At 36.8% G+C, this 72089-nt stretch overlaps 2 protein-coding genes across 3 annotated transcripts; one reads left to right on the top strand and one right to left on the bottom strand.

Annotated features, from left to right (window-relative positions):
* The first annotated feature begins 24022 nt into the window (after window positions 1-24022).
* Window positions 24023-44282, top strand: LOC118973957 (UDP-glucuronosyltransferase 2B31-like). 2 transcript variants are annotated; one of them, XR_012131724.1, is made up of 5 exons: window positions 24023-24879; window positions 28736-28884; window positions 34052-34183; window positions 36119-36206; window positions 40113-40158. XR_012131724.1 is itself a non-coding variant. In XM_073237510.1 (5 exons), exons 1-5 carry the CDS (start codon window positions 24156-24158, stop codon window positions 44165-44167), a joined length of 1461 nt encoding a protein of 486 aa, XP_073093611.1. In that variant the 5' UTR covers window positions 24023-24155; the 3' UTR covers window positions 44168-44282. The 2 variants fall into 2 exon arrangements, 1 of the variants encoding a protein (XP_073093611.1); XM_073237510.1 differs by lacking the exon at window positions 34052-34183 and adding an exon at window positions 43888-44282 and having other exon boundaries at window positions 40113-40332.
* Window positions 44283-57065: 12783 nt separating this feature from the next.
* LOC108404885 (transmembrane serine protease 11E) lies at window positions 57066-69400 on the bottom strand. Its single transcript, XM_017672701.1, is given in 9 exon segments — window positions 57066-57094; window positions 57097-57226; window positions 64793-64863; window positions 64866-64928; window positions 65512-65544; window positions 65547-65769; window positions 66676-66857; window positions 68371-68409; window positions 69382-69400. Coding segments are annotated over 9 exon segments (789 nt in total).
* Window positions 69401-72089: the final 2689 nt, after the last annotated feature.

Here is a 72089-nt window from a genome sequence, read left to right as displayed (position 1 = left end):
CCCTATGTTTATCGCAGCACTATATACAATAGCCAAGAATTGGAAGCAACCTAAATGTCCATCGGTAGATGAATGGATAAAGAAGATGTGGTACATATACACAATGGAATACTACTCAGCCATAAGAAGAGGAAAAATCCTACCATTTGCAGCAACATGGATGGAGCTGGAGAGTATTATGCTCAGTGAAATAAGCCAAGCAGAGAAAGGGAAACACCGAATGATTTCACTCATCTGAGGAGTATAAGAACAAAGGAAAAACTGAAGGAACAAAACAGCAGCGGAATTACAGAACCCAAAAATGGACTAACAGGTACCAAAGGTGTAGGAACTGGGGAGAATGGGTGGGCAGGGTGGGATAAGGGGGGGGAAGGAGAAGGGGGATATTAAGATTAGCATACAGGGGGGGGAGGGAGAAAGGGGAGGGAGGGCTCTACAACACAGAGAGGACAAGTAGTGATTCTACATTTTGCTATGTTGATGGACAGTGACCATAAGGTGGTTTTTAGGGGGGACCTGATATAGGGGAGAGCATAGTAAACATAGTATTCTTCATGTAAGTGTAGATTAAAGATTTTAAAAAAAAGAAAGAAAGAAAAGGGGGATTACTCCTTGATAGGATAAAACAATTGGTAAATCAAAGATTAACACATGCTTTAAATATCCTTAATGTTGATCACTTAAAGGGTGTCAGATGATCAGCTATGGAGGTACTCTTTTCTGATAATATTCCTTTCTCTTAATAAAAATAAAAATAAAAAAGCAGTTCCTGTGTGCTGACCTCCAATAAGTTTTACACAGTTGTATAGAGGGCATGTCAAAGTGTGGGCAAAGGGTCTGTTTGTTTCTATGCAGAAGATCAAGGCCTAGCTTGGATACCCAGAAAATGAACTAAGATACGATATGAGGAGGAGCTTCCAGCATCAGCACTCTCTGGAGGACTCGTGCCGGGGGATGATCATCAAAAGGCCTCCACAGGGATCTGGGCGATGCTGTGGTTGTGGCTGCGTCCACCCCACGGTTTCCTGGACTTGCCATTGGAATGAGGAGGGAGATGTCTAGGCTGGCATGTGCATACAGTGAGACAACGAATTTGACTGGATCTGTACTGTTGGAACTCAATCAGGAGTTGGGAGGGGTGCAAGTTGTAGTGCTCCAAAATCTTATGACTATAGACTATCTACGGTTAAAAGAATATATGGGATGTGAACAGATCCCAGAAACAGGTTGCTTTAATTTGTCTGATTTCTCTCAGACTGTTCAAGTACAGTTGGACAATATCCATCATATCATAGACTAATTTTCATAAATGCCTAGGGTGCCTAAATGGTTTTCTTGACTTCACTGGAGATGGCTGGTAATTATAGATTTGCTTTGTTTATGTCACCGTATTCCTATTATGTTAATATGTGTGCACAAGTTAGTTAGTAGTTTAAAACCTATACATACTTAAGGTACTCTACAGGAAGATATGTCAAAGAAATAATCAATCCTCCCATGTTTTCTTCCATATGCTATCTCTATAGCTTTTCTTCTTCCTTCTTAATTACAACCCTTAAATAGAATTCGTGCCTCATATCGAATTTACCGAGTATCATAATTCCTCCAGGTGGTAAAGATACCTCAAGACAAGTGCTGGGCATAGAAGCCACAGGGCACAAATCTGAAAAGAAGTAAAAAGCTAACCTTTTCAAACAATATGGCTTCTCTCTCACTTACCAATTTTACATTTCCCTGTATGGCCCCGGAAGATGACTGGTTAGCCAGAGACGGGTAAGATTCCTCAAGGGAGGAACAACTTAAGACAGGCACAGTCGCAGGGGGGCCATCAGGTGAGAAATTGGGGAGCAACAGTGGTGAAGCTTAGAACCTCACCCCACCCTGTGTTGAGAGAAAGCTTCTGCATCCATGGATGTTTTATTGCCCCTTGTCTAGCTTGGATTAGCACATAGTCTACAGGCACACACCTGATCATCTACAATTGCTCTGTTACAACACTAAACTGTTTTCTACCTTGATCTTGCATCTACCTACCACTTCAGCAGTTTATTAAAAATAAAAATAATAATAATAATAAAGGGAGAAATGTGGGATCCACATATAAATCAAGTATAAAAATCAAACGAATATTCATATTTGACCTGATTGTTTATAGTTCATAATGCATGATCAGAACCGAAAGTTTCTATGATGATGCCCTTGTACTGTTCACCATGTAAGAACTTATTCACTATGTAAGAATTCATTCACTATCTAAGAACTTGTTCGTTATGCTTCAGAAGATTGGAGACTGACGAGAACTAGGCTTGAGATGGATTAATGATTGTGTATTGAGCATTGACCCCCCTATACAGAATTTTATTGTTGTAAACAACCATTTGATCAATAAATATGAGAGATGCCCTCTCAAAAAAAAATACTGACCTGAAATATAATGTATCAGTTATCTTGAATTTGTAACACATGGAAAGAGGAATGAACCTTGAATGAGTTTTTGAACCTTGCAAGGATGCAGAGGTAGGAATATCTTAGCTCTCTTATAACCCCACTAACATAGTTCTCTTTTCATTTGCTTAAACTTTAATACACTGGCATATTTTGAATACCTTGTCCTACAAAAATGTAAAACTTTATTACTGTACCTTCTAGGAAAAGAATCGATATAAATTTACAAATGTAGTTATTTTCTTTTCCCCGTTTTCTCTTTCAGGAAGGCCCACTATGTTGTGTGAATTGATAGGGTTAGTGTGAATTGATATCTGGAGGAACTGAACCTATTGGGATTCTGAATTTCCTTGCCCACTTTAACCTAATTTTGAATTTGGTGGAGGACTTCACTGCACTACCTTGCCTAAGGTAAAGGTTTGGTATCTTGGAAAGAGGTGTCCATTCCCAGTCCAGAACTGTCCTGTGGAAAAGACACAGGGCGACGTATTAAATTTCTTCACACCATTCCTTCACATATTATATGTTTCATGGTTCATTATCACTGAAGATTCTGGGCCACATAACACTTGGGAAAAGTATGAGAGAAATGCAAGATCACTGGATGTAGCTACAATGAAACAGTTTTTCACTATTCAACACATAAGAGAGACTAATCTTTGCAACAAACGTGTGTTCTGTGTCCACTAGATGCCAGATTGTGTGCTCCACACTGAAGGAGGACAGGTGGATGAGACAGACACGTTTGAATCTCTTTGGGAGTTTATAGACCTGTTGGTCAGAAAAAGTATTAAAGTATATATAGTTATCTATAATAAAGTACAAATAATGAAATAGGTAAGACTGAGGTGGTATGGGATCTCTCCCCTTGTATTTTATTCAAGTAAATTGCAATCAAGTAGTTAAATGAATCAAATTCTGATGTTGTTATCAAAGTTATTCTGATAATATTACAAAGGTAGAAATTTTTGCCTATGTGGATGGCATTAAAACATGTGTCTTATTGCCCCTAAAGTCTGTGTGGATTGGGAACTTCCTCTGGCTTGAGGACTGTTATAATTTTTGTTATTAGGTACCTCCTCTGGCTTGAGGATTATTACAATTATTGCACCCTATATTAAAAATCTTGCTGCATCTTAATTTTTATTATCTCTAAGTTGTTGTTATCTTCTGTTGTTATTGTGGAATCTGGTTACATTGCTCCAGCTTTCTCACACAGGGACCGTTGTGGAAGATTGAAAGCATGTAGATTGGAAGGCAAGAATACTGGAGGGGTGGAGTATTGGAACATTGGGTTTCCTATGGCCAGGATGCTCACGGATATTAAACCACTTTATGATGTAAGTGGACTGTTAATAGGCTACAACTTCAACAGAGAGATCCCAAAGTGAGCCCTGAGCACTGTAGACATGTTAACACATATAGCTGCCTCCCCTATACAACTACAGGTACAAACCAAAGGTAGAAACCCTGAAGCCAAAGTTTGGCCTTCAGAATAACATCTTGCTGCCTGCACCAAGTTTACTGATACCCAGAGACTCCACTGAGTGGACGTAGTCTTGGACCTTCAACACATGGACCAAAGATGTCTGGCTCTTGTCACCTTGGGGACAAGGCCTGAAAGCCTGCCTACTGTGTATTCCTGGAATAACAGCAGCTTGTCCACCAAAGTTCATTGCTGTATGTCCTGAACAGCCAGAAGATAGGAGCATCTCACTGAGGAGCTTTGTTTTGTTTTTATGACCAGTGTATGCACCTCCAGTCACATTATATATAGACCTTTCAGTAACCCCCAATGGGGAAAGAAGTAAGTGTATGGTATACTAGACCTGGAAGTGACCCACTTCCTGGTACTGTCCTATCATAGGGCCACTCTCTTGCATGCATCCTACCTGATGGACAAGGTTTGCCTATGTGGGTGGCATTTAAACATGTGTCTTGTTGCCCCTAAAGTCTTTGTGGATAGGGAACTTCCTCTGGCTTGAGGATTATTTTAATTTTTGTAATTAGGAAACTCCTCTGACTTGAGGATTATTGTAATTACTGTTACCTATATCAAATCATGCTGTATCTTAACTTGTATTATCTCAAAGTTGTTGTTATCTTCTGTTGCTATTGTGGAATCTGGTTACCGTGCTCCAGCGTTTTTGCACAGGGACCATTGCGGAAGATTGAAAGCATGTAAAGTGGAACATGAGAATACAGGAAGGGTGGAGTGTGGGCACGTTGGGGTTCCTGTGGCCAGGGTCCTCACTGAACTTAAACCACTTTATGATGGAACTGTCCTGTTGCTAGGCTATGACTTCAACAGAGAGATCCCGAAAGGGAACCCTGTAGACATGTTGACACATATGGCTGCCTCCCCTATACAACTGCAAGTACAAAACAAGGAAGAAACACCGAAACCGAGGTCCGGACACCAGAAGAACATCTTGTTTCCAGTACCAACTTCCCTGATCCCCAGAGACTCCATTACAGGGGCGGTGGCCTTGGACCTTTCAACACATGGACCAACAATGGCTGGCTCTCCTGTCACCTCGGAGACAGGGCCTGGCAGCTGGCCTCTTCTGTATTCCCAGAAAAACAGAAGGGTTCCCACCAAAGGTCATAATAGTATATCCTGAACAGCCAGTAGGTCATAGAATCTTACCAGGCGTTTTGTTTTATCATTATGGCCAGGGCATGCACCTGCAGTAGCACTATACATATACCCTTCAGTAACTCCCACAGGGAAAGAAGTCAAAGCATGGTACACTAGACATGAACAGGACCCTCTTCGTGTTGCAGTCCTATCATGGGACCACTCTCTTGCATGCATTCTACCTGTTCGACAAGATTTGCCTATGTTGGTGGCATTAAAACATGTGTCTTATCACCCCTAAAGGCTTTGTGCATTGGGAACTTCCTCTGGATTGAGGATTATTTTTTTTTTTTTACCTGAAGATGTAGACCAGCATAATAAAGTTGGGAAATCAGTGATACTTTGACACTATATGAATTGCTAATTTTAAATAAGCAGGGAGCACAATAAAAGAAACAAGCCACTGGAATACTTGATACAGGCCCAGATATCAGACCAAAGGGGATACAGTGTTTCCACGTGTACATGTACTGACAGAAGTCAGTATAAGTGTTACCCCTGAGGAATACAGAGTGGGAAGATTTGAGAGAGAACATTTTAGGGTGCTAGAAATGTCTTATAATATGTTTTTCTGGCATTGAATACTTGGGTGCATAAACGTGTAGAAACTCACTATGGTCAGGGTAATTAGTGTTTGTTGTGTGTATACCTTTAAAAATCTGATTAGGATCATAAGACTGTCTATTCATGAAGGAAATTTTAGTCAAGGAAGAGCCAAGGTATTAATGCAGTATACATTATAATGTGCACAGAGTGGACTAAAATGTCACTATTAGAAATAAGAGGCAATATGGTTAAGAAAAAAAGATCAATTTTGACGTTTGGATGAGCCAGATACATTAGATGATTCTGCTTTCAATTTAAGAACTTTGGCAGTATTTGCATACCTTTGAACAAAGAAAGAAGGCAAATACAATTTTATTGAGCATATGCAATGTGTCAATCCCTGGAATATGTTTTATTCATTAAATATTACATCTTGTAACTAAGAAAGTGAATGTGAGGGAGGTAGCTGATTTTGATACTGCAGATTGAGGAACCTACAAATTAGCTCACATTTGTAAGAAGTTTGAAGTCATAGGAAAGAAATCCAGAGGAAATGAGTAGAAAGTGCCCAGAGGCATGAAACATACCTGTTAGCTCTCAGTAACCACCTATGATGAAGCCAGGAATGTTCTTGAGCTGTTTGAGAAGCACAATGAATCAAATAAAGACAGAAGGCTAAACCCTGAGTTCTGCAAAATGACAAGTGTTAGGGCATGAAATAGTGAAGCATTATAACAAAAAAAATCACATTTCTGCCCCAACACAGAAGTATCCTTAGCCCCATGCCAGCATTTCTCAAAGGCCTTCCACAAACTACAGCCCATCAGCCTAGCGTAGGTCACTTTGCAGAAAGGGTTGTTGTCAAGTAAATCTGAGTTAAGACTGAAGTAAGCAAGTTAAATCAATACTTCCCTCCAAAATATCTGAGTCCATAGTGCAGCACATAAGGGGATGTGTTGGACAGCTTTGTGTAAATGCTTCAGACCTACATTAATATCATCTAAAACTAGTGCTCTGCATGTCAGAAACTGTGAAATGCTGCTCTCACCATGTAACGTCATGTGCCATTCTCAAAATCCATTCTTTCTTTTGCATTTGCTCACATTGTTCCTACCACCTGAAATGCCCCACCTATGCTCCACATGCCAAAACTCTACCCATCTTTTAAGATCTAAGAGATAAGGAAAGGCTTACTAAAAAGTGAGAGAAAGAAATCCTCTGATCTACATTCCCTGCCTAAGAAAAAAGAGAATCCTAAAACCCTACCACAATGCCCTTAATTCTGTGAGTGAGTGAGCACTGTAAGGGTCAGTGTGCTGCAATATGTATACGGTATTTGATGTCTGACAGATCTTCCTGGTGACTTTCATGAACCAGCTTAATTATTAAAGAAGCCATTGGTTTTGGTTCAGCCCTCATACCCAGGGAATATTAATGTTGGAATGCTCCTAGATACTAGCAAATCTGCCTCATATCCCAGATAAGGAAACTTAGCCTTTGATAAATTGAATAGTTTATATGGACAAAAGATAAAGAAACAAAATAATGGCAGATCAATCATTTAGACTGTGGATTCCGATGTTTTCTACAGTACCAGGACATTACTTCTACTGATTTTGAGATATTGTGCTTCCTATTCATCCTTTTCTACAGCAGTGACTAAAGAGGTGCAGTCACTTATTCAAAAGGGAAAATAAAACTTTAGAAACTTTTAATTTATAAACAAATGGAAATCTATCAGTCATCTTATTTAAGCTAATTTAATACTACTTATCAGCTACCCTTCATTGATGAAGTTCCTATAGGATTATTAGCATGGCAGCTTGCTCCATAGACTCCCTCTTATGTCATGTTTAAGTCAGTCAGTGATTAGTTAGTGGAACTCCAGGGTGGGAAATCCAGGGTCAAAATACTTTGAAACCAAAATCAGTCAAAGGGAGAAATAAAGTGGGAGAAACCCGTTTATTTCTTACAAGCAGTCCACTTCTGCTCTCCTGTTGTCTCTCCCAACCCAGCTGCAGAAGAAGGGTCCCCACTGTCTCCTGTCGATATGATGCACTAAGGCCAGGCAAGAGATTCTGGAATAGCTGCAATTTTACCACACTTAGCACCCAACAAGGCACTAGGAGTCCATAAGGAAATGGGCCCAGTTCTCTGCTGGGGCATTTCCATTCTTCTTCAGAACTATTTATTCTGTTTTGTCAAACAGAAACAGGCCCATGAGGTCTTGCCAGCACTGATCACCACACCCAAAAGGTAGAAACAACTCAAATGCCCATCAAGGGGTAAATGGATGAACAGAACAAGGTTGACCCATAAACTGCATTTCTCTGCCACATAATGAAATAAAGAAAAATGGTCCAAAGCTGCTTTGAAAACTGTGTGTGTGGCCAGGGGTAGGTGAGGGAAGGGGAGAGGTGTCCCCAGAAACTCAGACATAGAATTAATGTATGATCAGCAATTCCATATCAAGGCATTTGCCCAAATGACACGAAAGCAAGGACTTAGCTATCTGCACACCCATGTTCATTCACAGCAGCATGATTCACAACTGCCAGAAAGTAGAGACGACCAGGTATCCATAGACAAATGGATGAAACTGTGGTCTCTACACAGTGGAGTAAACAAAGAAGTCCTGGCACTTGCTGCATGGATGGACCCTACCTAAAACCACTATGCTCAGTGAAATACACCCATCACACACGGACAACTATTGTTTGATCCCACTTATGTAAGGTGGCTGGAGAGTCCCACTGAGGTAAGTCTGGGGAACACTTTCAGAAAAAGGAAACAGGATCAGAATGAAAAGAGTGCACACAGCTGGGATGGGAGGTGACAGCAGCCGTGGGTCTGTGCACTCGGTTATCATGTGGAGACCCTAACACTTCCCACATTTGAGGTCAGGTGTTAGCTCCCTGGGCTTGTGTCCTTGTTTGGCACAGACACTCCAGCATCCTGTGTGCAGTGGTGAAGTGGGATGCTGGGGAATTCAGTGTAAAAAGTATTTGTACTGACACTACAAGTTTTCCATATGCTTGAAATTGCCAGGAGGTAATTCCAACTGCAATATGATCATGTCAGTCCAAGAAGAAAAACAACAAGAAGAAAATATGCACAACACCTCAGGTTTGATGATGAGTTTTAACACCCAACACCAAAAGCCTAACCACAAAAGAAAAATAAATAATCACATGGGTTTTACAGAGTTATAATCTTCTACTCTAAAAACCTTGTTCAGAGGACCCAAAGACAAGACAGAAACTGGGAGAAAATATTTGCAAAATACATGTTTGATATAGGATTTGTATTCAATATATAAAAAATCCATAAAACAAAAAAGAACCACTAAAAATATATTACTATTAAGGAAAATAAATCTTATCTAAGGATCCAAAATTGCTGCTCCAGTATTTAGGCAACTGCTTTGAAAAACTATGTCCCCACAGAAACCACCATGTGATTTACACAGCAGCTCTATTCATAATGGCTAAAAACTTACAGATATCAGAATGTTCTTCAGTATATGAATGGGGCAGCAAATTGGGGTATACCCACGGGAAGGGTAGCAAAATATGCCACCCAAAATATGCCTCTTTGGCACAGGATTATGTTGGGCTCATTAATTTTTTAAAACAGCAGACAGGCAGACTCTCTGGAAATTGAGTAGAAGTTACCCTGTTATGAGGCGCATTTGCATTTATGCAGTAAATCCACGTGTGTAAGGGTGTCTCCCTCTGTACCAGGAGTGGAAGGCTAACTAAATCTCTAGAAGCTTCTATCAGTGTAGTTGGCCCTGGATCAAATCTGCATGATAACCATGCACTTGTGTTTATTCTGCTCTGCCTGATAACCAGGTAACTAGCTTATCTCCTCCCCTAACACCTTTCTTGTGCTTAGCTGAAGATAGATTTTAAGATGGTAATTTTGAAGAGTTACTCAGTGTTGCTGGGCATCTCCCATGCACACAAAAAGTACACATGTCATTACATTTCTGTCTGCTTTTTTCCTGTTAAGCATTCTTCAATTCTGGGCAGGAGGAGCAGCTGTCTCAGGCAGGAACCAAGAAGGGATACTATTCTGCCTCCCCTTCACAAGCAATGGAAACTATTCAGCAACAGAAAGGAAGGAACCACCAACCCAGACAGAGATGTGGGTGAATCTGTGTGCATGATGTAGAGATGTCCACATCTATTAAATGAAGGAAGCTGGGAAAGATACTTTATAGTAGACTTTAATTTCTAAAATGCTCTAAGTCTGTCATCTTATTAATCCTTATCGGTGTGCAATGGTCTCTTTGTGTTCTTGACTTGTATTTCCCTTATGGCTAATAATGTTGAGAATCTTTTGATGTGCGTATTGGCCATTCATATAACTTCTTTGCAGACATTTCTCTTCCAGTTCTTCATCCATTCTTAGCTGGGTTATTTGTCTTACTATTGACATTAGGACTCTTACCTATCATTTGCACAAGTCCCTTATCAAAAAGATGATTGACAAATATATTCTCCATTAGTAGGTTGTTTGTTCATTTTTTTTGTGGGGCCTCTTGAAATACAATTTTTTGTGGAATGTTTTGCTTAGTATGGCTGCATCAACTGAGCATTTTTTATTATTGTCATTATGATTATTATATAAGCAGAGCATTTCCTACAGGAATATACTACATATGCATTATCAAGAATAAAATAGTAGGACAAATGAATGATAAAATACTTTAAAAGTAAGCAAGAAAGGATAAAAAAGTAAACATAAAGTATATTGGACAAATAGGAAAATATGGAATACAATGGCATATGCAAATGTAAATAAATCAGCAATAGACTAAATCCTTTAAACACAAACACTAGATTTTAAAAACTTCAGCCTAGATTTTTAAAATTAACTGTATATACTATTTACAGGTAATGTTTAAATATATGTCTACAGGAAGTTTGTAAGCAAAGAAGATAAGAAAAGATCTATTTAAGCAGTCACCATGGAATGACTCTGTGGCTATACTGGTATGGGGTACAGTAGACCGAAAGCACTATTAAAAATAAAGATGAATATTTCATAATGGTAAATAGGTGAATCTTTCAAAACAATACAAATTATAATTATCTGTATGTACTAATAAAGTCACAGAATAAGTAAAGCAAAAGTAGACTGAAAGAAAAAAATACACAAATCTTTACTCAGGAAGCTTTAGAATACCTTTCTCAATAACAGAGAAAGACGACAAACTAATGTATAAGTACATACAGGATTTAAAGAACACAATTAACAAATATAACCTAACTGAGATATATATCGATATATAAATACATTGCTGTATTGGTAATACACATTTTTCAAAAGCATATGTAATAGAATGTACCAGAATTGTCCATATATCTGGCCATAAACCAAGAGCCAGAAAGTCTGAAAAAATTTAACTTACACAGAATATATTGTCTTCGTCACACTGGAATTTAGTTCGAAATTACCAAAAAAATATTTTTTTTATTTTTTTAAATTCCAAGCCACTAATATATACCTGAAATTTTGGGTAGTACTAAATGCTATATACACTGTTTTTCTTATATTTGCATACCTATAAGTTGTAATATATAGCCACAGTAGTAACAATAATGAATAATGAAGAAAAATAACATAATAAAAGATTAGCAATAACTAATAATAAAATAGAACAATTATAATATACCATAATAAAAATTGTCTGACTGTATTTTTCTGCCCCCAAAATACCTTGTACTGTACTCACTCTTCTTGTGATGACAGAGTTGATAAAATGCCTATGTAATGAGGTGAGGTGAGTTAATGATGTAGGCCCAGTGCCACAGCATTGGGCTGCTACTGAGCTTCTGATGATATGCAGAAGGAGGATCATCTACTTCTAGATCCAGTTTATCACAGGTAACTGAAACCACAGAAATAAAAACCAGGTACAAGGGAGGCTTCTCTTATGTTAGAAGGGAGAACTATAGAGGCACAAGGACTGGTTAGGATTCATTTCACCCTCTATGACACAATTACCCTTTAACAACTATAAAAGCATTATTTAAAAATTGCATTTCCATCATTCAACTTCTATATAGCAGTTAGAATGGTTCATATCAATTCTGCTGGAAAAGATTTAGTTTTCCCGCCATATTTCCATCATCACTTTTTTAGATATTTGACAATAAGAAAAAGTCTGATTTTTGTAGAAAAAAAACATTTCTTTGATGACCAAATAAAAATATATGATTACCTCTGTAATTATATTTATTTTGAATCATTTGTAGAACACTTTCAAAAGCTATTCATGGGGGAACAGTGAGCTATCATTCCCTGTTGTTGGGAATGGAAGTTCCTGCAACCACTGTGGAAAATCATACAGAGGTTCCTAAAAAATTAAAAATAGAAATATCATGTGATCCAGTAATTCCGCTTCTGGATATTGGCCTGAAGAAGACAAACACTAATTTCAAAAGATATATGTGCCACTATATTTACTGCAAGATTATTTACAATAGCCAAGATATGGAGGCAACCTGAGTGACAATCAAAGGATGAATGGATAAAGATGTGGTGTAGACACAAATGGAATATTATACAGCCTGTGAAAAGAATGAAATCTTGCGACAGCATGAATGGACTTAGAGGGTATTAATGTTCAGTGAAATAAGTGAGACAGAGAAAGACAAATGCCATATGATTCCACTCAAATGTGTAATCAAAAAACAACAACAAATGAACAACAACAAAAAAAAAAAACAGAAAGACACACAAATAGAGAGAACAAGTTGGTGGACACCAGAGGCAAGAGGAGCATAGGAGTTGGCAAAAATGGTGAAGATGATAAGGAGGTACAAACTTCCAATTATCAAATAAAAAAATTATAAAATAAAGTAAAGCATAGGGAATATAGTCAATAGTATTCTATTATCTTTGCATGTTGACATGTTAAGTATGTTTATTTTGGTTAGAACTTCATAATATGTATCATTTTCAAGTCCTGGTTATACACCTGAAAATAATATAAAATTGAATGTCAACTATACATGAATTTAAAAAATCTAAAAACAATGTGGGGGAGGAACCAAGATGGCGGCATGAGTAGTTCAGCAGAAATCTTCACCCAAAAACAAATATATTTTTGAACATACAACAAATACAACTATTCCCAAAAGAGAGACCAGTGGATACAGTACAACAGCCAGGCTACATCTACATCTGTGAGAACCCAGCATCACATGAAGGCTGTAAGATACAAGCCATGGCCTGGTGGGACCTGAGTGAGCCCCCCACCCCAGCTCCCCACTGGGAAGAAAGGAGTCAGAGTGGGGAGGATGTGAAAGCCCAGGACTGCTAAATAACCACCTTTTAGTAATCCACACCGGGAGCACAGACACATGGTGCATAGTGTGCTGGATAATAGAGAAATGGAAAAGCCAAACCTGCAAGTGGGTCCCTGCAACTAGCTGCCCTGGGACAAAAGAAAAGTGGGTGGTTTTTGAAATTCTTAAAGGGACAGGGACGTCACAGGTGGACAAAATCATCGTGGCATACTCAGTCAAGCAGCTGGGAATCCTGGAGAACTCTAGGTGACCTAACACCTGGGCAGCAGCACAGCTCTGAAGCCCTTCATGGTGATAAGCAGCCTTCCAGTCATTCCCCGGACTGGCGCATACACCGCCACACTGGCACAGTAGCAGAAGAGTGTCCATGCGCACCCAAGGCAGGGAGCAACCGTGTACACTGGCGGCAGCAGCACCAGAGGAGCCAGGAAGCAGCCCATGCATACCAGTGGTGGCACTGTCCGAGGGGCCTGGGAGTGGCCCATGTGAGCCAGAGGATGTGGCAGCAGTCAAGCTGTCCGCAGCAGCACCGGCTGAGCAACCTGTGTCTGCTGGCAGCTGCAATACCAGAGCGGGCCGGGAGTGGCCCACATGACCCAGTGGCAGTGGTGGCCAAGTGGCCCAGAAACAGCCACACCCCGAGCAGCCGCCCAGAATCCCCTCCCAGAGAATAGCTGCCCAGACCAGACCCAAAGGTGGCCACCAGCATGCAGTTGCCCAGTGGGGGCACCACTCTCACAGGAGAACACACCCGGCATGCCTACCACTCCCCGCAGGGCTCTGGGCTACCATGATGGCAACCCCACTCACAGCAGCTTAGGGGATTAACACTGGGGCTGCTCCAGGAGTTCAGGAAACTGACACAAGCAGTGGAGAAAGGCAAGATGACCAGCATCAGGAAAGGACTTTGTTCTCCCAGCTGACACATGTGCTACCTGTCTACAGCTAACTCTACCACCTTGAAAAGGCAGAAGAATTTCGGCCAGTCCAGAATTACCCAGACAACCCCCAAGAGAGGGCCAAGGAAGATAGACTTAACCAATCTCCCCGAAAAAGAATTCAAAATAAAGGTCATAACTATGCTGATGGATCTGCAGAGAAATATGCAAGAGTTAAAGGATAAAGTTGGGACGGAGAAAACAGAAATAAAACAACCTCTGGAAGGACTTAAGAGCAGACTGGATGAGGTGAAAGAGCCTGCTAATGGAATAGAAGTCAGAGTAAAAGAACACAGAGAAGCTGAGGCAGAGAGAGATAAAAGGATCTCCAGGAATGAAAGAATATTAAGAGAATTGTGTGACCAATCCAAATGGAACAATATTCACATTATAGGGTACCAGAAGAAGAAGAGAGAGAAAAAGAAATAGAAAGTGTTTTTGAGGAAATAATTGCTGAAAACTTCCCCAAACTGGGGGAGGAAATAGTCTCTCTGACCATGGAGGACCACAGAACTCCCAAAGCAAGGGATTCAAGGAGGTCAACACCAAGACATATAATAATAAAAATGGCCAAGATCAAAGACAAAGACAGAGTATTAAAGGTAGCCAGAGAGAGAAAAAAGGTCACCTACAAAGGAAAACCCATTATGCTATCACCAGACTTCTCAACAGAAACCTTACAAGCCAGAAGAGAATGGCATGATATATTCAATGCAATGAAACAGAAGGGCCTTGAATCAAGAATACTGTATTCAGCACAATTATCATTTAAATATGAAGGAGGGATTAAACAATTCCCAGAGAAGCAAAAGTTGAGGGAATTTGCCTCCCAGAAACCACTTCTGCAGGATATTTTAGAGGGACTGCTCTGGATGGAAGCATTCATAAGGCTAAATAGATGTAACCAGAGAAAATAAAATCACAGCAAAGAAAGAAGACAACCAAATACTAAGTAAAGGCAAAAAATAAAATCAACTACTCACAAAAGCAGACAAAGGAAACACAAAAGAACACAGAATAAAGCACCTACATATAAAGAATGGAGGATGAGGAATAAAAAGGGAGAGAAATAGTCATCAGACTGTGCTTATAATAGCTTAATAAGCAAGTTAGACACTTAGATAGTAAAGAAGCTAAGCTTGAACCTTTGATAACCACAAATCTAAAGCCTACAATGGCAATAAGTACATATCTTTCAATAATCACCCTAAATGTAAATGGACTGAATACACCAATCAAAAGACACAGACTAATAGAATGGAAAAAAAGGAAGACCCATATATGTGCTTCTAACAAGAGACTCACATCAAACCCAAAGACATTCAGAGACTAAAAGTGAAGGGATGGAAAAAGATATTCCATGCAAACAATAGGGAGAAAAAGCAGATGTAGCAGTACTGGTATCAGACAAAATAGACTTCAATACAAAGAAAGTAACAAGAGATAGAAAAGGACATTACATAATGATAAAGGAGTCAGTCCAACAAGTGGATATAACCATTATAAATATATATGCATCCAATACAGGAGCACCAACATATATGAAACAAATACTGACAGAATTATAGGAGGAAGCAGAATGCAGTGCATTCATTCTAGGAGACTTCAACACACCACTCACGCCAAAGGACAGATCCACTAGACAGAAAATAAGTAAGGACACAGAGGCACTAAAAAACACAATAGAACAGATGGACTTAACAGACAACTATAGAACTTTATACCCAAAGCAGCAGGATACACATTCTTCTCAAGTGCACATGGAACATTCTTCAGAATAGATCACATACTAGGCCACAAAAGAGCCTCAGTAAATTCAAACAGATTGAAATTCTACCAACCAACTTCTCAGACCACAAAGGCATAGAACTAGAAATAAATTGTACAAAGAAAACAAAAAGAATCACAAACACATGGAGCCTTAACAACATGCTTCTAAATAATCAATGGATCAATGACCAAATTAAAACAGAGATCAAGCAATATATGGAGACAAATGACACCAACAGCATAAAGCCCCAACTTCTGTGGGACGTACTGAAGGTATTTCTAAAGGAAAGTATATAGCAATCCATGCCCATCTAAAGAAGGAAGAACATTCCCTAATGAATAGTATTAAGTCACAATTATTGAAACTGGAAAAAGAAGAACAAATGAGGCCCAAAGTCAGCAGAAGGAGGGATATAATAAAGATCAGAGTAGAAATAAATAAAATTATGAACAATAAAATAATAGAAAAAATCAATGAAACCAAGAGCTGATTCTTTGAAAAAATAAAAAATATAGATAAGCCCCTATCCATACTAAATAAGAGAAAAAGAGAATCTACACACATCAACAGAATCAGAAATGAGAAAGAAAAAATTACATGGACACCACAGAAATACAAAAAATTATTAGAGAATGCTATGAAAATCTATATGCTAAGAAGCTGAAAAACATAGAAGACATGGACAACTTCTTAGAAAGATACAATCTTGCAAGGCTGACCAAGGAAGAACAGAAAATGTTAACAGACCAATTACCAGCAAAGAAATTGAATTGGTACTCAAAAAACTACCCAAGAACAAATCCCCTGGATCAGAGGGATTCACCACTGAGTTTTATCAGACATATAGAGAAGACATAATACCCATTCTCCTTAAAGTTTTCCAAAAAATAGAAGAGGAAGGAATACTTCCAAACTCATTCTATGACCCCAGCATCACTCTAATACCAAAACCAGGCAAAGACCCCACAAAAAAAGAAAATTACAGACCAATATCCCTGTCGAACATAGATGCAAAAATACTCAACAAAATATTAGCAAACCAAATTCAAAAATACATCAAGAGGATCATATACCATGATCAGGTGGGATTCATCTCAGTGATGCAAGGATGGTAAAACAATTGAAAATTCATGAGCATCATCCACCACATCAACAAGAAGAAGGGCAGAAACCACATGATCATCTCCAAAGAGGCTGAAAAAGCATTCGACAAAATTCAACATCCATTCATGCAAAAACTCTCAACAAAATGGGTATACAGGGCAAGTAGCTCTACATAATAAAGGCCATAGATGACAAACAAACAGCCAGCATCATACTTAACAGAAAGAAGCTGAAAGCTTTTCCTCGAAGATCAGCAACAAGACAGGGATGTCCCTCTCCCCACTGTTATTCACTATAGTACTGGAGGTCCTTGCCATGGCAATCAGACAAAACAAAGAAATACAAGGCATCCAGATTGGTAAATATGAAGTCAAACTGTCACTATTTGCATATGACATGATATTGTACAGAAAAAACCCTAAGGACTTCATTCCAAAACTACTAGAACTAATATTGGAATTCAGCAAAGTTGCAGGATACAAGATTAATACACAAAAATCTGTGGCTTTCCTATACACTAACAATGAATTAACAGAAAGAGAAATCAGGAAAACAATTCCATTCACAATTGCATCAAAAAGAATAAAATACCTAGGAATAAACGTAACCAAGGAAGTAAAAGAACTATACCCTGAATACTACAAGACACTCTTAAGAGAAATTAAAGAGGACACTAACAAAAGGAAACTCATCCCATGCTCCTGGCTAGGAAGAATTAATATTGTAAAAATGGCCATCCTGCCTCAAACAATCTGCCGATTCAATGCAATGCCTATCAAAATACCAACAACATTCTTCAACGAACTGGAACAAATAGTTTTAAAATTCATATGGAACCACAAAAGACTCCAAATGGCCAAAGCAATCCTGAGAAGGAAGAATAAAGCAGGGGGTATCTTGCTTTCCATCTTCAAGCTGTACTACTAAGCCACAGTAATCAAGACAATTTGGTACTGACACAAGAACAGAGCCACAGACCAGTGGAACAGAAGAAAGAGACTCCAGACATTAACCCAAACATATATGTTCAATTAATATATGATAAAGGAGTCATGGACATACAATGGGGAAATGACAGCCTCTTCAACAGCTGGTTTTGGAAAAACTGGACAGCTACATATAAGAGAATGAAACTGGATCATTGTCTAACCCCAGACACAAAAGTAAATTTGAAATGGATCAAAGACCTGAATGTAAGTCATGAAACCATAAAACTCTTGGAGGAAAACATAGGCAAAAGGCTCCTGGTCATAAAAATGAGTGACTTCTTCATGAACATATCTCCCTGGGCAAGGGAAACAAAAGCAAAAATGAACATGTGGTGCTATATCAACCTGAAAAGCTTCTGTACCACAAAGGACACCAACAAGAGAACAAAAAGGCATCCTACTGTATGGGAGAATATATTCATAAGTAACAGATCCAGTAAAGGGTTAACATTCAAAATATATAAAGAGCTCATGTACCTCAACAAACAAAAAGCAAATAATCCAATTAAAAAAATGAGCAGAGGAGTCGAACATGACAGTTCTCCAAAGACGAAATTCAGATGGCCAACAGACACATGAAAAGATGCTCCACATTGCTAGTCATCAGAGAAATGCAAATTGAAACCACAATGAGATATCACCTCATACCAGTAAGGATCATCACCATCCAAAAGACAAACAACAACAAATGTTGACGAGGTTGTGGAGAAACGGGAACCCTCCTACATGGCTGGTGGAATGTAATCTAGTTTAACCATTGTGGAAACCTGTACAGAGGTTCCTCAAAAAGCTGAAAATAGAAATACCATTTGACCCAGGAATTCTACTTCTAGAAATTTACCCTAAGAATTCAGCAGCCCAGTTTGAAAAAGATACACGCCTATGTTTATCACAGCACTATTTACAATAGCCAAGAAATGGAAGCAACCTAAATGTTCATGAGTAGATTAATGGATAAAGAAGATGTGGTACATAGACACAATGGAATACTTTCAGCCATAAGAAGAAAACAAATACTACCATTTGCAACAACATGGATGGACCTAGAGGTTATTATGCTCAGTGAAATAAGTCAGGCAGAGAAAGACAAATATCAAATGATTTCATTCATGTGGAGTATAAGAACAAAGAAAAAACTGAAGGAACAAAACAACAACAGAAACACAGAACCCAAGAATGGACTAACAGTTACCAAAGGGAAATTAACTGGGGATGATGGGAGGGAAGGGAATGATAAGGGGGGGTGAAGAAAGGGGGCATTACGAATAGCATGTATAATGTGGGGACAGGGCACAGGGAGGGCTGTGCAACACAGAGAAGAGAAGTAGTGATTCTACAGCATCTTGCTGCACTGATGGACAGTGACTGTAAAGAGGTTTCTGGTGGGGACTTAGTCATGGGTAGAGTCTAGTAAACATAATGTTCCTCATGTAATTGCAGATTATTTATACCAAAATAAAAAATTTAAATAATTTAAAATAATAAATAAATAAATAGATAAATAAATAAATAATGGAATACTTAGCAAAACAAAACAAAACAAAAACCTAAAAACAAACTTCTATGGGACTGATATGCTTAGGCAAATTAAGTCACACTTAACTCTTTATTGAGTCCATGCCCCTGCTCTGAGCCCCATCTCTGGATCTCACGTCACAGCTCTGACCCATCATTGCTGGGGCCATACTGCCACTGCTCTGCAACTTGCCCCTGGACCCAAGCAGATGCCCTTCACTGGACACACAGAGGATGGGATGCTGCTAGTCTACAGCAACCCTTTCAGGCCGCATTTCAGGCTTTGACACATCATCCCAGGCAGTGCTGCTACTGTGCTTTGCCCACTGGGTCCAAGGCCCCACTGTACCCTGTCATCCCAGAATCCATGCTGCTGCTGCATTCTACACCCACCTCACTCACTACCAGCATGTCCTCTGACAAGCCTCAGACCCAGACCTTGGTTTCATGGGAGATCAGCACATACCAGCACTTTAGACACCAGGATCACTGTAGTAAGTGTACCTGTGCCCAAAGACCCATACACATGTCCCAGGACCATCTCTTCTATTGCTCGTAGTCCCAGAACCCTGGATGGGAGGAAAAGTGGTGTCCCCTAAACTAGAGCTTCCTACCACAGGCACAAAAGGAGAAGAATACTCAGCAGCCTTCATTTCCAAGGGATCCCAGTATCCCTACTCATCACATCCACCCACAGGAAACATCCACATTCTTGGCCACAGGAGACCCCTGCAATCTGCACCAGTGTTGGACTCAGCTGATACATTTCACAGAGACTATGCCACTGTTCCCTCCCAGGAACCAATTATATTGCACCACACACAGCCAGCAACAGCAGAGCCACCTTCAGGTGAAAGTCTTTTCCCACTGAAGCCAATCTGAACAGGCTGGGAAAGGTGAATATACCTTCAAATGAACAGATATCAATGCAACGCCATTAGAAACATGAAAAGCCAGAAACATGACATCACAAGGGAAAACAGTAACTTTTCAAAAACTTATCCCAAAGAAATGGAGACTTATGTCACCAGAAAAATAATTCAAAATAATTATTTTTAGGAAGCTCAGTGAGATTTAAGAGAACAAAGAGACAACTCAGTGAAATCTGGAAAACAAGGCATGAACAGAACTGGAAGTTCAAAAAAGAGATAGAAAACAATGAAAGAAACAAACAGAAATTCTAGAATGAAAATGAAATACAAAGCCTCAATCGGCAGAAGAAATAATCGGCAAAATTAAAGGCAGATCTCTTGACATTATTCCATCATTGGGAAAAAGAGAAATTAGAATGAAATAAATGAAGAAAGACTGCATGACTTAAGATAAACCATCAATTGAAAAATATTTGCATTGTGATAATATCAGAAGGAGAAGAGAGAGAAAGGGCAGAAATCGTATTTAAAGAAAGAGTTCCTGAAGGCTTTCCAGTTATGCAGAGTGACATGGCCAGCCAGGTACATGCAGCTCAAAGATACCCAAATATTTAATCCAAACATATTTTTACAAGAAACTTGATAATCAAATTCTCAAAAATCAGAGAAAATTCTAAAAGGAGCAAAAAAAAAATGACTCAGCACATAAAAAGGAATCCCAATAATTCCATAAGCAGATTTGTCAGCAGAAACCTTGGAGGCCTCAAGAAAGTGCCATCATATATTCAAAAGTACTGTCAGCCAGGAATATTTTACCCAGGAAACTGTGCTTCAGAAATGAAGGAGAGATGAAGATTTTCCCAGAAAAACAAAATCTGTAAGAATATATCACTATTAGACCTGTCTTTCAAGAAATGCTAAAGGGAGCTCTTCAAGCTGGAAAAAACCAATACTAATTACCAATATAAAAATGTATGAAAGTATAAAATTCACTGAAAAGGTAAATATTTAGTCAAGTTAAAAATTTACTAATGATACAATAGCAGTGTGTAAATCACTGTGACACTAGCATGAAGGTTGCAAGATGAAGGTGTTAAAAAAACTATCTAAAAAATGTTATGAATGGATACACAATTTAAAAAGCTACAAATTGGTATGTACTAACATATGTGGAGGGACAAAAGTAAATGGGTAGAACTTTTTATGCATTTGAAGTTAAGTTGTTATTAGCTTAAAATAAACTGTTTAATTATAGCATGTATTATAACAGCCTAAATAGTAATGACAAAGCAGAAACTTATAATAGATAAACAAATAATAAAGAGAAAAAGAATAAAAATATACTGCTAAAAACATCACCAATTCACAATGCAGGAACAGAAGAAACTGCAAAACAACCAGAAGACAATCAGTGACATGGCAGTAATAAATCCTTACTTAGCAACAGTTATTCTAAATACAGCTGTTTGAAACTTCCCATTTAACAGAGAGTGTCCATATGGAAGAACACAAAAGCCAACTACATTTTATCAGATAGAGCTTTACTTAAGATGTGAAGACTCATAGGCTGAAAGTAAAAAGATAGAAAAAGACACTACATGAAAATGGAAACAAAAAGAGGGCAGAGATAGCTCTATTTACTTCAGACAAAATAGACTTTAGTCAAAAAATGTAAAAAGACATAAATGTCATTATATAATAAAAATGTAGTCAATTCATTAAGAGGATAAACAAATATGTATGCATCCAATATTGGAACATCTAATTATATTAAACACTTATTAACATATCTCAATGCAAAAATACACTGCATGAAATAACAGAAGAGGCCTTCAATACCCCACTTTCAACAATGCATAGATTATTCAGACAGGAAAATCAAAAAGGAAATAATGGACTAGAGCTACACTTTGGACCAAATGGACCTAACAGACATACAAAATATTCCATCCAACAGTAGCAGAATGCACATTCTTTGCACAGAATGCACATTCTGTGGGATAGATTATATGTTAAATCATAAAACAAGTCTTAACAAGTTTAAGAATATTGAAATCAAATCATGCATTTCTAGCCTCAATCGTATGGAACTAGAAATCAATTAGAAAAAGAAAATTGAAAACCTGACATACATGTATAAATTAAATAACACCCTGAAAAACAACTAGTGAAAGAACAAATGAAAAGAGATATCAAAAAATATCATGAGTCAAATGAAACTGGAATACAATATACCAAAATTTATGGAATGCAGCAAAATCAATTTAAGAGGGAAGTTTGTAAAAATAAATGCCTACATTAAGAAAAAAGAAAGATTTCAAATAACAACCTAACTTTACTCTTCAATGAACTAAGAAAGAAACAACAAACAAAGCCAGATGTTAGGAGGAGGAAAGAAACAATAAAGATTAGAGCAGGAATGAAATAAAATGTGAAGAGAAAGACAATAGAGAAGATTAATTAAACTAAGTTGACTTTTGTAAAGATATACAAAACTGAAAAACCTCTAGCTGGGCCAAGTACAAAAGACAGAGAATACATTAAAAGGATCATATATCAAGATCAAGGAGAATCCCTGGGATACAAGCATGGCTCAGTATTCACAAATCAGTAAATGTGATACACACCATTAACAGAATGAAAGATCAAAAGAACAACATATGATCATCTTAATAGATTCAGAAAGAAGCACTTTACAAACTTCAACGTCCTTTCATAGTAAAACTCTGAGTAAATTAGGTATAGAAAGAATTAACCTTTTCAAGAAAATAATATATACAGTGCAATATTATACTATCATAAGAAAGAAGAACTTCATGCCATTTATGACAATATGGTTGGACACTGATGGCATTATGCTCAGAAAATAAGTCTGGAAAAAAGGGACAAACATTGTATGATCTCAGTTATTGTGGAATTTAAAAAACTCATAAAAACAGAGTAGATTGGTGATTGCCAGAGCTGAGACGAAGTGGAAGAAATGGATGAAGGTAGTGATAGGGCACAAATATCCAGTTTCAAGATGAGTAAGTTCTAGTGATCTGATGTACACCATGGTGACTATAGTTTAAAATAGTGAATTTCATACTAAAAAGTTGATAATTGAATAAATATTAAAATTCATTACAAAAAATGTTAACAAGGTGACATGATGGTTGTGTTAACTAATCATATTGTATAGCAATTCACAATATGTAAGTGAAAATAATCATCACATTGTTCACCTTAAAATGCTCAATGTATCAATTATATATCAATCATGCCAGAAAAAATGTTTAAATAATACACTTTGCTAAGTAAAGTAGCCAGTCACAAAAAAGCATGTAGTGTATAACTTCATTTATATGGTATGTTCACTTTAGGCAACACTCTAAGACAGAAAGTAGATTAAAGGTTGGCCAGGGCTGGAGATATAGAAAAGGAATTTTCAACCACAGGGAAAAAGTTTCTTCCGGGAGTTATGAAAGTGTTCTAAAATTGATTGCCATGGTGGTTGCGTAATTCTGTGAAGCTACTGTGAACTACTGTATTGTACACTTTAAATTTTGCAATTGTACATTTTATGAATTACATGTCATCAAAGTTTTTATAAACAAAACAAAGCAAATATCTCTTGAACCATCATTTCCTAGAAATTCTGATGCAGCTGTATCCTTACTTACCTCTAGTTCTCAATTCAAGGAGAATACAGACACAGTCACATTTCACTTGCCACCATTCTTGAAACACTTCTAAAATATATTACGTAAGATAGATCACCTGCATAATCAAGGTCATTGGCTCTTAGCTAGATGATGGTATTATAATAAGGAAAAACATGAATCACATTCATGTACAAGCAAGATCATCTACCTTTTCTTGCTTTTTCCACTTGCCCTCCAAATGCTCTGTTCATATAATGTTTTTACTTGGAGGTTATATATTAACTTCCTAATTGATTTCTCCCTGATATAAGCAGCAATAGTCGTACAAGGGGACAGAAATACGAAGAGAGACGTTGTTCTCCACCAGGATGTCTATGAAATGGATTTCAGTTCCTCTGCTGCTACAGATGGCTTGTTACTTCAGCTCTGGGAGCTGCGGAAAGGTGCTGGTGTGGCCCACAGAATACAGCCACTGGATCAACGTAAAGGCAATGCTGGATGAACTTGTCCATAGAGGCCATGAAGTGGTTGTTCTGGCATCTTCAGCCTCCATTCTTGTTGATCCCACCAAATCACCTGTAATTAAATTTGAGATTTTCCCTACATCTTTAACCAAGGTTGAATTTGAGGATTTATTTGGACAAATGGTCAGTAGGTGGACATATGACCTTCCAAAAGATACATTTTGGACATATTTTTCACTAATGCAAGAAATGTGGTTAAAATATAGTGACTGCATTGAAAAGCTCTGTAGAGATGTAGTTTTAAACAGAAAATTTATGACAAGGCTGCAGGAATCAAGGTTTGATGTCGTTCTTGCAGATGCCGTTGGACCCTGCGGTGAACTGCTGTCTCAGCTCCTCAACATACCTTTAGTGTACACGCTCCGCTTCTCTCCTGGCTATAAACTTGAAAAGCACGGTGGAGGACTTCCTTTCCCTCAATCCTATATACCTGTTATTTTGTCAGAATTAAGTGATAAAATGACATTCAAAGAGAGGGTGAAAAATATGGTATATGTGCTTTATTTTGACATTTGGTTCCAAATATTTAATGAGAAGAGGTGGAATCAGTTTTACAGCGAAATGCTCGGTAAGTCATTTTTTTAGTAGGTAATACGAAGTTCCAACTTTTCTAGGGACTTGGAAGGTAAGTTTATATAAATACAAATTCAGAAGAATTTGTCTTTTTTAATTAAAATGATATTTCAATATCACAAATATTATGGGAAGGCTTATATCATAGGTTCAGTATGAACCTTGGGGTCCATTATTAGCACAGGATATTCCAGGAAGTCAAAACCCACAAATCAAAGCCCTGAGAATTTCTTGAAGCAATTACATATCCATTCTTTGTTTGCATTATCCTTTATTTTTTCTTTTTTAAATTTATCTAGGTATTTGATCCTCCTTTTATTAAAAATGGGGTCAAAATCATTAGCAATTGTATACTTTATTTTTTAGAATAGTTTTGAGTTCACAGCAGTACTAAGTACATATTTCCCATATACCTCCTGCCCCAGCACATGCATAGACTCCCCCATTATCAACATCTCCCACCAGAGGGGACTATTGTTACAACTGATTGATCTTCACTGACACATTAGCATGCAAAGTGCATAGTTTACAATAGAGCTCATTCTTGGTGGTGTTGTACATTCTATGGGTTTCCTCAAATTTATAAAGACATGTATCCACTACTATTATATCATACAGAATAGTTTCATTTTCCTAAAAATCCTCTGTGCTGTGCCTATCTGATATATACATTTCACTATATGTTTTTCCATCTTTAAGAAAAGGCACTAGAAATTTCACTAACAATCTTAATCAAAGTACACATGTAGATTGAGGAGTTATATTTTGCTAGTACCACTATTGTAGAGCATTGAAAATATTCTTTCACGTGTTCTTCCTCAGTTTCTTTATTTAAAGATTAAACTGTTTTGCTATATTAGCAGGATTCTTTCACAATGGAGAGATTTAATAACTCTACCCCAGACTCAGATGTATAATTTGAGGTTTATAATTATTATACATTCATTCATAAATGCCTACAAATCATCTGTTTTAAAGGCCTAAAATCTTGTCAAAAGGTGGACATAGACATTATTAGTCTATGTTTAGAAAACTGTTTCTCCATTAAATAAAAAATGAACAAAATTAAGGGTGAGGCCAAAATTAAGGTCATGTCTAATTCCATACTTTTTTCCACATTTTATTTGCAAATATTTTTACTTAATAAAAAAAATTAAGCTCTAACATGAACCAGTACAGTCATAGGTACAAAGAAGTGAGCCAGAGTTTTCTTGGAAACAACTTCACAGTTTTCTTGGAAAACCTAGAATCAGGGAAAAAGCTTGCTAAACTGTAGAAACTAGACTGAGTACTCCAGGGAAAAGTGTTTCCATGGGTGTGATAGGGTTAATTGACTGAGGAGAAGAAATTGTTTAAATTTGCATGTGTTAGTTTTGTAACTTATAAACGAATGCCTGTTTAATTCCATAATGGCATAAAATTAATTACCGCTTATGACGTGAACGTACTGATGTGCTGCTATTTGTGATGAAAGTGTCTTACACTTTGTCTTTGTGTGTGTGTGTATATACATATATATAAGACATGAAAATCTTAATGTGTATTTCTGTAATATATATGTGTGTTATCAAGGCACTTTTTTTGTGTTTGTCTTATTTTATTTATATATTTTTATATTAAGTATATAAAATACAATGCACAGGTCTTAGTATACAGCTTAATGAATTTTGACATTAAGTATACTCTCATGTAACCATTGCTGAGACCAAGATATCAGCATTGTCACTAATTTTCCCCCTTCGTGTATTTCACCAATTCCCCTACACACACACTCGCCCCTATGGCAACCACCAGTTTTTTCTCTGTGCCCGTGGGTCTATTTCTGTTTTGCTCATTACTGCATTTCTTTTGTTTTTTATATAACACATCTAAGTGAAATCATGGGATATTTATCTTTGACTTATTTCACTTAGCATAATATGCACTAGGTCCATCCACGTTGTTTCAAATGCCGCACCTTTATTTATTTTTTGTAGCTAAGTAATATTGTACTGTGTATGTGTGCCACATCTTTTTATCCATTCATCAATTGATGGACATACAGGCAGCATCCATCTTTTGGAACAAACGTAGGAATTCATATATTTTTTAGGACTAGGGATTTTGTTTTCTTCAGATAAATTTCCAGAAGTAGAATTGCTTATATTTCTGTTTTTAGTTTTTTGAGAAACTTCCATAGCACCTTCTATAGTGGTTGCGACACTTTGTAAACCCACCTGGAGTGAATGAGGTTCCCTTTAATCCACATCATTGAAAACATTCCTTATTTCTTGCCTTGTTGATATTAACCATTCTGGAATGAGGTGATATATCATTTTGGTTTAGATTTGCTTTTCCCTGGTGATTAGTGGTGAGCATTTTTTCAAGTGTCTGTCACCATTTGTGTTTCTTCTTTGAGAAGATGTCTATTCAGGTCCTCTGCCCATTTTTTAGTGAGATTCTTTGTTTGTTTGGTGTTGACTTGTATTAGTTCTGTATATATTTTGGATATTAACCACTTATTGAATATATCATGTGAAAATATATCCTCCCATACAGTAGGTTGCCTTTTCATTTTGTTAATGGTTCCTTTATTGTACAGGAACTTTTTAGTTTGATGTAGTCCCACCTGTTTATTTTTGCTGTTGTTTTCCTTGCCTGGGAGATGTAGACAGAAAAACATTACTAGCACTGATGTTCAAGGATTTACTATATATGTTTTCTTCTAGAACATTTATGGATTCATGTCTTTGATATGGATTTATGGATATATGTCTTTGATCTATTTAGAGTTTATATTTGTGAATGATGTAAGACTGCAATCCAGTTTCAGCTTTTCAATGTAGTCGCCCAGTTTTCCCAATACCATTTATTGAAAAGACAGTCTTTTCCCCATTGTAATATTCTTCCTTCCTTTGTCATATATTAATTGACCATACAGGTGTGGATTTATTTCTGACTCCCATTCTTTTCCACTTTCCCATTCATCTATGTACCTGTTCTTGTGACAGTACAATATTGTTTTGATTATGTGGCTTTGAAGTATTATTTGAAAGCAGGGCATATGATATCTACAATTCTTTATCAATCTTTGCCTACTGGGGGTCTTTTGTAGTTCCATACAAATTTTAGGATTATCTGCTCTAGTTCTGTGACAAATGCCATTGGTCTTTTGATAGGAATTGCACAGAATCTATAGATTGCTTAGGGAAGTATGGCTATTTTAACCATAGTAATTCTTCCTATACATGAGAATGGAATAACTTTCCATTTATTTGTGCCTTCAATTTATATCATCAGTGTCATAGTTTTTAGGGTATACATTTTCAACTCCTGGATTAAATTTATTTTAAATACTGTATTTTGTTATTTTTATGTAATTGAAAATGGGACTGATTTCTCAATTTCTCTTTCAATTAGTTCATTATTTGTACATAGAAACACAAAAGATTTCTGTGTATTGATTTTGTATCCTGAGGCTTTACTGAATACATTTATTAAATCTAGTAGTTTTTTGGTGGAGTCTTTAGGGTTTTCTATAGATAATGTCATGTTCTCTTCAAATAATGACAATTGTACTTTTTCCTGATCAGTATGTATGCCTTTATTTCTTTTCTTATCTAAGTACTACGGATAGAACCTTCAGGGCTATGTGGAATAAAAGTGGTGGGCATGGGCATCCTTACCTTGTTACTGATCTTAGAGGAAGAGCTTTCAGCTATTTGCCATTAAGTATGATGTTAGCTAAAACCACAGATACCTTTAAACATTTTTGGATTCATTATCCCAAACTTCTTTCTTAAAGTTCTCTAGTGCATTCACATTACATTGTTCTCATCTCCTTTACCTTCTGTTTGTTTGTTTATTTTCAGGAAGACCAACTACACTTTATGAGTTAATGGGGAAAGCTGATATGTGGCTCATTCGAACCTATTGGGACTTGGAATATCCTCACCCACTCTTACCCAATTTTCAGTATGTTGGAGGCCTCCACTGCAAACCTGCAAAACCTCTGCCTAAGGTACCTGATTCCTTTTTTGTTTTGTGGTATTTGCTTTGAGGCATTCAGTATTCTGGTTAAAAAGAAAGACCACTCCTCAACAATATGAATATGTGTCCCAACAATATTTGCAACCAAACCTAACATTTCTTTGCTGTCATTCCAGCATTTAGACAATTCCTCATTTGAGATCCCAGGGTCTGACATCTTGCAGTATTAAAGGAATGACTTAGCCTATTAAATCAGGTAATTTCTACTATATATCATATGTGGACAAAATCTCTGTAAAGCTCTCCTGGGGAACATGGTTTTCAACATCATAGCTGACTTACACAATGAGCACAGAGAAAATGTACACTGCATATATGACAAGGATAATGAATTCTGAATATTTAATAAACATCAAATAATTTTGACCATATCTGAAAACTGCTATAGTATAAAATTGCAAAGGATTCTGTTAGCATATAGGATGATGTTCCTCATGGAGGAATGTAATAATCTCATGTTTTAAATTGACATTGTATCTTTAAGACATAATTTAACAGCAAGCCTCCTTTATTAAATTATTTCATGGTCTCTAAATCATGTTTATTTCACAGCAAGAGAAAACTAAGATCTTATTCAAGGGTTAATCCAGTTTGATTTTGATGACAGAATTTTTATCTATATGTAGTAATTGTCACCAAATCTAAAGTCTGAGGTAAATTAGTAAATGTTCTACTCAATCTAATCAATCAATCTATTGTTTTTCTCCAGCTTTATTAAAGTATTATTGACATATAAAATTGTAAGAGATAGAAGGTGTACATCATGGGGATTTGATTCACCTACACACTGTGTAGGGATTCTTCTCATGTAGCTGTAGCTAATTAGCACATCTATCATCTCACATACTTACCTTTTTTAAATGTGTGAGAACATAGAAGTCTTACCCCAAGCAAATTTCAATTATGTAATACACTGTTATGAACTATACTCACCAGATTACACATTATAACCTCAGACCTATTCACATTGTAGATGAAAATTTGTGATCTTCGATCAGCCTATTACTTTCTTTACCCTCCAGTACAAAGCAACCACTTTTTTTCTCTCTTTTTCTGGGTCTGATTTTTTTGTAAAGATTACACATATAAGTAATAGTAAGCAATTTTTGTCTTTGTCTGGCAACTTAGCTTAACATAATGCCTTAAAGGTCCATCTGTGTTGTCACCAAGGCCATGATTTCTTTCTTTCTCATGGCTGAATAATATTCCTTTGAGTGTGTGTGTGTGTGTCTGTGTGTGGAACATAACATTTCCTTGATCCAGTAATATACTTACAGACATTTAGTTTGATATTAACCATATCTTGTCTGTTTTGATAATGTTTCAATAAACATAGGAATACATATATCTCTTCTATATCCTGTTTTCATTTCCTTTGGATACCCGGAACTGGAATGACTGGATAACATGTTAGTTTTTATTTTAATTTTTTAGGATAGTCCATACTGTTTTCCATACTTCCTGCACCATTTTACATTCACACCAATAGTGTCCTAGAGTTTCCTTTTCTCCATATCCTCACCAAATTTGTTATCTCTTTTCTTTTTGATAATAGACATTCTAACAAGTTTGAAATAATATCTCTGTGGTTTTGATTTTCATTTCCCTTATGATTAGGTATGTTAAGCCCCTTTTCATGTACCTGTTATCCATTACATGTCTTCTTTGGAAAATGTTTATTCAGTTCCTCTGCCTATTTTTCAATTGTATTATTTGGTGTTATTTTTATGGGTTCTTTATATATTTTGACTATTAACCCTCTATCAGATATATGATTTCCAAATATTGTCTCCCTTCTATAGGTTGTCTTTTAATCATTTCAAAATTTCCTTTCCTGCACAGAAGGTTTTAGCTTGAGATATTCCCACCTGTTCATTTAGCTTTCATTGCCAGAAAGGCTTTTTTCCTTTCTGATAACTCAAGTGTTAGTGTATAAATATTCAGTGGAATTTTGTGTATTGATTTTGTATCCTGGAACTTTACTGAATATATTTTCATTAATTCTAACAGATTTTGGTGAAGTCCTTAGAGTTTTATGTATATAATATCATGTAATTTGTAAATAGAGACCATTTTACTTGTTCTTCTCCAATTTGGATGATGCCTTTTATTTCTTTTTCTTACCTAACTGCTCTGGTTTGGGCTCTCAGGTCTATGTTGAATAAAACTGGCAATAGTGGGCATCCTTGTCTTGTTCCTGATCTTAGAAGAACAACTTTCAGCTTCTTTTATGGTGTTGCATATGGGCTTTTCATATATGGACTTTATTATGATGAGGTAGGTTTCCTCTAAACCCAGGTTGTTTAGTTTTCATCTTGAGTGGATGTTAGATTTTGTCCAATGCTTTTCTGCCTCTATTGGGATGATGTGATTTTTTATCCTTCATTCTGTTACCATGGTGTACCACATTTATTGATATATGGATCCTGAACCATTCTTGCATGCCTGGAATAAATAAATCCCACTTGAGGTAAATAATTGTTTTACCTTCTCTTTTATTTTTTGAAAAAGCTTCATGAAAAGGATTGGTACTACTTGTTACTTAAATATTTGTTGAATTCATCGTGAAGCTATCTGGCTGTGGAATTATTTTCTGTAGCAAGATTTTTTGTTACTGACTCACTCACCTTCCTATTAACACTCTTCAGATTTTCTATTTCTTTATGATTCAATCTTTGTCCATTGTGTATTTCTAAGAATTTATCCACTTTACTAGATTGTCAAATTTGTTGTTATATAATTGTTTTTAGTAGTCTCTCATGTCCCTTCTTTGTATTTTTGTCGTATCAGTTGTGATATTTTATCTCTAATTTAAAAAATAATTTGTTTGAGTTCTGTATCTTTGTTTCCTAGTATGTCTAGCTGAAGGTTTGTCTATTTTGTTTATCTTTTCAAAATAAGTGCACTTAGTTCCAGGGATATTTTCTATTGTGTTTTTGTCTCTACTTCATGTGTGATACTTGTTATTTCCTTCCTTCTAACTTTGGGCTTAGTTTGTAGTTCTCTTTCTAGTACCTTGAATGTAAAGTTAGGTTATTTATTTGAGATCATTATTTTTCTTATTGTATCATTGTAAACATTCTTCTTAGAATTGTTTTTTCTGTGGCCCATAAAGTTTGTTATGTTGTATTTGCATTTTTATCTGACTCAAGATATTTTTTTCTCTTTGATTTATTCTTTGACCAATTGGTTGTTCAGTAGTATATTGTTCTGTCTTCACATATTTGCAATTTTCCACTTTTTTATTGCAATTTATTTCTAATTTCAGCTTGAGGAACTACATTTAACATTTCTTGTGAGACTGTGCGGGTGAACTTCAGCTTCAGCTTATCTGGAGTCCTCTTTCTTTCACTTTCAATTATGTAAGACAACTTTTCTGGGCAGAGCATTGTTCACTGGCACTTTTTTTCTTCTAGTACTTCGAATCTATCTTGCCAGTCTCATTTAGGATGAAAAGTTTCTGCTGAAAAATCTTCTGATAGTTTTATGGTGGTTCCCTTGTATATATACCAAGTTGTTTGTCTCTTCTTATTTTCAATATTTTCTCCTTGTCTTTAACTTTTGACAGAAATTTCCTGATTGACACCTCAACCATTACCATAGCTCCAATTTATCACGGGTGTGAGCTCCAACTAAAACATGCATGGCAGGTGCTATCGTGGTAGAGAGGGTGTTTATGACTGGCAGTATCTCTGGTATTAACATTGTGATCACAAAAATATATAGATTGAAAAGGTGCAGTATGAAGCATTGTGCAGTGAATAACACATTATAATGGGCCATCAATTTTACAATATATTTTCACCATAAAAGAAGTCATATTTAACAAAGGAAATACTGTCACTCAAATATGTAACTACATACACACACCTAAACGCACACACACACACACACACATACACATGTAATTGTATTATAAATAGGACATTTAGGCTATTTCATGAAAATTGGAAAACTATACCAGACCCCTTAATATCAGTAATTCTTAACCTCAAGCTATTATATGATTTAGAGAGAGTGTTTGGGAAATTCTCATGAAGTGCATGTTTGCATTATATAACTGAAAGAAAATTATAGTAAATCATCCCAATCGTAATGCTTAGTGCTCATAGGGAAATAAAATACTAATGGCCAAACTAAAATAATTAACCAGAAAACCTGCCTGGAATAAACAAGATTCTGCTTCATGGCCTCCTCCCAACAATCCATATTAGTAATTAGTAGTATTATAAATGAATAGTCTTGGTATAATACTGTCTAATAATATTACCTTCCCAATACTGTGTGCTGTCCTTATTTCATTCTTACTTATACATGCACATACAACCATGCAAAAATATATATAATAATGCAAACCAACCTCATATTACATGCATCTTTTTAAAGGAATTGAAGGGTTAGGTCCATTTAAAAAAAGTACAGTAGTGAAAACATAAGTGAGCTTCCTCAAAAAAATTAAAACTAGGATTACCATTTAGTCCAGGAATTCCATATCTTGGCATACACCTGAAATAATTAAAATCAGGATATCAATAAGATATTTGCACACCCATTTTATAGCAGCACTATTCACAGGAGCCAAAAAGTAGAAGCAACCCAGGTGTCCATTGACAGATGGTTCAATAAGCAAAATGTGGTATTTATACACAATGGGATTTTGCTCAGCCATAGAGTAGAAGGAAATTCCATGGTTCCACATGGAAGAGCTTGAGAACATCATGCTAAGGGAAATGCGCCACTCACAAAAAGACAAATCTGCATGTTTCCACTTATAGGAGGTATCCACACTGCTCAAATTCATAAATACAGAGACTGGAATGATGGTTGCCAGGGATGGTGAAGGGGAAAAGGGAGATTTTTATATAATAATATAGAGTCCTAGTTTTGCAAGATGAAAAAGGTTTGCACATTGGTTCCCCAACAATGTCAATGCACACGTTACTGAAACATATACTTAGGAATAGTTAGCACGGTAAGTGTTAGGTCATGCGTATTCTACCAGAATTTTAAAAAGCAGGCACTACTCCAATAATTTCTGATTACACTGGGTTTCTCTCTTTAGTTGTTTCTAGCAGTCCTTTCAATAGTGTTCACTATGCTGTTGCTCTTTTGTGATGGAACCAATGCTTTTTCTGCAGGAAATGGAACAGTTTGTCCAGAGCTCAGGGGAAAATGGTATTGTGCTGTTTACTCTGGGGTCAATGGTCAGCAACATGTCAGAAGAGTGAGCCAATGTGATTGCGTCAGCCCTTGCCCAGATTCCGCAAAAGGTTAGATAATGGGCCTTAATAGTGTGCAACTACCTAATGAGTCTGTTCAACTCTGTTAAGGGCCTGCTTACAGAAATATCCTGCATGCCACCTCAACCTTCTGATAGCTCCAGTTAATGTCAGGTATGAGGTCAAACTCCTATATTCGTGACAGATGCTAAAGTAATCCTGTGGGTGTTTTTGACAATAACATTGGTATTAACATTATGATCACCAAATATATATATTTCAGAGTTGTGGTGTGAAGTTTTGCTACTATAATGGTTTTGGAGGCCGGTACGGATACCATCAAATTCTATCCTATCACTTGTCTCGTTCCCCTGCAGGATTCCTGAGGGTTGTGTACACACTACAGATGTACCCATAAAGGTGTTAAATCTTAGCAGTGACATTAAACACAAAATGATGAAGTCTGAAAGGCGTCATGCAGTTTAGGTTTGCCAGGTCATCCAGGCCTCTCTTATTTCCCCTAAATTTTGGAATAGGCCTGTTCAGTGTGCTTTTCAGGGTCCTATTCAGAAAAGGATTCCCAGGCCTCACCAAGCTGCATTAGGTAACCATCCAGCCACTCTGATTTAGGAGAGGAAAACTGACATGTCCTGATGGACTCGGCCATATACAGAGGGAAGGGAGAAGGTAAACGAGAAGGAGGGAAGTAGATCCACCCTCAAGGTGACCCCATGCTTAATGACGTGTGGCCCTGGAAGGGACTCTGCTTTTAACCTATCAGAATAACAACTCCTCCATTCGAAGAAGAACAGAATATATGAAGGAGCCAACCAGAAGCAAGCTTAACATAGGAAAGTTTCAGATGTCCCCTCTCCGTGAAACACAGTAATATATTGTTTTCTTATGTACAGACTATACCTGCTCTACTGGGGTATTTGTGACCTATTTTTTATTTTCCTAACTGAAACGGCTTTTCCTTATCACCTCTGCGAATTTTCTGCTGAGAATCTAAAGTTACTTGAACATTCATATAGCAAATATGTATTATGACTGTAAATTGTAATTCATTTTGTGAGGATCACTGGGGAACTCCACAAACAGTATCTATTTTGGTGCAGGGCATGGAAATCGCTTGGCTGTAGGTCCCAGATTACTCAGCATTGTCAGTGCTTTGTGGTACACGACTGAGGTGTGAGCACTCGGTTGAATGAACTTTGCCATCACCACAACTTTGGATTTTTTGCAACTGTTGTATTGTTCTATATGAAGTACTGACAGGCTCTACTCTCTACATTTGAATAATTTTCACACCTAGAAATATTAATGATACTCTGGATTCATGTAAATAACCACTTCTTTAAATTTTTCTTGCAAATAGTGCCTAACAATTAACAATCAAGAAGTTAGATGCACTTAATATGGAGAAATTATCTATGTTTACAAATTATTAATAAACAGAATTGTTTATTTCTCAGAAGTAGATTCCATAAATTAGTCTTTTTATAAATGAAGTAATGTAAAACTAATAAACTAACTTATGAAATAAATGGATATAATGATCTTTTTTCTGTGTGTTACACTAAAAAATATTGTTACATTGAAAGATAAGAACAATTATAATAAAAAATAAACACATGTATAGATCATAGAGACTTACTCCTTTTTTGCACTATAATTATATTGACTACCTAAAAATGTCTTAAATACTTTGATTTCTCATTGATAATCTCAGTTACCTAACCTCTATGTGTGTAACATCATGATTGCATTCATAACCTGATTGAATATAAAATAAGAATGCAAATTGTGGGTATTCCTATTATACCAGTATTTTATAGTTCTCATTTTTAACATCACTTGTCCTTATCACTTATGTATCTATGAAAGGTATTTAATTTGGTTATCTCTTAATTTGCTTAGAATTTTCACATGCTATACCTTCTATGTTTGCCTCATAGAATGTGGTTATTTTCTTTACTTGAACAGGTTCTGTGGAGATTTGATGGCAAAACACCAGATACCTTAGGGCAGAATACTCGGCTGTATAAGTGGATCCCCCAGAATGACCTACTTGGTAAGAATTGAAAACAAACTCTGAAATGAGAGTAACTCTACCCAGTGATAATAGTTCACCAGGGAACAATTTTACTGAGCATTAATTACTGAAAAACTCAAAAACAAAACTTAACTTCCATATATTTGTTTTCCAGTCCTAGTAGGAAAAGGATAAGCTATAAAAGTTGTGATTTATTATACAGTCTCCTTATAGCCAGAAACACAGTACCTTTATTTCAGGTGTAATTATTTCTCTCAGAGAATTTATTTATTTACTTACTTACTTATTTATTTTTATTTTGATATCATTAATATACAAATACATGAGCAAGACTGTGGTTACAAGATTTCCCCCATTATCAAGTGTTCACCACATACCCCATTACAGTCACTATTCATTATTTTAGTAAGACGCTATAGAGTCACTACTTTCCTTGTCTGTGCTTTACTGCCTCCGCGTGCCCCACCACACATTATGTGTGCTAATCGTCATGCGCCTTACTCCCCTTCTTCCTCCCTTCCCACCCAACCCCCCAGTCCCTTTCTCCTTGGCAACTGTTATTCCATTCTTGGGTTCTGTGAATCTGCTGCTGTTTTGTTCTTTCAGTTTTTGCTTTGTTCTTATGCTCCACAGATGAGTGAAATCATTTGGTACTTGTCCTTCTCCTCCTGGCTTATTTCACTGAGTATAATACCCTCTAGCTCCATTCATGTTGTTCAAATGGTAGGATTTGTTTTCTTCTTATTGCTGAATAATATTCCATTGTGTACATATACCACATCTTCTTTATCTATTCATCTATTGATGGACACTTAGGTTGATTCCATTTCTTGGCTATTGTAAACAGTGCTCCGATAAACATAGGGGGGTGCATCTGTCTTTGAAAACTGGGAAACTGCATTCTTAGGGTAAATTCCTAGGAGTGGAATTCCTGGGTCAAATGGTATTTTGATTTTTAGTTTTTTGAGGAACCTCCATACTGCTTTCCGCAACGGTTGAACTAGTTTACATTGCCACCTGCAGTGTAGGAGGGTTCCCTTCCTCCACTTCCTCGCCAGCATTTGTTGATCCTATTCTTTTTGATGTTGGCCATCCTAACTGGTGTGAGGTATCATCTCATTGTGGTTTTAATTTGCATTTCCCTGATAATTAGTGATGTAGAACATCTTTTCATGTGCCCATTGGCCATCTGATTTACTTCATTGAAGAATTGTCTGTTTATATCCTCCACCCATTTTTTAATAGGGTTATTTGCTTTTTGGATGTTGAGGCATGTGAGTTCTTCATATATTTTGGATGTTAACCTCTTGTTGGATATGTCATTTACAAATATATTGTCCCATACTGTAGCATGCCTTTTTGTTCTGCTGATAGTGTCCTTTGCTGTACAGAAGCATTTTAGCATGATGTAGTCCCATTTGTTCATTTTTTATGTTATTTCCCTTACCTGAGGAGATGTGTTCAGGAAAAAGTTGCTCATGCTAATATTCAAGACATTTTTGCCTGTAGTTTCTTCTAAGAGTTTCATGGTTTCATGACTTACATTCAAGTCTTTAATCCATTTTGAGTTTACTTTTGTATATGGGATTAGACAGTAATCCAGTTGCATTCTCTTGCATATAGCTGTCCAGTTTTGCCAACATCAGCTTGTTGAAGAGGCTGCCATTTACCCCATTGTATATCCATGGTCCTGAATCATATATTATTGATCATATATGCTTGGGTTTATATCTGGGCTCTGTAGTCTCTTCTATTGGTCTGTGGGTCTGTTCTTATGCCAGTACCAAATTGTGTTGATCACTGTAGGTTTAGTAGCTTGAAAACTGGGAGCATAATCTCCCCCACGTTATTGTTCCTTCTCAGGATTGCTGTGGCTATTCGGGGTCTCTCGTGGTCCCATATGAATTTTAGAACTATTTGATCCAGTTGATTGAAGAATGCTGTTGGTATGATGATTGAATCTGTTGATTGCTTAGGCAGGTCAATAATACATTGACAATATTAATTCTTCCTATCCATGAGCACAGGACGTTTTTTCATTTATTGATATCTTCTTTAATTTGTCTAAAGAGTGTCTTGTAGTTTTCAGAGTATAGATCTCTCACTTCCTTGGTTAGGTTTATTCTTAGGTATTTTATTCTTTTTGATGCAACTGTGAATGGAAAAGTTTTCCTGATTTGTCTTTCTGATAGTTCATTATTAGTGTGTAGGAATGCAAGAGATTTCTGTGTATTAAATTAAAACACAACATTTCTGAATTCAGATATTAGATCTAGTAGTTTTGGATGGATTCTTTAGGATTTTTATGTAAAATATCATGTCATCTGCAAACAGGGACAGTTTAACTTCTTCCTTGCCAATCTGGACGCCTTTGATTTCTTTTTTTTTTTTTTTTGTCTGATTGCCATGCTAGGACCTCCAAAACTATGCTGAATAAAAGTGGGGAGAGTGGGCATTCTTGTCTTGTTCCTGATCTTAAGGGAAAAGCTTTCAGCTTCTCGCTTTAAAGTATAATGTTGGCTGTGGGCTTGTCATATATGGCCTTTATTATGTTGAGGTACTGTCCCTCTATACCCATTTTGTTGAGTGTTTTTATCATGAATGAATGTTGAATTTTGTCTAATGCTTTTTCAGCATCTAGGGAGATGATCATGTGGTTTGTGAAATTCTTTTTGTTGATGTGGTGGATGATGTCGATGAAGTTTTTAATGTTATATCATCCTTGCATCCCTGGAATAAATCCTACTTTATCATGTTGGATGATCTTTTTGATGAATTTTCAATTTGATTTGCTAATACTTTTTTCAGTATTTTTGCATATACATTCATCTGAGATTTTGGTCTATAATTTTCTTTTTTTGGTGGTGTCTTTGCTTGATTTTGGTTTTAGAGTGATGCTGGCCTTATAGAAAAAGTTTGAGAGTATAACCTATAACCTCCTCTTCTACTTTTTGGAAAACTTTAAGGAGGCTGTGTAGTAGTTCTTCACTTAATGTTTGATAAAATTCAGCAGTGAAACCATCTAGTACAGGGGTTTTTTTCTTATGTACGTTTTTGATTACTAATTTAATTCCCTTGCTGGTAATTGGTCTATTCAGATTCTCTGTTTCTTTCTGGGTCAGCCTTGGAAGATTGTATTTTTCTAGAAAGTTCTCCATTTCTACTAAGTTTTCCAGCTTGTTAGCATGTATTTTTTCATAGTATTCTCTCATAATTCTTTGTATTTCTGTGTTGTCTGTAGTGATTTTTCCTTTCTCACTTCTGATTCTGTTTATGTGTGTAGACTCTTTTTTTCTTAATAAGTCTGGCTGGGATCAGAGAATTTTTCAATAGTTACTTGGATCTTTGCCCTGACTCCTAGTTTTCCCACATTGTGTCATCCTTTCCCCTTCTATATGGGAATTTAGGGTCTTGAAAAATAAAAACGTCCTTTACTACTTGTGATTCTCCATTTTCTGTAGGAAAATATCTATAATCTTCACGATGAGGTAACACATTTCAGATTAAAGTGCATTTTTTCCTTCCTCTGATTCCAGAGCCATCACTCTCACTTTTCCAGCTGCTTTGACACCCTGTATGTTAAGACTCAGTGGCTTCACCATTTCTCTAAGAGAATATGTCCTAATGTGCCATCTTCTTTTTTCTCTGCACATTTCCTAAATCTGAAATGTTCTCTTTCAACTTGTCCACCACAATCTTGTATTCATTTTTTAAGTCGCAAGTACCACACCAATCTTCATTTATCTTCCAGCAGACTTTCATGCTTCTTGTTCTGAGATTTGAAAAACATTTTAGTGCACTTTCCTCTGTATAAAAATCTATGATCTAGAACACACTGCCTCTTTCAGTGTCTTCTATTGTCCAAGTCTCATTTTATTTCTAAGATTCATAATTAATGATTTGCTAAAATTCACTTAATCTTAGGTCATCCAAAGACCAAGGCCTTCGTAACTCATGGTGGAACCAATGGCATCTATGAGGCAATCTACCATGGAATCCCGATGGTGGGCATTCCTTTGTTTGGAGATCAACCTGATAACATCGCTCACTTGGAGGTCAAAGGAGCAGCTGTCAGACTGGATTTGGGGACACTATCTAGTACAGATTTGCTCCGTGCATTGAAGAGAGTCATTGATGACCCTTTGTGAGTATCACAACTTTTAAAAATACATAGTATCTATAGCTAGGTTATTTTGTCAAGAGTGAGCATGAGTTTCATCCCATGTTTAAGAGGCAAATTTTGAAACTTTTAACATGATTACACCCATCTTAAATCTGCTTTTATTTTCAACAAGACATTTATTTCAAAGTTGCATGTTAAGCCCGTGATTTAATGAGTAACCAATGAGTGCAAACATTTTCTACGTAAGGAAATGCAGAAGTTATACAGGTAATTGTAAAAAGAAACATTTTAAACAATATAGAATCCAGAATGAAAGAATGGAGAACTTGAAGATATATAAAACATTCCAATTCAATACCAAAACGTTATGAACTTATCTTTTTTGCTAATTAACCTTTATCATTATTTTAATGTATTTTATAATGATATGTAATTTACATACCATAAAATTCCATGTTTATGTGTAATATATATGTTATGTGTTACAAAGTTATGAAATCATCATCATAATCTAAATTTGGGACATTTTCATTAGTCCAAAAAGAAATCTCATGTGCCTTAGAAGTCACTCTCCATTCTTCCTGCCTTAGCCAACCATTATTATACTTTCTTATAGGCATAAATTACCATATTCTGAATATTTATACAAATGGAAACAAAAATATATGGTATTTTTCAACTACTTCTTTTCACTTACCATGCTTTTCCATTTCATCCATGTGGTAGTTCTATATTGCTGAATAATATTCCAGCGCATGAGTATGCTACATTTATTTATCCACTTTTCAGTTCATGAACATTTTGACTGTTTCCCCATGTGGCTATTATGAACATTGGTATATGCATTTTTGTGTGAACATATATTTTTCATTTCTTTTGGCTGTATATCTAGAAGTAGAATTGCTAGGTCATATTTGGTAACTCTTTGAGGAACTGCCAAATTGATGTCAAAATAAGTTGTGCCATTTCACATTCCCATCAGCTTTGTATGAGAGATCCATACTTTGTCAACACTTGTTATCAACTATTTTTTATTATTATTATTATAGCCATTGTAGTTGGTTGAGTGGTGTCTCCTTGTGGTCTTGATTTGCATCTCCCTTATAGCAAAGTCTATTGAACATTTTTTCATCTGCTTATTGTCCATTCATATATTCTCTTTAGAGAAAGGTCTATTCCAATACTTTGACAAGTTTTGAATTTGGTGGTCTTATTTTTGAATAAAATTAATTCATTATGTACTATGATACAAGTATTTAATTATATATATGATTTATTAATATTTTCACTCATTCTAGAGAGTTTGGTTTCTCAATTACTTGATTGTGTCCTTTGAAGCATGAAACTTTTTAAATATGATAAGATGGATAGTAAACTTCCATATTATGGGAAAAAATAAGGTGGTAGAATTTGTAGTGCCTAGCATGACAACCATCAATTCAGCATTTATTACTACTATTAGCACTTATTGTATTAGAAGTTAACACTTAAGAAATACTCAAAACATGTATATTATCAAAAAAATGGTAGAATAATTGAAGATAAAAATACTTTTAAATAGGCAAGAAAGAATAGAAAAGAAACATAAGGGAGGTGGACAAATTAAAAGGAAACAATCAACTGGTAAATGAAAATGTAAATATGTCAGTACTTACATAAAATATAAACAGGCTAAATCATTTAAAAAGAATTTCAATTGTCAGGTACAATTTAAAAAGCTATATATACAATTTAAAATAAATGCTTAAATGGAAGTATAAAATATAAGTACAAAGGTAGAAAAAGATCTATTGCAGCCATTTAATCATAGAAAGATGTTAAACCTATAATAATATCAGACATCACAGTGCAGAAGCACTACTAAAAGTAAAAATAAATGTTTCATAATAATAAATAGATAAATATTTCAAAGCAATATAATTTATCAATTGATAACACCTAATAAAACCCCAAATAAAGCAAAAGTTGACAAAAGAAAAAACTAATATATAAATGTATAATCATAACAGTTTCTAAACACCTTCCTTAAAAACAGAAAAGAAATGACAAAATAATGGAAAAGTGCCTGAAAGTTTTGAAGAACACAATTTAAAAATGTAAACTTTTTGAGATATATATAGGTATAGAAATAGAAAAAACAAAAGAAAATACACATTTTTTCAAGATTGGAATAGATACTGGAATTGACCATTACATGAAGACTCAGTAATTTGAAATATACAAATCAGAAAGAGTATATTGTCCACCTTACTAGAATTCGCTTTGAAATCATAAGAAAGAAAGATAGCTGAGACATCTCGAAATTTTGGAACTCAATATACTCCTACATTATTCAGTCAATAAAGAAATCATAATCATAAATATGCCTTTTTCTCAGCAACTCCACTTCTAGATATATACATAGAATGGTAAAAAAATGTAAACCAAAAGATTTATGTAAGATTTTTATTAATAATTAGTATAGTAATAATAAGTAATAATGGCCAAAAAATTGTTACCACAAATGTCTGTTGTTCATTAATTCAAGAGACTATAGGTGGTATGGCCAGGCAAAGGAATACTATACAGCAATGGAATTAACCAACAGGTGACACACACAAGACAAAAGGAAATCAGTACTGCTATATGATTCCAAAATATAAATGAAAGAAACTAATTTATGGTGCTAAAATTTAGGATACCCATTAATTCAGGGAAGATAGTAGTGATTGAAAGGATCAAGGAAATCAGGGTGCTCTAGGTAGCTTGGGATATCCTATTTCAATACCTGAATAACAGAAACATTAGTACATTCACTTCACAATAATTCTCTAGCCAATTCTGAAATTTTGAGCAGTTAGGCTTATGTGCATTTTTCTTATATATTTCATACTTAAATGTTTATTATATAAAATAAAATGCATTTTAAAAACTCTAGGAATGAAGTAGAAAAAAAAAGACCACACACACACACAAATAAAAGAAAACCTAGGTTTGCCATCACAGAGTGGCACAGTGAGAAGGCCAGTATGCCCAGAGGAGAGTGTGCGTGGACCCAAGGATCGGAGAAGCAGTTGCCAGAGTCTGCCCATGCAAGGTCCTGTAGGCCAAGAACAGATTTGGAATTTAGTCTAAGTGTGACGAAAGGTCAGATGGAAACTTCAGCAAAGAGCATCATAATCTGATGTTTATTTCAAAGAGCCTACTGGCTACAGGATGGAAAATAAAGAGGAGGGGTAGTAGAGAAGAGTGGACGCACAGGGACTGGTGAAGAATCATTTCACCCATCAAGACACAATCCACATTAAGTACTTCATGAGGACTATGTAAAAGTGTACTTTCACCGTCTCATTCTTCATCACCTCTGCTAGAAAAGACTAATTTATCCCATCTTAACTTTGTCTTCACTTTTTAATTGTCAATCAGAAAATTCCAATTTGAAAGCCAAACCCAATTTAAAAATGTACTACTTCTGCAATTTTAAAATACTTATTTTGAATCATTCATAAGACACCTTTCAAAAACCTTTCATGGGGATGATATGATTAGGCAAATTAATTTCCTTTCCATGTTGCTATCTTTGTATTTCCCCGGCAGATATAAAGAGAATGCTATGAGATTATCAAGAATTCATCATGACCAGCCAATGAAACCTCTCGACCGAGCGGTCTTCTGGATCGAGTTTGTCATGCGCCACAAAGGAGCCAAGCTCCTGCGGCCAGCCTCCCATGACCTCACCTGGTTCCAGTACCACTCCCTGGATGTGATTGGGTTCCTGCTGGCCTGTGTGGCCACTGCTCTATTTGTCATCACAAAATGTTGTCTGTTTTGTTGCTGGAAGTTTGCTAAAATAGGAATGAAGGAAAAAAAGGAGTAGTTGTTTGTGAGGCCGGAAGCTGGGATGACTCACAGATGGGCCTCCTCCAGTTTATTCCAGCAAGAAGCTGTGATGTAAGGTTCCCTCCCTCCGGCGATAAAACGACTTTTCACAATGTAGCTTATCAGATCAAATTTGTTTTCAAGGTATTTACTACTTGTTTAAGAGTTAGAAATATGTCATGCTAAAGAGAAAGAAATTGGCATAAAATAAAACTATTTTTCTAATTTGAAAGGTATACCAACAAAAGTGAACTTAACTGTGTTTCCTGACATGCACATGGACACAAAAACCTTATTCACAATATAAGTATTATTGTGCAAAAATTCAGGATATTTTAATTTCCTTTTGGTACAGAACGTTATCTTTTGCAAAGGAAAGTGTTCAATAATTAGAATTCAATAATTGATCATTTTTATTGTGCATCTGTTCTCAGCAACACTCCTTAACTAAAAACATGTCAAGCTATTTGCCTTCATGTAGTTTAAATCAATTTCAGAGGAATGTTTGTAGAATTAGAAATATAACAACTGCAACCTGCTTCTATGGCTCTAGGATGAAGGTGGTCCCTGAGCCTGGGCAAGTGCTTTATGAACCTGCTGAGAATGAAGAAAGGGGAAGGGGAAAGGGTTTTTATTTGTCATGGCTCAGTCTCTCTCACAGAACTCCCCCAAATCCTCCATCTCGGGGCCACATTAGCAAGCTAGTTCCCCCATCCCTGTGACTGGGTTGTGTGCTCCCCTTAGCCCTGCTTCTTCCCGGAGGAACTCCATGGGTGGGTGTCTGGTGACAGGCATCTGACCAATTACACCCCAGGAAAGGAGGGGAGAAGAGAATGGCCGTTTTCTCTCCACCCCTTGCTCCAGGCCAGCCAAGAGGGACCACAGTGGAGTGGTAAATATTACATTGATGTGCAAATAGGTCCTTATATGCATACTACTATCAAGGCCAGGTGGGAAATTCTGCTTGAAAACTTCCATTTTCCCCATAGCTTCCTATTATACAATTAAGCTATGTGAAAGTCTTTGATTTCATGACCTAATTTCTTTTCCTCATGATCTTTAATAATATTCACTTGGTTGCTTTCACTCTCACATTCAGCCTTAGATAATGGATGAAAGGTCTCAAACATAGATTATTAAACCTGCACCTTAAAGGGACTTCACGAATTTTCATTATTTTCAAATGTACATGAACATATACATGCCCGCTTCTTTTAAAACAACATGTAGTACTGCTTGTCTGATTACAGATATGGTGTAAAATTCAATGTGTTTGTTGAAGTTTGAAATAATGCCTGTAATTCTATTTCACCATACTCAGGGGAGCCTGTCTCATGCTTTTGTCTCTTTTCTCAGGAGCCCAAGGCCCCATTCCTCCCACAGCTCTTATGTGTAAACAAACATTAAGTCCTGTGTCATGACAGAAAATAATAATTATTTTATTTAAACCTAGGCACATTATAACTGACATAATCAATAACAAAAAGAAGAATATGGAAATTACCTTAATTTTACAGAGTATTGTCAAATCAAAGGAATCTAAAGACCATCCTAAAAACTACACATGAGGGACTCACTTTACAATCGAAGTGTTCCAGGTCAGGAGAAGCATACCTCCCTGCTGGTCAAGAAGACACAGTCCAAGTCTTAAAACAAAAATCCTCTAGCCTAAGGCATGAATTTATTTTTTTTTAAGTTAAAACTTGGATTCTTAGGGAATCATAGGAGAAATTTACCAAAGGATTTTCCATGCAAATTCTCAATAATTGACATTTTTTAACACCATATAACTTATATAGTACCATAACTGATATTGTTTAATCATGCATATACACTCAAATAACTTTCCTCAAATCCACCCTGAAGCACATGTAACAGGAGAGGAATTGTTATTCATTGCATAGTGAGAACTACTTCAAATCTCTCATAAAGACACAAGCAACCCAATATGAAAATAGGTAAAGGACATGAACAGGATATTCACATAAGCAAAATGACTAATAACATATATAAAAGATGACAAATGTCATTGGTGCTTTGGGAAATGGAATGTAAGTCAATAAGTACTTTTTCTATAGATGACTTGCCAAGCAAATATCTAGTACAAGTCTTTTTGAGGAAGTATAATGTGGAAAAGCGCTTTAAATAAAATTTAAACATACCATTTGACATTGCAATTCTACATCCAGGGATATGTCACATAGAAATACTTGCACATGTTCATAATTATATTCAGAATGTTCCCTCTAGCACTTACATGGCTATCAGGGAACATACTTATGTCAAACATATGTATAAATTATATAGCCATTAAGGAAAGATTACAGGCAAATTGTTGCACGCTCTCCATGTCACATTATTACGAACAAGTTCCAGAAATTATAGTCATGGCACTCTTTTTTTTGGAAATAGAAATAAATATGTATATGTGAATTTATATGACCATAAAAGGAAAGATCTGGAAGCATACATGGAATTTCCAATGACGGGATTTTAATATTTTATTCCATATACTTCATTATTTGAACTTTTGCAATAGGTTTTTGTTTATTAATAATGTGATTTATAAAAAAATAACTAGTGAAATAAACATGGATTCAAGATATCAAGTTCTAAGATTTTGATATCATGTTATCAACATATTAGTTTCATTTGGAACACTTGAACTGATGAGAAATCTGGTATACTATCTAACAAATTGAGGCCTTTTTTGAGGATACCTATTTTATATTCAAAATATTGTAAATAAATATATTACATGTATTTATTATTTCAGTAGCTTAAAAATCTTCCCTCATGCAAATTTTATGACTTTACTATGGTTTTAATATCAATATTTAATGAATTTTACAATAGCTGAGGGACTTCTCATGGTTTACTTCTAAAGCTTGTATATGTGATGGCTTTGAGTCATGACTAAAACACTTTGATACCCTCCCATCAAATAATTTCCCCTTCTTGAACTTTAGTAAGACTTGTTGCGGTCTCACAAAAAGAATGTGGTACAAGTGCTGCAGCTTAACTTCCAAGGCTCAGTTCCAGGATGAAGCACCTCTTTCTCTCTGTCTCTGTGGGTGTCTCTGGTTCTTTCTGTCATTCTCTCTCACAGAGAGGTCTCCCTGCTCACCATGGAGCCCTGCACCATACCCAAAGTGTCCAGGGTAAACAGACCATTGGAGGAGAGATACACAGACATGCCTAAGGAGTGCCAGTTGTTCCAGCCTCCAGAAGTTTGAGTTTTCTCCAGCCAATCACCAGATATGTCCTTCCGATGATTACCCGATATGTCCCAACCACCATATGGCTGTAACCACCTGAGAAACCATGTCTGCACCCAGCCAACACCCAGAACTATGAGAGAGAAAAATCAAATGAGTGTACTTGTTCTGAGCCCCTACATTTAAGGGCCATTTTATGCAGTAAAAAATAGGGAGAAAATATTTCTTTTAAAATATGTTTTTAATTACATCTTTGTAATTATATTTCAATTAAGATATAGGTACACAAATGGGAATGTAAATGTTACATTTTGTAAATAACTGTAACCCAGAAAAGGGAGTCACCATAGCATGGTGATTAAGAGCTTGATGTCTGGACCCAGAAAGCTGGGTGCAAGTTCCTTAAACCCACTATGGAGTGATGTGGCCTTAGGCTAGTCAGCTCACTGCCCTAGGCGCCAGCTTACCCACCAGTGAAATGGACATAAAGTAACTGTACTGGGCACCTCATGGGCCTGCTGAAAAGATGAGTGTCTTAACCTTGTAAAGCACAAAAACCAGTTGCTATAAAACCAATATGTAATTTGCATTAACTATTATCATTTAAATGAATAGAAAAGTTTCCACAATGATTTTAGTCTTCATGTAAGTTAATATATTTTAAATGCAATATGTTTCAAATGTAAATGGTAATAATAATATAATTTCCTCTTAAATTCACAGAAGTTAAATATGTACGAAAAAAATCTATGGTAAAAACAACGGTCTAACAAATTATGGCCACATCTGGAGGGCCATTTGTGTTTTTACCATTAAGCTAAAAGACATATAACATAAAATCAACCTTTTGAACCATTATAACGTGTACAGTTTAGTGGTATTTCATACTTTCACAATGATGTGCATCTGTGACACCTATCTGGGCCCAGAGGATTTTCATCACCCAGAAAACAAACTGTATACCCAATAAACAGTTATTTCCCCTTCACCCATCCCCTTGGCCCTAGCAAATTGACATTTTGCATCATTCCACAGACAATTAGGTAAAAATAATAATAAAGAAGACATAAAAGACTATAACTCCAACCATGGATACTTTCCATACATTTTACATATCTTCTTGGTTCTTAAATTGAAATTATCTGATGCATAAAGTATGGATAATTGCAGGACTGCCCTTTAATTGAATATATTCAAGAACACCCAGCAGAATGTAGAAAGAATTTCAAAGAACACCTGAACACCCCACTTCCCGAATGACAGCATTACATGCTCCATGGATCAGCTCCCATGTGAAGCAAGCATAAGTAATGAAAATTATTTATAAGGCAACCATTTAAATTATCTAGGAAATGTCCTGAAGACACATGGCAAATAAAGACACACTTATGCAAGCAAGTGTAGTAAAATCAGTGACAGCCTGTGGCTTTGAAGCCACGAACTGCTCTGTCTTTCACCCTCCTTACCCAAAGTGAGGGACTCCACTGCAAGTAGGGTCTGAAAGAACACGGAGCTTCCACTTGAGCCTTATGGTGTCTTCTTATAAGGGGCAGGACACTCGAATTTCTCTCTCTCTCTCTCACACACACACACACACGCATGCACATACTCCCCCCCAGCTATGTGTTACAGAGGCTAACCTCCAGACAAGTGTGGCCAAGAAGGTCTCTCTCCTTCTGCCCAGCCCCACTCATAGTGCACAAGTTTTAATAAGGTGCAGCACACTAGGAATACCGAATCCCAAAGGGTAAGTGCCCAGCTCGTTCATAAGATGGGCTGCTGGGATGGAGGCAGCAAACTAAAAATGGGCGCTACTGCCTTACTGCTGAAGCAGGGGTGTCACTCAGAGGGAGCTGTAGCACTGTCACTACCCCCAGGCCTGGGAGCAAATGTCCAGACATAGGGAGACTCAGGACATAGAACAGAGAGCTCCAAAGCTATCCCCAAAGGAACTCACTTGACCACAACAGACTGGAAGAAATTCAAACCTTGTATGTAGTATCTAGACTAATCAAATTCATAGAAACAGAAAATAGAAAGATGGTTGCCAAAGGCTGGAGAACAGGCAGATAGAGAGTTTTTTAACTTCCAGTTTTACAAGATATAAAAGTTCCCAAGATTTGTTTTTCAATGTGAATATACTCAACTCTATAATTTATAAAGGAAAAATTAAGATGGAAAATTATATGTTTTGTTATTTTACAACATTTTTTTAAGCAGGCAGTACTCTGATAATTCCTGATTACACTGGATTTCTCTTTTTAACTGTTTGCAGCAGTCCTTTCAATAGTGTTTGCTATGCTGTTGCTCTTTTGTGATGGAACCAATGTTTTCTCAGCAGGATATGGAAGAGCATGTCCAGAGCTCTGGAGAAAATGCTACTATGGTGTTTACTGCTGGGTCCATGGTCAGTAACATGTCAGAAGAGCGAGCCAATGTGATTGGGTCAGACTTGCCCAGATTCCACAAAAGGTTAGATAAAGGACCTTAATAGTGTGCAACTACCTAATGAATCTCCTCAACTCTGTAAAGGGCCTGCTTACAGAAATTTCTTGCATGCCACCAAATCATTATGATAGCTCCAATTTATTTTAGGTATGAGTTCAAACTAATATAATCATGGCAGGTGCTAAAGTAGTCCTGACAGTGTTTTTGACAATAACTTTGGCATTAACATTGTGATTGTGATCGCCAAATACGTATATTTCAGAGTTGCCGTGTGAAATTTTGCTACTGTAATGGTATTGTAGGCAGGTACAGATTACCACTGAATTCTATCCTATCATTTGCCCCTTTCCCTTGCAGGATTGCTGAGGGTTGTGTACACACTACAGATGTTCTTAGAAAGCTGTTAAACTGTAACAGTAATTGTACTAGCACAATGTGAAGCAAAATTGAAGAAAGTCTGAATGTGTCTTGCAGTTTGCAATTGCCATATAGTCCCGGCCTCTCTTATTTCACCTAAATGTTAGAATAGGCCTAGTTAGTGTGCTTTTCAGGGTGCTACTCAGAGAAAGGATGGCCAGAGCTCACCAAGCTGCCTCCAGGTACCCAAGCCAGCCATGGTGATTTAGAGAAGGAAATATCAGCCTGCCCTGGTGACTGGGCCCTGCCAGCATAATTCAAGCAGATAAAAAAGAGAGGGTGAACCCTGTGCATGACAGAATCTGGCCACAAATGGACTCTGCTTCTAACCTGTCAGATTAACCTCTCCTCCTGAGTGAGGAGGGAGAAGGGAATGTAAGGAGTCAAGCAGGAGGAGGCCTGGCATGGAAGAGTTTCAGATGCTTCCTTCCCCATAAAATGTAGTAGTGATATTTTTCTAGTATGTAAAACACACCAGTGATCTTTGAGTGTTTGTAAACTACTTTTTAATTTCCTATGTAATACAGTCTTCTAATCACCTATGCTAATTTTTTGCTGAGAACCTAAAAGTTACATAACAAAGAAAAGTTAACAGAAATAAATTATAATCTGGCTTATGAGGATTGCTTGGTAACTTTGTTGGTACTAGGTGTATAAACCATTTTAATCGGTGCTTCAATGCTCTGTGCTTCATTCTGAAGTGCTAAAGGTCCATTGAATAAGTTTTAGCATCACAATTTTGGAATTTTTTTCAACAGCCATATTTTTATTTCTAAATTACCAATAGATTCCTCTTTACTAAAGTCAAAGAATTTTCAAACCTAATAAAGCAATAATAATGCACCAGATTGATGTTAAAAATTATTAATTAAAATTTTTCTTGAAAGCAGTGCTTAAAAATTTGTATTCTTAAAAATGTCATCTTTACTGCTTAATCAGAATTAATTTTTAATACATATAATGCTGGTGGGGAGCAATAAGTTACCAACCTGGGGCAAATTGAAACCAAAATCAGTCAAAGGGAGAAATAAAGTGAAAGAAAACCATTTATTCTTTACAGTCACCCACTTTTGCTTTCCCATGTCTCTCATGACCAGCTGCATAAAGGGAACCCACCCAACCTCTCTGATGCAGATATGCCCTCACTTTTTCTTGTAACTCCCTACTGATATGAAGATGGAATATTTATTTCCACCCCTTGGAAACACCAATGGAGATCCACTAAGGCCAAGCAAGAAATTCTGGGAATATTGCATTTTAACCACAACCCACCCCTCCAGAAATCTGGCCTCACAATTGACTCACTCCCCAGCTTCCACAATGGCCCCTGTGCAAGAAAACTGGAGCTGTGTAGCCAGACTAGTAACATGCAAAGATAACAGCAATAAAATCTTGACAATCCTCAAGCCAGAGTATTCAGCTCGGTTAAAAGTCCTATGCAGACTAAGTGCATAGCATGTGTATTCCACAGGCACCAGTAGCTGAAAGGGTAGGGAGTTCAGATCAATCATCACGGGGCAGATAAAGCCAGGGGGTGGGTCCAGGCTACTGGGACTGCAGAAGAAAATAACCTTAAGGGTAATAAAATACCTGTTTTAAGACACCAGCATAGGCAAGACTTGTCCATCAGGTAGGATACATAAAGGAAAGCGGTCCTGTGATAGAACAGTGGCAAGAATGGGATCTTGTCCTGCTCTAGTATGACAGACTTTTACCCCACTCTTTGTGGGAGCTACAGATAGGTTCATATATAAGGCTATGGGGGTATATGCATTGGCCATAAAGATAAAACAAAACTTCCCCATAAGATGCTCTTACCTCCCAGACATTTTGGCTACACTACCATGATCTTTGTGGGCCACTCTGCTTTTTCTCCAGTAACACACAGGAGGAGAGCTTCCAGGCCTTTTCTCCAAGGTGCCAGAAGGGTCAGCCAGCACTGGTACATGTGTCAAAATGTCCAGGCCCATGTCCACGAAACAGAGTCTCTGGGTTTAACACAGTTGGGGCTGACAGCAGTATGTTGCTCTCCTGGCCATATCCTGGCTTCAGTAACAGCTCTTTGGTTTGCAACTACCACTATATAGGAGAAGCAGCAATGTGCGTTAGCATGTCCACAGGGAGTGCTCAAGACTTCTTTTAGGGGCTTCTCATTTAGATGCTGTAGCACTGTCCATTGACCAGCCCCATAGACTTGATGTCTGTTTTCAGGCCAGAGTTCAATAAACCATTGTACCACTCTATCATGCCTGCCCTGGTATGGTCATATGGTACATGAAAATTCTACTTTATTCCTAAATGCTGCACCCATTCTTGTAATGCTTGTCCAATAAAATAGGTGCCTTGATCGCTCTCAATCACCTCCATCCAGCCATAGGCTGCAAAGAGGTGCTCTAGGCCCCTTGTGGTCATTTGCTGACCAGCACAACATGCAGAAAAAGCAACCAAGAGTCCAGTAGCTGCGTCCACACAAGTAATGGCATACTGATATCCTTCTTATATGGACAGAGACCCAATATAGTCTATCTGCCACCTGACAAGGAGCATCGGCCCCTTGACTATTATCCCATGTGTTCTGTGAGACTCGGCGTAAGTCCCTCTTAGAACACACAAGGCACTGCTTCTGGGCTCTGCTGACTTCCTCAAAGTTCACCGGCAAGCCGCACTAACACGCTACAGGCCACATTGCTTTTTGACTCACGTGCAATAAATGCTTATGTAGCCATTGGGCTATATCAGAGACAAGCTTTCCTTCTAGCCAGTGCACCTGGGTCAATGTGTCTGCTTCATCATTCCCTGGGTATGCCAAAGGCAAATGGCCAGTCACATAAAATATGGTAACAGTCTTAGTCTGACCAGACTAAGAACTCTGAAGTTTATAAAATAAAACAGTCATGTTCCCTACTCCCATGGATCTTACAGTCTAATTGTTGAAATCAGATCTATTCACATAGGTGTAAAAAGCATAGCTATGGAGAGGTTTAAAAAATGGTAACAAGACATCTGAAAAGAACAGTTTCTTTAAACATGTACCATATGACCATTAATGTACAATAGGCCATTAATCCCAGAGAAATGAACATTTACATTCACACAGAGACCTACACAACCACACACAAATGTTCTAGTAGCTTTCTTCATCATAGCCAAAAGTTGTAAACAACCTAAATGCCCCTCAACTGGGTGAATGGTTAAACAAACTGGTATATCTGCACCATGTGATACTACAGAGCAATAAAGAAAAAGAATGAACTAGTGACACATACAACTTGCATCGATCTCAGCAGAATTATGCTGAGTGAAAAAGTGAAACTCCAAAGGTTACAGACTTTATGATGCCATTGATATGCCATTCTTTAATTTACAAAATTATAAAGATATAGAACAGATGAGTGGTATCAGGGGTTAGAGATTGGGGATAAGGGTAGGCAGGGAGTCAGGTGGCTGTCGGTAGCATGAGGAATCCCTGTGAGCTAACTATCCTGTATCTTGACTACAGGGGTGGTCACACAAATCCACACATGATAAAGTTACATTGAACTAAATATACATATAAAACATAATTGCATGTTTTTAAAACTGGTAAAATCTGAATAAGACTGATGGATTTTCTCAATATCAACTTCTTGGTTGTGATACTGTACTACAGCTAAGCAAGATGTGACCATTGTGGGAAACTGGATAAAGCATACAGAGGATCCCACTGTATTATATTTTAGAACTGTATTTAAATCTACAACTATCTGAAAATCAAGTTTTTTTTTTTCCTTAATGTTAAGAAATTTCAGAAAAAAAGAGGTTTTGTCCACTTCAGGGAATCAAGGAAGGCTTCAGTGAAGACACATCATGTGAACTAGATTGTAGATCTTTATATAATCTAGTCACTCTATGTTAATAAAGTTTAACCTTTTTAAAGGGTGAAATGAAAAATTGGACAGCAGTCAGAGAAAAACTTGAGAATATGTTTTGGAATGATCCCAGTAAAATTTCTTTTGTAGAATCAGAGGTAAAAAAGAAAACAGCCCATTCTGCAGATCTAGTTATCTCTTCATTTCAAAAATATTTATTTTTTTTAGTAGGTCATAACCTACTATGACCAAGTACCAATTGTATGAAGCAAGGCTGGTATTTAATTACAACAGTTATAATAACTACCATTAATTGAGCACCTACTATGTTCTAAGAACTGTGCTAAGTAACTCTCAAAATTATCTAATTTTAGTCCCTACAGCAATCATTTGAAGTAAATATTATTACCTGCTTTCTAAGTGAGTGTATTGAGACTTATAGAGTGTTTAAATAACTGGTTTAAGTCACACAGTATAAAATCTGGGATTACTTCTTAAAATCAATATGTAAACAATAATAAAGGTATGTTTTCTGCATAATACAAAAATAAAAGAAAGGTTCAAATTTATTTATTTATACATTTATTCAATACATTTATTGAAAGACTATTACATACAGAGCATTTTTCCAGGTGCTGTGGGGAAAGAGATGGTAAAAACAGTAGAGGAAGTGCCTGCCTTCTTGCACAATTACAATATATTTCAGTCATGCCTGCTTAACTTTCTTCAATGAAAGGGTTCTAACAGACATGTGCCAAATTGCTGAAACCCTTCATGTGTTATCTTTCAAAAGAAGTTTCCATTTTAAAAGCATGTATTTTCTTAACGCATTTACTTAAAAGTTATTTAATATACTGTATTATCTATTTCCCTGTACACGTGCAATAAATGCTTATGTAGCCATTGGGCTATATCAGAGACAAGCTTTCCTTCTAGCCAGTGCACCTGGGTCAATGTTTGAACTATGGCTCATATTTACACTGTGACCCAACCTCTGCTTTTCAACTCTTGTATAAAAGAAAATATCAAAAATACCTGAGTATTATGATGCCATTGTGAAAGCAAACTTCTGAAATTTCTCCTTAATTTAAATCTTCAAATTTGTCTGCAGAAAAAATTCCTCGTTTTAAGTTATAAATTTTGTTAGTTTGGAAACTCACCTCGAGAAATCTTTAAAATACTAATCATAATTCCAGTTAGCATTGATTCATTTTTAAATGTCTTGCCAAAGATGAATTGTTTTCTTTGGGTTTCACAAGACCCTAATATAGATTTTCTACTACAGTGTTTATTCAAGAGCCAAAGGTCTTTCTTCCCTCTATCTTCCTGTAGCTTGCGGGTGCCACCTAGAGGTCCAATTTCAGAATACACTGAAATCAAGGAGAATGCATTTTGAATGGAAGTCATTTAATTTAGTTTGATATATTCTTAAATCTTGAAATTCATTACTTGCCTCAATTTTTATTTATTTCCAGAACATTTCAATAAAGAGAACAAAAGTCATTTATGCAAAATATTAACACTGTCAACTGCTGTCAGTTTTCATAATTCTGTGTTAGTCAAATGCCTAAGTTTTGTCTGTTCATATGTCATTGTTACTTGAGTCAATAAGGTCAACTTTTCCTATGAATGTTGGTTTTCAAAGAGGCTATGGTACAACACAGAGCTTTTCTGAGCAGCTGTTAAGAGGAAAGGGCATATAAAAATTCAGTGAAGTATCTGACTTCATAATGCCCTAGCCCATCTGCATGCTGAGTTTCTAATGACTCAGTAGTAATTTGCAAAAAGTAAAATGATGAAGGTGGTTGATACTAGGTCTTTACTCTTCCGTTTTACATTTAAGCAATTAGCAATTTAGTGCCATACTGGAGGTAGCAGGGTGGCAACTTCCAAGAGAAATTCCCCGTGATAGACTCCTGCCCACCGTGCAAGCACCCACTGAAGGCGCAGCCAGCGGCTGCAGGGGTAGATCTGCAATCATCTCAAAACGGAGGTCTGACCTCTAGCTTCGTTTGCATGACTACAACTACACAATAATACCTAGGCCTTAATCCCCTTTAAGGTTTTGTGCTGTGGAAAAGCTTTAAATGCACATACACAAGCACTTGGTGATAATCCCATTTCATTCAATACTTTGGACTGTCTTTTTATTCCCTGCTATTCCAACACACAAAAATCTTAACATAAGGTGTGCTGGTTATTCTTAAATGAATTTTCCTTCTATCTCAGATTTTGGAAGAATTTGCAATAAATTGATTAGTGATATTTTCCCCATCTCCTCCTTCTTCATGGATTATCATATAATGTCAAGCAAATGGATGATTTAATTTTTATTATTTACCATTGTTATCCTCTGCAATGCATTGTCAAATGAATATATTTGTTTTAACTTAGAACAAGTATGTTATTTAGAGCTTGTATAATTATTGTAGGCCACAAAAATATCTTACCCATATTTATCTCTGTAGTTGATTGTTAGAAATGAAAATAAAGCTATCTCTTGGTTTCTCTGTATTTCCTTAACTTAGGTTCCCTTCTTTCTCCATCATGAAATGTTTGGTATTTTAGTTTACTTATGATCATTTTCCTTATTGCATTAAAGAAAAAAAAAACTAACACATACATAAAAATGTTGTACTTTCCTTTTATATTTCCTTTCACTCTTTGTCCTGAGCCTTGAGGGTGGAATTTACTAAGATGAGAGAAGCTGGGGAAATGAAGGAAGGGATCACTTGAAATTGCATAGAGCATGAGAAATTCATGTCACCAAGTTGGGACAAAGTCCACGTGGCAGAAGCAGGATTCTGGTGTGGAGCAGCGCTAGGACTGAAACCCATGCTTCCCGCAGACAGGTTTTGTTACATCGTCTGATCCAAGCGACCTGCGAAGCTGCCTCTGCGATTCTGGGTCTCTAAGGAATGGCCTATGCACACAAAAGTGTTCCATTCTACTAGGTTTTTCTCTCTTAGATACCAGTTTTGGAAGAAATCCAGTCCGAGAGAGAGTCACTCTGGTATAAACACCGGGCTTATTGGGTTGTGCACATTCATCTCCCCAGCTCACTATGCCAGGAAGGTACCAGATATCTCTAGCATCTGGACTAAACAGGGGTCCTCCAGAGTCACCCTAAAGAAGAGGGAGAGCTTAGTAAGCAACAGTTCAGTTCATTACAGAGGAGTCTGCTCTTTTCCTAACTTGAGTTTAATACAAGGGGCAATTTTTTTAAAGCCTTCAGTGTGCACAAGTGCGGAAGTGATTCCAAGTCATTCACTCAAAGAGGAGGAGCTCCACCACCTGGAGAAGGGGCTTAGATGCAGAGTTCAGTGCCCTAGGTTAAAGGCTCCATCTCTGTTATCTGGTACATCTGACAAAAGAACTCCTCATACTCTTCATCAGTGTGACATAGTTTCAAAAAGAAGGGGGAAGAATCTATTACTGATAAAGAGCACAGACATTAGACTCAGACACTTGGGTCAAAGTCTGGCCTTTCCAAGCTGGCTAAGACCTTTAGTTTGCTCATCTGTAATGCTCCTGATAATACCTACCTCTGATGGCAATTTTGGAGATTACATAAAACAGTGAATGTGAAGTGGTTAGCACAGAACTTGAAAAAAACTGAACTTAGTAAATGCATATATAAAACTATAAATCCAATTGCTTATGCCTTGTGAACTCCAGAGCACTCTATCTTTATATAGGTCATAAAAAACAATGTACAGGCTGATCTTTCCTCAAAATCCTGGGGTCTCCAGTTATTGACCACCCATAAGTGATCAGCATTCTGTGAAGTTCTTTATTAATTAACACATTATCTCATTAATTTGTGCAATACTTGCAACAAAGCATGGAGTTCGATTTCATTTTCTCCATTTTAGCAATAAAGAAATGAAAGCTCATGGAAATTAATTTGCCTGATGTCACATGTGATTCAGTAGCAGAGTTGAATTTGAATCCAGAGAGATCTAACTCAGAAGCCCATGCGCTTTCTCTCCTACACTACACTTCTTTATGAATTTCCTTTTGTCCATTTAAAAATATTAACTGATAAAACTTAATATGAAATAATGTGTTAGTAACTTTTAAATCAATTAACTAATACATTTTTTTATACCCTCACATATGGTAGGAGACATAAAAAAAGTGTAAACACATGGGTTTTGCCATCAAGGAGCATACAATCTGCTTATAGAAATAAGATGTGTAATAGGTAGATATATGAAAATAAATCATTTTGGTAGTTTAATCCTAAGATTGTATATAGACAGAGCCAATAAGGATGAAGAAATAGCAGATGCCAGAGACAATAAAACTTAAATACATTTAAGAGACAGGAATGAATGAGCCTGAGAATAAATAATTAAAGAAAAAAGGTAATAGTGTATCTAACAGCATTACAACCTGAAAAATATGATGATGTCCAGCAGGTACCAAATAGAGAAAGATATAGCCTATTCTGCTAACACTAGTTAGCTCACTAGTTAGCATTTGGTGAATAGGTGAGTTATGTCAGTATATGATGGAAATTTCGATAGTTTATATGTATTTTGTCTTAGGCAGTGGAGCCAGAATAATGCAGAAGAATTATAGTCCTCAGAAGAAAAGAGCTCTCAACTCACCTATTGCAGAGGCAGAAGCCTTTGGTGACCTCTTTTAACAAAATGTCAAAAGAGAGCCTATACCCAAGACTGCCACTCCCCAACCCCCAACACATACACAGAGAGAGGAAGACAGAACTCAGCCTTGCTTATTTTACGGGTCCTGGCAGCTGCGCTTCCTCCTCTGCTCAGGGCTATACCCCAAGGCTAGTGCCTTAGTCCCAGCAGTTCCATCTGTTGTTTCTGTACATTTTCAACACCCCCATGTCAGCCACCAGCCACTCTGGGCAGTGGGCCTGCCTATGAATCCAAGTTAGTTTCCAAGATACAATTATTTTTTATTTGTGGTAATTCTCTAGTTACAATGCTGTAAAGAAGTTGAGGGGTCTGTTGATCTGTCTCTAACCTTATTTTCCCACAAATCCTGTAATTTTTAGTGACTAGTTTAGTAAGAAACAGAACAGAAAGTTTATTCATGTATGCACACATCATAACAGAAATGTTTAAAAGTAGAAGAAGCCAAACCAGCAAATAATTTTAGTGATCAAGATATGAAGTAATGCATAAATAGGTTAGGTTGTTAATAGAAAGTGGAGACAGAGATAAATCTGAAAGATATAGTAAAGGCAGAAAATATTCTAGGACTTGATTGATTACATGTTAAGGAAATATAAAAGTAAAAGAAGACTTCACAAATAATGAAACCCAATAATATAAATGAAAATCTGAAAATAGAAAAACAATATTTCATGATGCCAGTTGCAGCAAATTGACAGAACCCAAGAATGAACTAACAGTTACCAAAGGGAAAGGGACTGGGGAGGATGGGTGGGAGGGAGGGATAAGGGCAGGAAAAAGAAAGGGGGCCTTACGATTAGCATGTATAATGTGGAGGGGGGTATAGGGAGGGATGTGCAACACAAAGAAGACAAGTAGTGATTCTACAGCATCTTACTATGCTGATGGACAGTGCCTGTTGAATTTCAGATGGCACATGTACAAATTTTAGTCTTATGTTAACAACTTGTAGCATGTTAGTGGAAATGGTTTAAGAGTAAGTGGAAATGTGACTGCATTTGGGCAAAAGGTTAATTCTGGACATGTATGTGAGGAAGTCATTAAAGTGACAGGTGAAGTCAAAGAAAGGATAGTTTCTTTGGGTGAATATATAGATAGACAGCAGGGAAAAATTTTTGTCTGACACGAGTGTTGTTTGATAGCCAGGCTTACAGACAGGGAGAGAGAAAAAGGAACCAAAGAAACGAAGCAGAAATGAGTGGTTAGAGAAGGAGGACTGGGGACAATCAGCATATTTCAGGACCACAGAACCCAGCAAAGGAGATCACATTTTAAGAAAAAAGAGGTAGCCAAATGCCACCAAGAGGGTAAAGAGTAGAAGACTCAAGTAAAGGTTTTTTGAATACAACGTTATTGATGATTTTGAGATGTGAAAATACATGGAACCAATCAAGTGGCAAAAATTGTGAGCTCTAGACATATAAAAGGGGGAACAAAAGGGTTCCCAGTGCCTCCAGAGATACGAAAGGAGGGTATTATAAGCGCAGGCCTAATGTTGGTTCCTCCTCATTTCCTCAGATTTGTAAGAGACTTCCGCCTGTAATACCATCAGGGAAATGGCACTGTAGAGGAGGGGACATATTGTCAGATGAAATTGTATGACATCTGGGATTTGTTTCAAGACTGATCTGGAATTTAGTGTGGGGAGCGGAGAGTTCATGGGATTGTGTTAAGATATATGCTAATAAAATGAGATTGGCCAGGAGTTAACAATTATTAAAGCAGATGATGAACACATGGGAGTTGATTATACACTTCTGTCTACTTCTGCATACATTTGAAATATTTTATAATAAAAATTTTTAAATAAACATCTAAAAAGGAATATATCTATTCCTTGGAAACTTATAGGAAGGAGGTTACCATAAGTAGATGTGGAAATATTTTAATGAAAATATAAATGATGATTACAAATATGAAAGTACAAGACATTTTCAATAATAGTTTTAATAAAGTTGGAGGCCAGTAGAATGAAAGAGATTAAGATGAGAAAAGATCTAAAACAATATCTAAACAATGATTCTATGATTGTCAAGAAAACAAAATACAATTGATTCTTATTACTCTCAGTAGTTATCTTCTATTATGTTGCTGTAAAAATGGAATCAGTGAATTCTGAGTCATTGCTCCTGGGGGAAAGATGGGGTTAGATTTCCATGAGTATTTGGACAGGTTTTCATTAAATGATCAATATATAATCACATTTTATATGTGTTTTTCTCTAAAGATACCTTATTTAATACATAGCATTGATTCATTAACATTAAACTCACATGAACATCACTATTACTCTTGCCTCAATGAAGATTACCTAAGACACGTGTTCTCTCCATAAAGCACACATCACAGCCTTCTTGTGCTTCACTGGAGCCTTACACTTGGGAACATTTTAAATGGCTAAATGATGAACAAAAGCACAAAACTATGAAAAATGTGGCATTACATAGACCACAAAAAGTACACAATTTTATGGTATAAAAGCTGAAATAAGAAAGCAGAGCATCTCTTTGTCTGACCCTGGGTGGAGTGTGCACATTGGGTAACTACAGTTTTTTGTCACTCTGCACATGTTTGCGTATGATCACAACAGTGCCTTGATGATTGATTTTGGGTTTAGAAGCAAATTTTAGCAAGTAAGTGAATTCACAAGTATGGAATCTGCAAATAATGAGGATTGGTGTGCACTTTTAAGTGATCTTTATTAAACTGGTTTTATTTTGGTAGGTTTATTTGCAGAGCCAACTTGAATTTTCTGTAGAACTTCATAGTGCAATCAGTCTATATTGTTCCATGTCTTCCTCCAGGCCTTAGAGCAGAAAAAAGAAATAATGAAATAAGTCTAATCTTGAGCGTTTGAAAGAAGTGTGGAGAAAGACCAGTTGGGTGAAAGTTTAATGCAGCAAACTGAACAATGCTGAAGTGACTGAGTCAGAGGTAAAAGTTGGGAAAAGACTATGGTAATATCAGCCAAGGATTAATGGAAGTGGAGCTAGTGAAGGCAAAAAACAGGTGCGGTGTATATATGAGAGAGAAAACACATGAAAAATACAAAAAAGAAGAATATCAGAAATACCACTCTAAGGATCCAGACTGGAAAGCACACAGAATAAAATGGAATTTCAAAGACCAATATGGGGCCTAGGGAGGAAACTAAACATAAAGCTTCTCAAATTACAAAATAAAAAATGTACTAGTACTTAGGGGTGTCCACAAGGAATCACTTATGGCCCCCTCAAAGGTCTTATCAGCATGTAGATGAAGACATAGAGGTCATAGTTACCACATCTGGCAAAGACACGGAGTTCATGTGCCAGCCAACATACTTACTGAAAAGCAAAATCAGGGTTCAAAAAGATATTCATGCTCTGGACCAAGATGGAATAGACTGACTTATTCCTTTTACCCAAACTAAATACAGCTTTAAAAAAAAAACTTGGACATTAAAAATAAAACATATGTGAAGAGATTCTGAAAGGTAAGAGAAAAGAAGGCAGGAGAAATAAGACCCTCAGGACTCAAGAAATGACACAACAGTGAGCTCTTTGGATATTCCTTTTTACATCCCCTATTCTGCACAGAGAATAGAAGAAAACAGCAACCTGGCAACCAGCCAATGGGTGCAGTCGAAGAAAGGCCCCAAGTCAAGCCTTCTCTCTTTAGTCAAAGAACTAGAAAGAAGGCAACTTAGGAAAACAGAAAACTTTTAGACAATACCCTCTCTAGTCCAGCCAAACACAGAACAAATTATGGCCCCATCCAAACCAGCATTAACAAAGGCCAAGTCGGGACACTTTCAGCCTTACAGGCTATAATGGCACCCAACCCCCCACCAGACAGGTGTTAGAGAAGGCTGAGTGAGCAGCCAGATGTTCATCCCTGCCAGGTGTTACTGAAGCCCTCTTCTCCCTTCAATGTGTTGACTAGCTGGGGAGCATAAACTACCACCCAATGGTCATGAGACAGAACACTCTTTACCCCTAGGGGGATGTTGGAGGAGATTACTGGAAAGTCAGAACTTTTCCCACTGCCAAGCAGTAAAGAGGCTACTACCTCATGATGTCTGTGGAGCCCACAAGGGGAGAAATAACAAAGAACTCGCAGCCAGAGTGCTATCAGAGGATGCCTAGTGCAGAGACTGAAATTCTGCCTCCATCCAGCAATAACCAGGCACTACTCCCCAACCTGGTTGTCAAAGGGGGATGAGTGTGGAATGAGGTGGCACTTCCCTGTTCCCTCCACTTTCATGTCAGAGAAAGTCTGCTAACCCAGGAGACTTAATTAAGATCCAGTCTTGTAACGTAATATTCAAAATGTCCAGAATACATCTGAAAACCACTCGTCATACTAGAACCGGGAAGATCTTGACTTGAATGAGAAATGGCAATCAAGAGACACTGACACTTGCTGACACAGATGTTGGAACTATGTGACAAAGATAGTAAAGACACTACTACAAAACTGAGAAATAATTGAGAACTAATGAAAAGTTACCACTTGAAACAAATGGAAAAAAAAGTTTCTGCAAAGAAATAGCAGATCTGAAGGATCAAATGGGAATCTTATAACTGAAAAACATAATAAAAAACTCACTGGGTGGGTTGAACAGAAGAATAGAATAGAATCAGGGAATTTGAAGATAAGATGTTAAACTTACCCAATCTGAACAAGAAACAAAAAAAGTAGTGGGGGAAGCTCTGAGCAGAAGCTCAGAGACTTCTGAGACTGTAACTAAAGAGCTAACATTCCTGTCCTTAAAGTCTCAGAAGGAGAGAAAAAAAGAAAGAAGAGGGGCTGAAAAAATATATTGGAAGTAATAATGGCTGGAAATTTTCCAAATTTGTCCAGGAACATTAACTTGCAGGTTCAAAAAACTGAGTAAACTTTACACAGGATAACTCCCCAAAATCCATGCCAAGACACATAATCAAACTTTTGAAAAGTAAAGACAAAGTAAAATCTTGAACACAGCAAGAGGGAGATGACACCTCTTCTATAGGGGAAAATAATTCTAATTGACAGCAGCTTTCTCATTAGAAATCATGGGGGACATGATTTAAATGATAAAGAAAAAGCTGTCAATCCCAAGTTCTATGTCTGGCAAAATTGTGCTTCAGGAATGAGTAGGAAATAAACAATTTTGCAAACAAAGAAAATAGTATGCTTTAGTATGGACCTGTCATGAGCAGGTCCATACTAAAGCAATGGCTAAAGGAAGCTTCTGGAACCTAAAAGAAATGATTAAAAAAAAAGAAAGAATCTTAGAGAACCAGAAAGGAAGAAAGAACAAAACTATGGGTTGTCTCTTCTTAAATTTTCTAAGTTAAGCTTAGCACTTAAAGGAAACCCTTATCTAATGTTTAAATAAAATTTGCATTTATTAATAGTTAACATTATAAATGGAGAAGGGTAGAAACTTAAGGGGAGGTAAATTTTCTATTCTACAAGCCACTCAAACTAGTAAAATCTCAACACCAGTAGGCTGTGATCAGTTACATTACATAACTGCAAACATTTTTCTACAAAGACATAGCCTAGTTAAAAATACTAATAGGTAATCAAAATGGAATTCTAAAAAAAAGGCTATTATAAAATCCTCAAAGTTACAAAATCATAGAGATGAACAGATTAGTGGTTGCCAGCTGCTAGTGATGAGAGAGCAATGGAGGAGAGTGGGCGAGTCACTGTAAAGGGCGGTAAGAGAAAATCTCCGTGGTGATGGAAGAGCTCTCAAGTGCAAGGTGGTTACACAAATCCGCACCTATGACAAAGTGTCATAGATCTAGAAGCGCACATTGTACCAATGTCAATTTCCTAGCTTTTTTTTCCCTCCCCATCCTACCCTCCGTTTCCTAGCTTTTATATTGTACCATAGTTACGTGAGATATAACCATTGGGTAAAACTAAGTCGAAGGTACATGAAACCGCTCTGTATTATCTGTGCAACTTTCTGTAAATCTATGATTTCAAAGTAAAGGGTGAGCATAAATTTTGCAGCACATTAATATATCAAAACACTGACCTGGCATGCATCTCTTTTTCCTTTCCAGGAGCCAGCACAAAACATTCTAAGGGTTATGGTATCCTTGTAAACTCATTACACTTTTTAGTCTCGATGAGATCCACTTGTACTTGCCGAAGATGATTTTGACTATTACCTTAAGGGAAAAAATAGTCTTTACATTTGTAGATATACATGTATTCTCTAAACCTGAAGAAAGCCTTTTATAGGTATTGGATAAGATGGTTATACAGAGCATGCATTTTTTTTCAGGTACAGTAAATTTGGGAAGAGAAGTCACTAAGTACTTCAGATGAAAAATTAGGTGTCTAGGAAAGAACTTCAAGCTGTTTAAGTAATTTCCATTCCATTGTGAAGCTTAGGAGGTAACTTCAGTAGGGAAAATCTTTAACGCTTATGATCCTTTGATCTTTACTCTTGGCCATATTAATGATCCCTAATCTTCTCCATGGTTAATTCCAGAAAGTAAAAAGTTCTGGCGTATTTACTCTTTCAGACTTCTTACCAAGTACCATTATTATGGTTGCAGTGATGCCCTTGATAACAAGGAATTTATGTGTCTCCTTAGTGACTTAGTTCACAAATAGGGCCTGACATGGCCCAGGTCCATGACCAACCCACCGAAGTATTTTTTCCTAATGATATTCCATTCCTTAAGTGTCTTAGAATACTGAGTTAGATTAGCTTAGTAAGATTTTAGTTTCTTTTCAGATTCTCACCATCATTTTGCAGTCCTCCAAATCCTGTCACAACATCTCACCACTTGGGTTGAACTCATGGGATGCACCCTGAAGACAAATTCTATGCACTGCATTTGTTTAGGAAAGGGGGCTAGAAAGCTCTGCAACTGAAATATCACAGTCAGGGGATGGCTATTTGTATTTTTCAAGGACTATTATCCTCTGGAGGCCTTGTTGTATTTTTGGAGGCTTTATTGTTACCCCAAGGGAAACAGTCCATCTGGCTGGGTCCTTATACTTGAGGAAAATGTATGAAGAATGAATTACACTTTACCATGCTACCCACATAACAATTTATATTAAACAATTTAGCCTGCAGATCTCAGAACAAGTTTTCATTTTTAAATTATTGTTTCTGTGTATAGAAACAAACCTTCCAATCTGAGAATTGGCCCCAGGGGTCAGATGATGTGGAATTACTACAGCAACATATTTCTTAGGATATACAGGCTGAGTCATGCACTCCATATCCTAGGACCTTTTGATGTGTCTGGACACCAGGGACTCCCAGGTATGGAAAGTGTCCTGCACAGAATGAGGGAGCTAAATGTCTTCTATGTGCAATGTGTTCCCTACCCACAAACATACACATTTCTCTGAAAATAGAAAGGCTACACAATAATTCAACAAGCATCTCTGTCCTGTATACTGTAGGCATTTTGTACTGAGTTGAAAGGTCTCCATCTTGGAATATAACTTGTCAACCTATCCAGTTGTACATAAAATTTACTACCACATTTCTTCATATTTAATTCTTTCTTACCATCTGGAATTTCCCCTTCAGGGTCAGACCTACAGTTCACCTAGCCTCCATCACTGATAGCTATGCAACAGAGAGATATGGTTCTTCTCTGTGACATCAGGCTTAAAGTCTAAGGCTGACTTTAAAATTCTTTCAAAATCTCTGCTTCCTTTGACAGATTGTTGTGAATTTATCAATGAATTATTAGTTACATGGATTTGAAAAAATTTCCATTTCCATACTATAGAACCTCTTACTAAGGTCTATGAGTCTTCCAATCTTTGTGATGTATGCTATCTTTAATTTACATTAACTCCAGGTCCCTCAAACTTCATGAGATATTTCTTTCCTGCAAAGCCTCAATGCAGTCTGCTTACCCCCAGTTGTTCACAAGGTCCGACTTATGTTCTATAACAGTGAGCGGCACTCGCAAGCCATTTCCTATCAATTAAAGTTGCTCCACAGCGATGGGTCCCATCCCATTGCCAGCTAGGTTGCCATAGCCATGTACCTTCTTCTAAGTCTGTCCCACCAACAATCCTGACACTCTATCTTGTAGTTTTATTCCTCCGTGTTCCACAGCCTAACAAAGAGAGACGATGCATTAGGTAGCAGTTGTTCTTAAGTATCAAATTGGGTTACTATGCCCTAAATTTCCTGTACTCTGTTCTCTAATAATGTCATATATTCTCTTGTGCTTACTTTTCTTAAACTATAGTGTTTCATTTATTGAACTCCCATTCATCTTGTGAGATTTCAATCAATCATTACCTCCTCTAAGATGCCTTCTCTAACAATTCCCCTGCTCAAAAACTGGATTACAATCATTTGACAAGCATCTCTGTCCTGTATAGTGTAAGCATTTTGTACCTTCTTGATGTTCCCATAAAAATAATAAACAGTAACAATACTCAATATACGTATTATATATGTGTATTACATATGTATTATATGTAAGTGTGTGTGCATTTATATATATGTATATGTGTATAATATATTTATGTATTTCTCAACTTTGTTTATAACATGGTTTCTCAGCCCTGGCATGAATGACATTTGAAGATGGATAATTCCTTGTTGTGGGGCCTGTCCTGCACATCAGAGGACCTTTAGAAGGATCCCTGGCCTACACATACGAGCTGCCAGTAGCATCTCCTACACAGTCATAATATGCAAAATGTCACAGTGGGACACTATCCTTTAAGGGTTAAAATTGCCCTTGTTTGATAACTGTTATTTAAAAATGTTGTGTTGATGCATTATTCTCATTCATCTAGTCCCATTAAAGCTGCTTTGGGCAGGGATATATCTTGTCCATTTTCTATACCTGTTTCTTAACAGAGCACTAGTACAGAGCAGGTTCTAAATAAATATTGTTGCCAGCATATATGCCATTTAGGTAATGGTATTATCCTTTAGTCTCATGTTTACTTAAGTCTGTAAATTAATCAACTTCTGAGCTGGTGAGTGACACATTTCCTTCCATCTTTTAACATATGTATATTATATAGTAATTTTGTAATTATCAAATGTATTCTGTAAATCATGGTAGAGTACCATGCTATAGGGGAAGGAAAACACTATACTTAGAGTCAGTACTTATAAAATATAGGTAAAGATATTATGTGAGCCTCAATATTTTCATCAATATATAACCAGCCTTATAATTCCCTGAGATTTCCTTATAGAGGGATGAATGACATCAAGAAGATTTTTTTTTAGTGCAGAGTAACAGTAAGTTTGTGTCTGTAGCTCAAAAACACCTTTTACACAATATTTAGAAAAGTTTTATGAAAGTATATTGTAGATATCTGCAATCAGAACATTGAGAAAAGAGTTTTTTTGCCTTCTCTTTAATGACTGCACAATTCAGTTCTACTACACAACTGCCCCAGGCACCCATACATTCACTCCAAAGTTCCCCCAACTTCTTTAATTCTTCAGTAATAAAATATGCCTTAGAGATAAGATAAAGCACCATGAGGTGTGCACAGGTCAACAAACTTTATGTAATACCATGCAAAGTAAGCTTAAGTGACTTAGTGTTAACTTTTTGCATTAAGGTAATGCAATTTTAATAAATACATTAAACTTACAATTGTTCAGAAACTTGTCTGTTTCTGTCTTGTTGATTTCTGAAATACACAGCAATGGTGCATAGATCAGGATCAGCACATCCGAACTGCATAACGCCTCTGAGTACTTCAAATACTAAAGGTTGCTTAATGCCATTATGAGATAGTATCAATAGGTTATAAAGAAACAGTACAGATAGTTTATCATTGACATAGTTTGTTCATTGCCTTGAGGAGAAGGTGAATCTGAAGAGTGTTTCTCAAACTGTAGAGGGATCATCTTTATGCTGTAAATTCCTGTTCCTCCTCCCAGGAATCAGTGGTTTTGTGTCGAAGCCCAGGAGTCTCAGTTTTATGCCAGGAAATAAGATGCAGGTAGTCCACAGTCTGTTTGGGGGAAATACTATTCTGTGCCCCCAAGATTCAGTACCTGTAGCACGTTACCAGGTGAGCTGATCTGCTGGTACCTAACCACACACTGAGAAGTAAGGTTCTGCAGAGGAGACCAGGCTCTTCTACATCCTTAGACCTGTTCTTTTTAAAATTACTAGATTGAATAATTTGAAACTTCTATTTGATCAAATATTAGCAATTACATATGCCTCAACCAAAGAACAACTTATTTATTTGTAGTCAATATTTTCTTTTGCTCAATAGATGCAAACAGGTCACGAAATGTCAAAACATATTTCCAGTTGCCAGAATTATATGGCATATTGAAAAGTAGCTGTTGAAAAGTATTGTTGGAATGTTAACAGAAAAGTAAGAAAAATAAGGATAAACATGAATTTGCTGAAATTTTCTAACAGGTTTGTGAATCTATAACCTACAATGATATTGATCAGAATAGAGTCATTTTCTGTCATCCAAATCACAAAGGGGACAGGGATGCAGCTCTGGAGGCCACTGGAAACAACTGCATACACAATTCTATGTTGTCCTGGGCTTCGTGCCAAAATGATGATTTTCCAAGCCTGGTCACCTCCACCTTTCTCTGTCTGTGTCTGTCGCAGGGTGGTGTGGTTTGGTTACCTGAGTGTGCGAGCTCCATGCTCATGTGCTACCTGCACTCTGTTCTTCTTTTACACTCACTAACAGAAGGCACACCAAAAATAAAAGACAGCAACACATAACAAAACAATTACTGTTTATTCAGAGGTGCTGTGCGAGCAGTGGAAGGTGTGTGTTCTCTGTTACTCAGCTGAAATCCAAACAGTAGGAACCAGGAACAGGTTACCAGGAAAATCTTGACAGGTTTTCATTATATGTGTATGAGTAAAATTTGTAAGTCTTATCACACTTGGCTGGGAAAAGGCAAAGGAGAGGTAGTAAGGAACATTTTCCCTCCCCAAGGCATGAGACCTCACATTACTTGGAACTCCTTGTGAAGTGTGCCCCGAGAAAATAACATAGGTAAGACTCATTCAGTACTCAGCAAACATTAATTAAGTATCTAATATGTGCCAGGATCCTGCTAAGTTGTGGAAATACAAAAGTGAATAAAACATAGTCCTAGGCATCCATGGAGAGGAATTAGGATGCTTACAACATAATGGGACTCAATATATTCATTGACAAAACTGTTTAATTTGAATGATTGTAGCTATTTTTTTATATAAAAAAACATGCTCAGGAAAAATCATCAAATTGAAGGTGCTTCACATTTAAAGACCTGTATGAGGGTAAATTCTCTCTTTACTTTAAATATTTTTCTTTAAGCTGCCAGGAATGATACACCTTGCTTTGAAAGTTGAGATTATTTGTGTCTGCTAATGGAAAGAGATAACCAATTTACAGAATGCTGTTTTTCTTTATGGGAAAGCAATCCCTGCAAATTCCCAGTGAAAGTAGAATCAAGTGATTAGCTTCTTTGTCTACAGGGTCTTGAACATCAAAGCATTATGTACTCACTGAAGGAGATATTCAACAAATACGTCATACATATTAAACCAACTACTAAAACCTGAGGCAGAGCGGAAGGAAACTTCAGAGGATTTATTATACCTGGAAGAACTGTTCTGAAGGCCCCTGGGGACCTTTCTAATAATATGTCAGGCATGTGGTTCAACCCAAAGTGAGATAACTGATTACCACAGAGAGAACTTATTTATAATTAACTTTCTCAGTATATCCTACCCTCTTAAATAACATGTGATATATACTGATGAGATTTAAAAAACAGACATAAGCATTTACTCAACAATATATATATCACTACGAGCCTATATCACAACGTACTAGAACAGAATAGAGCCTCTTCCCTAGGATCCTTGACTGGGTAATTAATTTATCAGCTGTCAGGAGTTCAGTGACTTGGAATTCTTTAAAATCAAGGTGGTAGCCTATGACCTCAAACTCAAGACACTGGACTCCAGCTCTCCTGTAGTCTTCCCCTCATTAAAACTTGATTATTGCTTATTAATGAATCTGAAAATTAGCATGCTATTCTCAGCAGGAAGTATTGCTACATCAAATATAGAAGAAAGATACCTCCTTGGCCTGTGGTTAAATAGAGAGAAAACAAGTAAAGAATTCACTGTGCCAGCTATGCAAATGAATAGTAGTCATGAATGAAAAAGCCCAAGGCAAATCAAAACAGAAATGTACATGAGGATGTATTTGTGGGTAAATCACATGATGCCAGGGCAACCCATACCTACTGTATGTCACATAATGAAAAATGAGCCCAGAGCACACTGCCAGGACAATTAGGGATATAAAGGTGAGGAGACCAATAGCCTAAGGCTCCAAACAAGCTTTACTCCTGGCCCTCACCACGGCTGGCCTGAGAAAGAAAGTAAACAGATGGACAGCAAGCCCACAGGAAAAGCAAGTATTTCTGGGGGAATTCAGGCCATTCAGTTAGGTGATAGAGTACTGTTTGGGTTTAGAACACAGACAGGTCCCAGGCTGCTGAAGCCAATCCTGGCTCTGGTTGCCTGATGTTAGGCAAGTCATGTGACTTCTCTGTGCCTCAGTTTCCTCATCCATAAAAAGAAGATGATAATGACAGCACCTATCTTGTAGGACTGATGTAAGCATTAAATGAGTTATTACATGCAAAGTGCCTACAACAGTGCCTGGCATGTGGAAGGTGCTCTGTAAGTGTTAGCTCTGGTTTATTGAGCCGGCCATGAGCAGGATACTGAACTGGGCACTGTAGGAGCTATGAAAATGTTTGAAGCCTGTTTCTACCACTTGAGAATCTTAAATGCTCTAGGAAATGTGTGGCAGAGGGAGAGACATAATAAAGATGAGAGAAGAAAGAAGTAAAATTGAGAAGAATAAGAAAAAATCAATGAAACTAAGAGCTGGTTCTTTGAGAAAATAAACAAAATAGATTAAGCCCCTATCAAGACTTATTAAGAGAAAAATAGAATCTACACACATAACAGAATCAGGAATAAGAAAGGAAAAATCATGACAGACCCCAAAGAAATACAAAGAATCATTAGAGGATACCATGAAAATCTGTATGCTAACAAGCTGCAAAACCTAGAAGAAATGGACATTTTCCCAGAAAAATACAACCTTCCAAGACTGACCAAGGAAGAAATAGAAAATCTAAACAGAACAATTAATTGTTTGAATTGGTAATCAAAAAAGTACCCAAGAGCAAAACCTCTGGTCCAGATGGATTTACCACCGAATTTTATCAGACATACAGAGAAGACATAATACCCATTCTCCTTAAAGTTTTCCAAAAAATAGAAGAGGAGGGAATACTGCCAAACTCATTC

Source organism: Manis javanica, chromosome 5 (assembly GCF_040802235.1).
Source record: "Manis javanica isolate MJ-LG chromosome 5, MJ_LKY, whole genome shotgun sequence".
NCBI classification, from domain to species: Eukaryota; Metazoa; Chordata; class Mammalia; order Pholidota; family Manidae; genus Manis; species Manis javanica.
Note: the sequence above shows the minus strand (reverse complement) of the source record. Positions and strands in the feature narration are given on the sequence as shown.

Coding starts and splice junctions, on each gene's coding strand:
- LOC118973957 (XM_073237510.1), top strand. CDS start 24,156: ATGTCTATGAAATGGATTTCAGTTCCTCTGCTGCTACAGATGGCTTGT. Junction 24,880..28,735: donor GTTTTACAGCGAAATGCTCG/GTAAGTCATTTT, acceptor GTTTATTTTCAG/GAAGACCAACTACACTTTAT. Junction 36,207..40,112: donor CCCCCAGAATGACCTACTTG/GTAAGAATTGAA, acceptor ACTTAATCTTAG/GTCATCCAAAGACCAAGGCC.